Source organism: Lutra lutra, chromosome 17 (genome assembly GCF_902655055.1).
Source record: "Lutra lutra chromosome 17, mLutLut1.2, whole genome shotgun sequence".
In the NCBI taxonomy this organism is placed as follows: domain Eukaryota; kingdom Metazoa; phylum Chordata; class Mammalia; order Carnivora; family Mustelidae; genus Lutra; species Lutra lutra.
This window is the reverse complement of record NC_062294.1, coordinates 46,696,440-46,757,387: the sequence shown is the minus strand read 5'-3', so window position 1 is coordinate 46,757,387 and position 60,948 is coordinate 46,696,440. Positions and strand designations below refer to the sequence as shown.

Sequence of the window (60,948 nt, the reverse complement as noted above, 5' to 3'; positions counted from 1 at the left end):
CCTGCCTATCTATCACCTTGTTAGGGACTGAACCATGTTCACCCCCTTCCCCCAAATCTGAGTGTGGATGTCCTAACCCCGCAATGTGACCAAATTTGGAGATGGGGCCTCTGGGGGGGTCATTAGGGTTAAATGAGGCCATGAAGGTGGAGTTCTAATTCCATGGGACTGGTGATGTCCTTGAAGAAGACGAAGAGACACCAAGGACACACACACACCCAGAAAAGTTCATGTGAGGACACAGGGAAGCCACCTGCGAGCCAAGGAGAGAAGCCTCAGGAGAAACCAACCCCACTGACGCCTTGATCTTGGACTTCCAGCCTCTAGAACTGTGGGACACTAAATGTCTGTTGTCTAAGCCCCCCGATCTGTGGTGTTCTGTTGTGGCAACCGGCAACAGCCAACTAATAATACTAATAATACAAGCCGCTGTTCTCCTGTCCTTGGCACTGCCCTCGAGCCACACACTGGTCCCTCAGCAAGTTAAACACACGGTCACCACTTCACTCAGCAATTCTGTTGTGAAGGAAACACCCAAGAGAACTGAACAGACGTTCACACAAGAACCTGTACATGAATGTTCACAGCAGCTCCTTGTAGTGGTCAGAAGGTGGAAACAGGGGTGCCTGGATGGCTCAGTCGGTAAAACATCCAATGCTTGATCTCTGCCCAGCTCATGATCTCAGGGTCGTGAGATCAAGCCCTGCGTCAGGCTCCACGTCCAGCACGAGATTCTCTCTCTCCCTCTGCCCCTCCCACCTCTGCTCTCTCTCTAAAAAAAGAAAGTGAAAACAACCCAAATGTTCATCAGCTGATGAATGGATAAACAAAATGTGGTATGAAATGAAATATTATTCAGCCACAAAAAGGAATGAAGTTCTGAGACACGTTATCATGTGGTTGAACCCAGACAACACTACGCTTGCTAAACGAAATTAGACATAAAAGGACAAATACTGTTATCACCCTATTTACATGAGGCAGATCGGTAGAGACAGAAAGTGGATTTGTGGTTGCCAGGGTTGAGGGAAGAGGGGAATGCGGAGTCACGGCTCATGGGGATGGGGTTTCTTTTTGGGGTGATGAAAATATTCTGGTCATGGACGCAACAAATTGAGAATGTGCTGAAAACCACTGACTTATGCCTTGAAAATGTTGAATTTAATGGCATGCGAGAGGCATCTCAGTTTTAAGACCCACAGGCTGCCATATTGGATTTCCATCCTCTCCTTGATTCTGCTGTATCATGTCCCCTCTGAAACTGCATGTGCAGTTCATTTTACTCAGAAAAAAGGGCAGGGCACCTGGGTGGCTCAGTGGGTTAAGCCTCTGCCTTTGGCTCAGGTCATGATCTCAGGGTCCTGGGATCGAGTCCCACATCGGGCTCTCTGCTCAGCGGGGAGCCTGCTTCCCTCTCTCTCTCTCTGCCTGCCTCTCTGCCTACTTGTGATCTCTCTCTGTCAAATAAATGAATAAATAAATCTTAAAAAAGAAAAAGAAAGTAAAAAAGGCTTCACTGCCACCTCCTTTTCCCCTCTACTGGTAAAATTCAGGCTCTGTAGTGTCCAGGAAGAGAGAGCTTTGCTGTTGAAAGTTGTCATTATTGTCTGTATTGACGTTAAGATACTTCCACATATTCTGAGGTGCAGAGCTGGGGTTGAGGATGGTCAGGGCGAGGGTGGGGTGGGGTGGGGAATTGTTTTCATTATAAACCCTATGCAGATACATTTTTAATTCTATTTTATTCTTTTTTATTCTACTAGAATTAAATAATAATTAAATAATTATTAATAATTAAATAATTAAATAGAATTAAAATTCTATTTTATTCATTTTTATTATATATTTTTTAAAGATTTTATTTGGAAGTAATCTCCATACCCAACGTGGGGCTCGAACCCACAACCCCGAGATCAGGAGTTGCACACTCTTCCGACTGAGGCAGCCAGGTGCCCCTATATATTTTTTTTAATTTTGTATTGCCAAGATGATTATTAAAAATCTGAAGGAAAAAAAAAGCCACCCGGGACCGAGTGATGGCTATGTGGGTGTTGTGTTTGGATCTACACTGCATATGGGCCCTAATCACAGGGCCACACTCCAAAGGTGGCTACTACCAGGTTTTAATGAGCTCTCTCTCCAGGCAACATAGAGGGAATTCGAATTAGCATAACAGGTGTTAGAATGGCTTTCACTTCAGTAAGATGAGCCCAAGTCAACACGCACATTGGACAGAACACTAAGGAGGCTCGAGTTCTGTGAATCCAGTCGGCTCTGTAGCCTTGGAGTTTTCTGACCCTGTGCCCCCTGGTATAGGGGTTGCTGCCTCCCGAGGGTGAAGAGATCGGCGGACCTATGGCTACCTTAGGGTGTCATCGGTTTCCGGGGAACCTTTCATACAATGAACGCGCCTCACGGGGTGGAACCTGGACCTCACCCATAGTTCAGAGGAGGTTGTCTGGCTGTTGTATCGTGGGTCTGCTCCTCAGTGTTTACACAGTGACAGCTTGGACCGGCCTTGTCTTGACGAGACACACTCCTTAGTGCTCTCAATGATGGGGTGACCGACGTCTCTCATGACCGTGAATGGCCAAGCTGGCTGTGAGGGATGAATGTGGCCCTCCCCCCACCCAGTCCAGCCCCCCAGTACCTCAGCATGTGAAAGAGAGGTCTTTACAGAGCTATCAAGTTAGAATGAGGTCATTAGGGTGGCCTGAACCCCATAGGGCTGGTTTCCTTATAAAAAGAGGAGATTTGGACGCAGGCATGCTGGAAGGAAGAGGGTGTGAAGAGGCAGGTAGAAGATTCTGGAAACAGATCCTTCCCTCTCAGCCCTCAGAAAGAACCAACCCTCCGGGCACCTCGATTTTGGGCCTGTAGCTTCCAGAACTGTGAGGCAACATGTTTCTGTTGTGTAAGCCTCCCAGGCTGTGGTCCTCTGTTACAACGGCCCCAGCAAACTAATACACGGGGTTATGTGCATCTGTAGCAAGGTGACATCCGCCAACTGTGGTTCTAGGCCACTTCCAAAGGCACCAGCCAAACCACGGCCACAGTGTGGTACCTGCTGCACTGCGGGCGCAGAGCCCTGCCGTCACGCAGCCTTTCGGCCACCTGCTCACTGCCCTGGGGAGTTGGCTGGAAACCCGGAGGGGCGACTCTGCCTTGCTGCTCCTTTGAGCAACATTTGCTGTTATAAAACCCAAGGCCAGCACTTGACCCCACTTAACTAGCTCTTTCCCATGTGGTGTGACCCCAAGACCCAGACTTGTCATAGCAAGAGTCAGAGAGACGGAGGGTGGGGTGGCTGAGCGGCTCTTATCTGGGTCTTTCTTTTGGAGAACATTTCCCCCCTCCCGGGGGAGACATGAGAAGCAGCCAAGCTAGCTGGTCAGCAGGGTGCATTTTGGAGGGGGAGACAGAGATGCCCCAGAGCAGCTAAGAGAGAGAAGGAGTCCGAAGTGAGGGATTTACCAAGCAAGAGCTCGCTGTAGGCTGGATCTCTGTTAATCACTGAACATATTACTAGTTTCAGCTCTTAAAAGTATGACGTGAGTGCTGCTGACCATATTTCAAAAAAAAAAAAAATAGCTCCAACAGTGAATATTTAAATTCTATCTAAAGTCTCAAGCTCTGTGGTACGTGGGGAACTCAGTCAGTTAAGTGTCTGCCTTTGACTCAGGTCATGATTCCAGTGTCCTGGGATTGAGTCCTGCGCTGGGCTCCCTGCTCAGCGGGGAGTCTGCTTCTCCCCCTCCCTCTGCTTCTCTGCCCTGCTTGTGCTCTCTCTCTCTCTCAAATAAATAAAATCTTTTAAAAAGTCTCGAACCATATGCTCTGGACCTAATACTCATCATCTCATGAAATCGTCACCGGAAGGGATGAGATAGGTGTCATCATTACCCTCCCTGTTCTGCGGGAAAGGAAGACAGGCCCAGGGCAGTTGGATCCTTGCACCAGGCCACAGGTCGGGCAGCTGCTGGGCAGCGCGCCCATTCATACCCCCTGCACTCCGTCTTCCAGTCCGCTGAGACTCAGGTAACCACAAACTTGCTCGAGGTGGAGACCAAAACCCACAGTTATGGCCTCAAAGGAGGATCGGCATAGTGGGAAGACAGTCATGCTGTTATAATCTTGCTCAATGGACGAAGGTGCCAAATCCTGTGGGACCCCATAAGGAACCTTGAGTTTGCCTTGAAAGTCCTCACAATGGATTTATGTTGGAGAAAAACCAAACAGGACTGGTCAGAAATCACTTGTTTAAAAAAAAAAAAAGTATTGCTGTAGAAAGAGAGAAGAAAAGCAAAACCACTCTTAACCACATAAACATACAAAGAGTCTAATTCCTAGCCTTTGAGTTTAAGAACAAGCTTAGTAGAGGCGCCTGGCTGGCTCAGTGGGAAGAGCGTGCAACTCTTGATCTTGGGTTTGGAAGTTCGAGCCCCATGTCAGGTGGAGAGACTACTAAAAAAGGAACAACGAGTTTAGTAAACTGCTGTTGAATCTTTTATGTCATCAGATAGGATTTTATAAACCATCCTTGATTTTCCAAACCAACTATTGCTTTTCATCTATGGAATTCATTTGAAAGTGTTTGGAGCCTTGAAAAGACTTCAGGTATAAATATCTCTAACAGGAAAGAAAAACTAGCACGTTTCATTAGCACTGGGAGCCTTCTTCTCTTTTTTCTCCTTGGGTGTTAGAAGCTTGGGAACAGTAAATAACTGTGGAATTCAAAAATACATATGCTTTGAGATTTTCTCTGGCCTTCAAATCCAGCTAACACTTCATCGATTGAAAACTAACTTCCATTCTTAAAGGGGAAGCACATCTTCTGATCCGATGTTTTTTCTAAAAAGGGGGTTTATGTGTTTTTAACCCAGTTGTGGGAATAGTCTATTCGAAGCATAACACCTTGGGAATATGATTTGCTTTAGGAAATGAAGATTTATATATTTCTAGGACAGAAAGTTCAGGAAAGGGGACTAGGCTATAAGTGCAAATAACTTTGTTTTTTGTTTTGGTTTCTTTTGATTAAAAAAAATAGTTTCAAAGAGCCTTTTATGCTGCATTAAAAAGCTGGAATTCAGGGGCGCCTGGGTGGCTCAGTCAGTTAGGCATCCAACTCTTGGTGGTGGTCTTTTTTTTTTTTTAAGATTTTATTTATTTATTTGACAGAGCTCACAAGTAGACAGAGAGGCAGGCAGAGAGAGAGGAGGAAGCAGGCTCCCCGCTAAGCAGAAAGCTTGATGTGGGGCTCGATCCCAGGACACTGGGATCATGACCCAAGCCGAAGGCAGAGGCTTTAACCCACTGAGCCACCCAGGCACCCCCAACCAACTCTTGGTTTTGGTTCAGGTCATGATCTCAGGGTCATGAGCTGGAGCCCCTCATTGGGCTCCTTGCTCAGCTTGGAGTCTGTTTAAGACTCTCTCTCCTTCTGCCCTGTCCCCCTGCTCTCTCTGTCTCTCTGTCTGTCTCTCTAAAATAAATAAATGAGGGGCACCTGGGTGGCTCAGTGGTTAAGCCTCTGCCTTCGGCTCAGGTCATGGTCTCAGGGTCCTGGGATCAAGTCCCGAGTCGGGCTCTCTGCTCAGCAGGGAGCCTGCTTCCCCCTCTCTCTCTGCCTGCCTCTCTGCCTACTTGTGATCTCTGTCTGTCAAGTAAATAAATAAAATCTTAAAAAAAAAATAAAATAAATAAATGAAACTTTAAATCATTGACCTTCAGGGATTAACACAACTTCTAGCCTCTCTTCTCTTCTTGGAGGTCAGTGGGAGCGAGGCTGAGAGTTCTGGGAAGTTGGTTCTCTGGCAAACAGCCCCCATCCCAGGGGGTTTCTAAAAGTCACCGCATTAACCTGAAGGCAGGTGTGGTTGAACAGGGGCTTGTTTTGAATAACCAAAGACATTCCTTCCATTTTATCACTCTTACCACTTAAGGAAATCCAAGGGTTTTAGGGACTCTGTGCCAGGAAGGGAGACAGAGACCAAACATATACTTCTTGGGGCGCCTGGGTGGCTCAGTGGGTTAAAGTCTCTGCCTTCGGCTTGGGTCATGATCCCAGTATCCTGGGATCGAGCCCCACATCAAGCTTTCTGCTTAGCGGGGAGCCTGCTTCCTCCTCTCTCTCTGCCTGCCTCTCTGCCTACTTGTGATCTCTGTCTGTCAAATAAATAAATAAAATCTTAAAAAAAACCAAACATATACTTCTCACTCAAAATCACAAAGTCACGGGCCGCTATTGAAAGGTTTTTAGCAAGAGTCTGAAATGATTGGTTTTACCTATGTATAAAGTGCCCTTGAGGGGGCCTCGGGGATGGACTGCTGAGGCCCGGAAGACCATAAGGAGTGAGTATCAGTGACGCAGCTCTTCTCCCTCAGCTCCAAACCCATCCTCCTCTGCTCTGCGTTGTGATGCCGAGCTGGGAAACCACATTCCTGCTTTGCCAGATGGCTCTCTGTGAGATCCTGGCAGTAGGGTTTGCTAGACTGCAGAAGTCGGGTGATTAACTCGTTCCGCTTGGCTCAGGATTTCTCCCAGCTTCAGCACTCAAAGTTCTGCACCCCCGCCCCCTGGGAACCCCTTCCCCGGGATAGTGGGACACCCTATACGCAGAAGGAACTTGCCTGCTGTTCCTGAGCGTGTTTCCCCAGCCACGCTTCCTCCTATGCCAGCACCCCAAGCCAGTCTGTAGTTTGCAAGATCAAATTTATCACAAACATCAGCACCAGCCGGAGGGTGCCCGCTCTTTAGCATCTCTGTCCCCCCTCCCATCCCTAGGGGGCGCTAGCTGCTTTCTGCTGCTGCTACTTCTATGGTCTCCTGGGGCTGGGGCTGTCAGATCGTGGTCTCCACGCCCGACCAGCAAGCCGGGTCAGCAGCCCCCACCTCCCGAGACTTGTGAGACACGCAGTTTCAGGCCCTCAGCCCCCAGCCCCATCAGAGACTCAGACAAAGGCCCAGCAGTCTGTGTTTTAACAAGGGGGTCCTCCAGGCTATTCGGCTGATGTTTAAGAACCTCTTAGAGTTCTCTTAGTACCCTCTCAATTGCCTATATGACAACATCACACCAAGCTGGCAATTCCTTATGTTAAATCCCACGTGTTGAAGTGTTTCTGTAAGGACACCTGGGTGGCTCAGTTGGTTAAACGGCTGCCTTTGGCTCAGGTCATGGTCTTGGGGTCCTGGGATCAAGTCCCACCTTGGTCTCCCGCCCAGTTGGGTGTCTGCTTCTCCCTCTGTCCCAGCCCTGCTTGTGGTCTCTCTCTCTCTCAAGTAAAATCTTTTTTTTTTTTTTTTTTTTTTTTTTTTTTAAGTAATCTCGATACCCATCATGGGGCTTGAACTCAAGGCCCTGAAATCAAGAGTCCCATGCTCCACTGACTGAGCCAGCGAGGTGCCCCTCAGTGCAGTTTTTAATTTGTGGTTTTAAAAATTTATGAGTGAGGTAGACCATATTTTTATATCTGTAGGGGACATTGGCATTTCCTTACATGGTGAGCTTTCTATTCATATATCCTACCCATTTACAAAAGTTTTCTGGGTCCCCCCCCCTTTTTTTTAACACGATTTTATTTATTTATTTATTTAAGAGTCATAGCGAGAGAGAGCAGGAGCTGGGTGGCGAGAAGGAGAAGCAGGCTCCTTGCTGAGCAGGGAGCCCAAAGTGGGGCTCTTTCTCAGGACCCGGGAGTCATGACCTGATCTGAAGGCAGACACTTAATGGACTGAGCCACCCAGGCACCCCCTCCCTTCAATTTTTTTTTTTTAAATTTATCTGACAGAGAGAGACACAGCAAGAGAGGGAACACAGCAGAGGAGTGGGAGAGGGAGAAGCAGGCTTCCCGCTGAGCAGGGAGCCTGATGCGGGGCTTGATCCCAGGACTCTGGGATCATGATCTGAGCTGAAGGCAGACACTTAATGACTGAGCCACCCAGGTGCCCCCTCCCTTCAATTTTTAGATGCCTTATTTGTATTTTAGGGATATGAACCCTTTGTGATACAAGTTGTAAGTATTTTTTCTCATTTTGTCCTCTGTTACTCTTTAGCTCATGTAGGATGGGTTTATGTTTTGAAGTTGGGAAAGGTTTAATTTTGTTTGGCCATTTAACAAGATTCTCCCCTTTCTTGCTTCTGTTGTCAAATTTTTGGAAATTCTGATGAATAGTTTGGAAAATTTACCCAGGTCCTGCAAGGTTGAGAGACTCCGCAGTGTTTTCTTGTATTATTTGAGGGTTGTATTTTTTCACTTAGATCTTTGATGCACTTTGAATTTAACGTGATATCCAGGGCGAGGAGTGGATCCCAGCTTTTCCTCTTGGTTGTGTAGTTGTTCCCACACTAGTAAGTTAAAAAACTTCCCCGAAGTCCCTTCCTGAATTAAAAACGATTATAGTATTATAAGGATACACAATTGGTTCTATTTCTGGATTTTATAATTTTCCCTTGATCTGTATGCTTGTATGTATTCACATTCACGTGTATGTATTCACACGCCAATAATACATTTTATATTGGTTTTAATATCTGGTAGAGCTACTCCCTGGGTTTTTCCTTCTCCTCCTTCCTCTTTTTCAGTTTTTCCTCCTATCTTTGCATGTTGTACTCCCAAATGAACCTCATAATCAGGTTGTTTGTGTCTAGGGAGAAACCTTAGTGACATTTTTATTAGGCTTGTGATACATTTGTAAACTAACTCCAGGGCAATTGACCTGTTTGGAATGTTGGCGGCAGCTCGGTTTCCATGCTTGGAGTCCAAGCGCCATCTGGTGTCCACTGTGCACAACAGCAATATTTTCTCTTAAAAAGTCACTGAAAGCAATAAACATCACACACACTTTCTGTGGATCAGGTACAGGGGTGGCTTCGATGAATGGTTCTGGCTTGCAGCTCTGACAGTGAAGACATTTTCTAGGGCTGCAAGTCATAAGAAGGCTTGACTGGGACTAGGGGATCCCCTTCTAAAATGGATCCTTCACACTTGCGGTAGACAGTGCTGGTTGCTGGTAGGTTTCCATCCTTCAGCACGTGGCTTTCTCCATAGTGTGCATCTGGCCCCCCAAAGCGGGTGGACCCAGAGAGAGGGAGGCAAAGCTACAATGCTAGATAATTTTAGGTCTGGAGGAAAGTTGCAGATAATACAGGGAGTTCTGCTGTGTCTCCTCACCCGACGTTAACATTATGGTACAAGGATCATGTTAACTAAACTGCCCACCTGGTTTGAGTTTTAATAATCTTTCTACTGATGTCCCTTTTCTGTTCTAGGATCGAACCCAGCATTCCACACTGCATTTGTCACATCTCCCTGGCGGTTCCTCTGTATTTCCTTGCCTTTCATGACCTTGACGCTTTTGAAGAGTACAGCTGTTTTATAGGATGTCCCTCAAGTTGGGTTTGCTATTTTCACGGTTGGACTGAATTGGGCATTTTTGCCAAGAATACCACGGGAATGATGTTGTGTCCTTCTCAGTGCATTATATCTGGGTTATATCCGGGGCTTCCTAATGTCCGTGTGTCCTGTTAGGGGCGATGTTGACTTTGACCCCTTGGTTATAGTGCTGTCTGCTGTGCTTTCCACTATAAAGGTATGATTTTCCCCTTTGTAATTAATAAGTATGTTAAGGGAGATACTTTGAGACTGTACAAATCTGGTTCCCTCAAACTTTTGCCTACTAATTTTAACACCTATCAGTGGGTCTTGTCTGCAACAGTTAATACCCAGTTATGTGCCTAATAGAGATTTTTTGTGTCAGTTTTTCCTTCTACATTTATGAATTTGAATTCTGTTGAGAGAAAGAGCTGTCCCTTTCCTCCGTTTACCTGTTTACCAGATCCTTTCCTTAGATCAGTATGGACTCATGGATATTTGTTCTATTCTATGGATTAAAACCTCTTAGAGTTCTTGACTTTGTAATTTTTGATGCTCATCAGGATATGAAATGTCATGCTATTGGGGTTTTAGTCAGAATCTTTCCTTTCTCTTCCTTTTTTTAAAGGATTTTTTTAAAAAATTTATTCATTTAAGAGAGAGACAGAGAGGGGCACCTGGGTGGCTCAGTGGATTAAAGCCTCTGCCTTCAGCTCAGGTCATGATCCCAGGGTCCTGGGATCGAGCCCCACATCGGGCTCCCTGCTGAGCAGGGAGCCTGCTTCCCTTCCTCTCTCTCTGCCTGCCTCTCTGCCTACTTGTGATCTCTGTCTGTCAAATAAATAAATAAAATCTTAAAAAAAAAAGAGAGAGAGAGAGAGCACAAGTGGGTGGAAGGGTGGATGGAGAGGGAAAAGCAGATTCCCCGCTGAGCAGGGAGCCCAGCGTGGGGCTTGATCCCAGGACCCCAAGATCACAACCCAAGCTGAAGGCAGACACTCAACTGACTGAGTCCCCCAGGCACCCCTTTGTCAGACTCTTTCTGAATACTGAATTCTAATGAGGTCGGACATCATCGATCTTTCCCATTGTGGCCTTTAGGAAATGCTTATAGTTGCTATTTTTATTTTCCTCTTGTTTTTCTAGGTTAGGATGTCAGGCTCCTAGTACAGATACAAAGGAGTCGATGTCTTGGGAAGAATGCCTGAAATACTTTAGGGTCTGTGTATGTGGTCTCTATATTTGTTAAGTGCAACTTCTGGGCTGTATGTGCCACATGTATGCTGATGAGTCCTGTTAGCCGTGGAGCCCTCTGGGAGTGGGCACTGAGATGCCGTGTGAAGTGTAATCTCTCTATTAGGGATTGACACCTGTGGGAGGGGGGCGGGAGGAACAGCACTGGGTGAATAGAGAATTTGAACTGTGATCCAGGCCCAAGGTTGGACTTGACTGATTCCACAAGGAGCTCTGGAGTGTGGATAATCTATTAGAGTCTTCTGTTGTTTGACTCAGAGCCAACTAGAGTTGTCCCCTATGTGGCTCAAGTTCCTGGGTCTTTTATCCCCGACTCCCTCAGTTACCCCATGGGGACAGCCATCTGTGAGCCTTTGGGCAAGGTGGTTCTGTGTACCCCTGGGCACTCAGGACCCAGCCTGATGGAGCTGACGGCATTCCCAGTAGCTGGAGTGGCAAGTCGTACCTCAAAAGGGGATCTAGGCAGGCTGTCTCTGCCTCCAGCATTAGTCACAGATTTCTGTCTCCGGTGCAGACCTATCCCCTGAATTCTGCCCTTGGATGTGCAATGACTCATCCAAAATCAAGCTCCAGATCTTTTCTCTCAAACCTGCTCGGCCTGTAGGCTTCCGTTTCTCAGTTGCCAGCAACTCCACCGGTCCCAGTGCTCAGGCCAAAATCTTTGGCATCGTCTTTGACCGACTCCCCTCTTTATTCCATTACGTGGCCGTCTGATCTGCAAATCCCATTGATTTAATTTGTGAAACATCCCAAATGCGAACACGGGGGACCAAGACACACACCATTTCTCCCCTGGGGTTTTACATTTGCTCCCTAACCACCCTGCTTGGGTGGTTATTCTCTAAATTATTCTCTTGATCTCTTGCATCTCTTGCATCTCTTGATGCAAACGTGATCATGTCCTTTCTCTGCTTATTACTGTCAGTGGCTTCACGACGAGTAAAATCCAGATTCCCCTCAAAGGCCTGTAAAGCCTGGCAAGGTTGCCTGCCACCTCCATCCTGGCCCCATCAACCCTGACTTCTTCTTCTCTTCCCCTCCTTGCTCACTCCCCTCTAACTGGAATTGCCCTCCCCCTAGGATCCCCATGGCTCCCTCTCTCCTGTCCTCAGGCCTCTGCTCAAAAGTTGCCTTCTGAGTTTGGGTGTCTCTGGCCACCCCTTTAAGCTTGCGGCTCCTGCTCTGGTACCCCTTGCCTTCTTGGCGTATGATCCTCCATGCCATTAATCCCCACCTGATGTAATTTACTCATCATTTTGTTCGTTATCTATCTCGCTAGCAGACTGCAGAAGATATGCAGGGGCAGCGAATTACCCCCGCCCCCGTGTTCTTGCTGAAACTCCAGCGTTAGAACAGTGCCTGGACAGAGCAGGGGCTCAATAAATATTTTTAAATGAATGCAAGAGTGAATTTATACAACACTTACCACTACCTTAGGTGAGTTTGTTCCTTTTTTAATTTTAATGATATTACTGGTTATGTGAATGCATTTTATTTTTTTTTAAAGATTTTATTTATTTATTTGACAGACAGATATGTGATCACAGGTAGACAGAGAGGCAGGCAGAGAGAGAGAGGGGGAAGCAGGCTCCCTGCTGATGTGGGGCTCGATCCCAGGACCCCAAGATCATGACCCGAGCCGAAGGCAGAGGGTTTAACACACTGAGCCACCCAGGCGCCCATGTGAATGCATTTTAAGGAGATATTCAAATGTTAGAGGTTGCACAAAAGTCCCCCTTAACATGGGTGGTGGGCATTCTACTTGTGTGTGTGTGTGTGTGTGTGTGTGTGCGCGCGCGAGTGCGTGTGTGTGTGTGTGTGTCTACCCAGGCACCAAGCATTTCTTCTCTCTTGTGAGCCTCCTGAGCTCTGTGGGTCTGGGACGTGAGGCAAATGAACACCTGCCTTTGAAGAGACTATATTAGTTTCCTCTTGCTGCTGTAACAAATTATCACAGGCTCGGGGGCTTAAAAAAAAAGTGAGTTTATTACTTTATAATTTTGGAGGTCAGAAGTCTTACCGGGCTAACATCAAGGTGGTGGCAGGACTGATTCCTTCTGGAAGCTCCGGTGAGGATCCCAGTTCCTTGCCCTCTGGCTTCCAAAGGCCGCCTCCATGTCTTGGCTCCTGGCCCCTTCCTCCATTTTCACAGCCAGCCACGTAGCTTCTTCCTCACTGACTTCTGCTTTCCATCCTTCCATCCTCTCTATTGAACTCTGATCCTCTTGCCTCCTTTTATGAGGATCCTTGTGATGACACTGGACCACCGGAACGATTGCTATGGCTGCATATGGGGACATAGTCCCAAGTTCTGAGGATCAGGACAAAGACCTCTTTGGGAGCTGTTATTCAGCCTGATTGCAGAGTCCTAGGATTGAACCCTGAGTCGGGCTCCCTCCTTACCGGGGAGTCTGCTTTTTTTTAAATAATTATTTTTTAAATAATTATTAAAATTATAATAAATTATTATAATAAAATAAAATTATAATAAATTATAATAAAAATTATAATAAATAAGTTTTTTTAATAATTATTTTTTTAAAAGATTTTATTTACTTATTTATTTGTGTGAGAGAGAGAGCAAGCAAGAGAGCAAGCACAGGCAGGCAGAATGGCAGGCTGAGGTAGAGGGAGAAGCAGACTTCCCCACTAAATAAGGAGCCCGATGTGGGACTCGATCCCAAGACGCTGGGTTCATGACCTGAGCCGAAGGCAGCTGCTTAACCAACTGAGCCACCCAGGCGTCCCTAAATAATTATTTTTTAAAAAGATCTTTATTCATTTATTGGAAAGAGAGAGACAGAGAGAACACAAGTGGGGTGGGGGGAGCAACAGAGGAAGATGGAGAAGCAGACTTCCCACTGAACGGAGAGCCTAACACGGGGCTTGATCCCAGGACTCTGGGATCATGACCTGAGCCAAAGGCAGATGCTTAATGACTGAGCCACCCAAGCACCCCATGTCGAACATTTTTTCAAGTGCACATTGACCTTTTATATATCTTCTTTGGGAAGTGACTGATATCTTGCTCATTTTTTTTAAAAAGATTTTATTTATTTATTTGACAGGGACAGATCACAAGTAGGCAGAGAGGCAGGCAGAGAGAGAGAGAGAGAAGCAGGCTCCCCGCTGAGCAGAGCGCCCGATGCGGGACTCGATCCCAGGACCCCGAGATCATGACCTGAGCCGAAGGCAGCGGCTTAACCCACTGAGCCACCCAGGTGTCCCTATCTTGCTCATTTTAAAATGGAGTTGTTAGGCGCCTGGTGGCTCAGTGGGTTAAAGCCTCTGTCTTCGGCTCAGGTCATGATCTCAGGGTCCTGGGATTGAGCCTCGCATCGGGGGGTCTCTGCTCAGCAGGGAGCCTGTTTCCTCCTCTCTGCCTGCCTCTCTGCCTACTTGTGATCTCTGTGGTCAAATAAATAAATAAAATCTTAAAAAAATAAAAAAAATAAAATGGAGTTGTTTGTATTCTTCTTACAGATTTCAAGAGTTGTTTATATATTCTGGATACGAGTTAGATACAGGGCTGTAAATGCTTCCTTCCATGCCATGGTTTGCCTTTTTATGTTCTTAACTGCAAATTTTGAAAATCAAAAGCCTTTAATTTTGATGAAGTCCAGTTTTTTTCTTTTATGATTTGTATTTTTGTGTTCTATTTAAGAATTCTGCACCTAGGGGTGCCTGGGTGGCTCAGTGGTTTAAAGCCTCTGCCTTCAGCTTGGGTCATGATCTTGGGGTCCTGGGATCGAGCCCCACATGGGGTTCTCTGCTCGGCAGGGAGCCTGTTTCCCCCTCTCTCTCTGCCTGCCTCTCTGCCTGCTTGTGATCTCTGTCAAGTGAATGAATAAGATCTTTGAGAAAAAAAGAAAAAAAAAGAAAAAAAAAGAATTCTGCACCTACTTCAGAGAAATATATATTTTCTTCTGGCGTATTATAGTTTTAACTTTCATATTTAGTTCTATGATCAAATTTGAGTTAATATTTGCGTATGATGTGAGGTATGGGTCCAGGTTCTCTCTCTCTCTCTCTTTTTTGCATCTGGATGATGGATTGTTCTATAAGTCTTTATATGAATTTTTAGAATGAATTTCTTATGCACAGCTAATTGTTGGTTCTTGCATTTTTATTTTTTCAATTTTATTTATTTAAGAAATCTCTATACCTCATATGGGTCTCAAACTCATGACCCCAAGATCAAGAGTTGCATGCCTCTCTTACTGAGTCAGCCAGTGCCCTGGGTCTTGCCTTTTTATCCAGCCTACTATTCTCTGCATTTTAGTTAAAGCATTTTTACCATTTATAATGTGATTATTCATATCATTGAATTTAAATCTACCTTTTTTGATATTGTCTTTTACTTTCACCCTCTGTCACTTATTTTTTCTCCTTTTTTCCTTTTTGGTTAATTGAGGGTTTTTTTTTGACTTGTTTGTTTTTAGCATTGTGATCTCTGTTATTGGTTTATTAGCTGTATATCTTATTTTATTGTTGTTGCTCTAGGGTTTACAGTGGACAACTTACCAGTCTACCATCAAGTAATGGTGGGCCACTTCACATGTAACATAACTATATTTCCATTCCTCCACTCATTCTTTATGCGACTGACATAGGTTTTATTTCTACCTATGATATAAACCTCATAAAATAATGTTATAATTTTTATTTTAAGAATAATATTTTAGGGGCACATGGGTGGCTCAGTCGGTTAAGCATCTGCCTTCAGCTCAGACCATGATTGCAGAGTCCTAGGATTGAACCCTGAGTCGGGCTCCCTCCTTACTGGGGAGTCTGCTTCTCCTCTCACTCCCTTTCTCCCTCTGTGCTCTCTCTCTGTCTCTCAACTAAATAAATAAATAAATAAAGTCTTTTAAAAAAATAAAATGAAAATAATATTTTAAGAAATCAATGATGAGGGGCGTCTGGGTGGCTCAGTGGGTTAAAGCCTCTGCCTTTGGCTCAGGTCATGACCTCAGGGTCCTGGGATCAAGCCCCGCATCAGGGTCAGCAGAGAGCCTGCTCCCCCCCGCCCGCCTCTGTCTGCCTCTCTGCCTACTTGTGATCTCTAGCTGTCAAATAAATAAATAAAATCTTTTAAAAAATTAAAAAAAAAGAAATCAATGATGAAAAACCCCTTTGATATTATCTATGCATTTCCCATTTGCAGCACACATTATTTATTTGTGTAATCTAGGTTTCCATCTGCTATCATTTTTCTTCCATTTGAACAACTTCCTTTAACTTTTCTTCCAGTAAATGTCTGTTGGTGATAAATTCTGGTTTTGTTCATCAGAGAAAGTCTTTATTTTTATTTTTATATATTTTTTGGAAAGTCTTTAAATTCCCTTGAGAGAGCTATTTTATTTGGGTATAAAAGTCTAGGTTGACATTTTTTCCCCCTTTCAGCTCTGTAAAAATATAATTCAATTCTCTTAGTGTCTGTGTAAATTCTGATTAGAAATCATTAATGTTTCTTATTTTTGTTCCTCTTCTTTTTTATCTTATCTTTTTTTTTCCATTAACGTATAATGTATTATTTGTTTCAGGGGTACAGGTCTGTGATTCATCAGTCTTACACAATTCACAGCACTTACCATAGCACACACCCTTCCCAATGTTCATCACCCAGCCACCCCATCCTTCCCTCCACCCTCAACAACCCTCAGTTTGCTTCCTGAGATTGAGAATCTCTTATGGTTTGTCTCCCTCTCTGGTTTTGTTTCATTTCTCCCTCCCTTCCCCTGTGATCCTCTGTCTTGTTTCTCAAATTCCTCATATCAGTGAGATCATATGATAATTGTCTTTCTCTGACTGACTTATTTCACTTAGCATAATAGCCTCTATTTCCATCCATGTCGTTGGAAATGGCAAGATTTCAAGGTTTTTGATGGCTGTATAATATTCCATTGAGTATAGATCCCACATGTTCTTTATCCATTCATCTGTTGTTAGGCACCTAGGCTCTTTCCATAGTTTGGCTATTGTGGACATTGCTGCTATAAACACCGGGGGGGCACATGCCCGTTTGGATCACTTCATTTATGTCTTTAGGGAAAATATCCGGTAGTACAATTGCTGGGTCATAGGGTAGCTCTATTTTCAACTTTTTGAGGATCCTCCATACTGTTTCCCAGAATGGCTACACCAGCTTGCATTCCCACCAACCGTGGAGGAGTGTTCCTGTTTCTCTGCATCCTTGCCAAAACCTGTCGTTTCCTGACTTGTTAATTTTAGCCATTCTGACTGGTGTGAGGTGGTATCTCACTGTGGTTTTTCCTCTTCTTTTTAAAATGATTTTATTTATTTGAGAGAGAGAGAGAGAAAATGAGTAGGGTGGGCAGAGGGAAGAGAGAAGCAGACTCTCCACTGAGCAGGGAGCCGTATGTGGGGCTTAATCTTAGGGCCCCAATTTCATTTTATGATTAACTAGTTTTCAGGACTTCAGTTTTTATGAAGTGTGTTTCTTGGATCTGTGAGTTTAGAGTTTTCACCACACTTAGGAATCTATTATCCATTATTCCTTCTGAAATATGTATTTCCATCCCCCCTTTTTAAAAAAGATTTTATTTACTTATTTGACAGATAGAGATCACAAGTAGGCAGAGAGGCAGGCAGAGAGAGAGAGAGAGAGAGAGAGAAGCAGTCTCCCCACTGAGCAAAGAACCCGACGCAGAGCTCGATCCCAGGACCCTGTGATCATGACCTGAGCCGAAGGCAGTGGTTTAACCCACTGAGCCACCCAGGCGCCCCAGCATACCTAATAATTTTTAATTGAATGATGGACATTGTCAATTTTACTTCTTCTGATATACAGTTAATTTACTTGTGGTTCAGTTTGATTCTCTCAAAGTTTATATTCAAGCTTTGTTAACTAGGTTTAGAATAACCTTCTTTGGAGAGATATTGAGTCCAACCAGTAAGGCATGGCCCCTCATTGCCTCCACTGAATGCCCTAAATGATGAGGGAGGACTCTCCTTTTGGGCTGATCATATCTTGAACACCTTTCAGCTTTGAATGAGCTCTGGGAACTGTTTAGTTCATAGCTACCTATCTTTTATATGTGTGACCTTATGGAGTTTCACCCTATGTGTGCACAATTTAGTATTCAGCAAAGACTCTGGTGGGTGGGGGGGTGTCCCATGCAGATTTCTGAGGCCCTTTTTCTGCATAGCTCCCTATTCTCTCTTATCACCTCTGCAGCCTATTACATACATATTCTTAGTTTTCTTTCTTTTTTTAAAAAAAGATTTTATTTATTTGAGGGAGAGTGAGAGAGAGTGAGAGAGAGCATGAGTGGGGGAGGAAGGAGAGGAAGAGGGACAAACAGAATCCCTGCCAAGCAGGGAGCCCAAGGTGGGGCTCAATCCCAGGGTCCTGGGATCATGACCTGAGCTGAAGGCAGATGCTTAACTGACTGAGCCACCCGGGCTCCCCACATACTCTTTTTTCTGTCATGTCAATTCATCCAATATTTCTTTTTTTCTCTCTGTGATTTACTGGTCAGTCTTTTGTTAATCCCAGTATCCTGAATTCTTTTCTTATTTCATCACCCTGACCTAGAAAAACCTCAGCATTAATTGAATCTAGAGTCCATTTTCCTCTTGTGTCTACAACTATGGCAATTTTGTGCAGCTGAATACACAACTTGGTAGACTGGCGTCAACACAAATGTTTCATTGGAAATAGCCTGAATTCCTCCTGTGATTCTGCCCAGCAGATCCCTTCTATTTCATCTTTCAACTCTTTCTATCATTATCTGCCACTGGGCTTTCAAATATTCTCAGCCATCCTCAGATCTTTATGCTTCTTCCTCCCTTTTAAAATATGCTTGTGTCCTAATCATAGAGAGGTTGGAGTTATCTGTTGAGAAATCCCTGTGTTTCCTCGCACAATTCAGAATGATAATCACTTTACGCCCATTCTTTTTTTTTTTAAGATTTATTTATTTAACTAATCTCTACACTCCGCTGGGGCTTGAACTCATGACCCTGAGATCAAGACTCAAATGCCCCCCTGACTGAGCTAGCCAGATGCCCCCATGCCCATTCTTTTTTCCTACACTTATGTTAAGTGATGAATTCCTTTTTAAAACTAAGATTAGGGGTGCCTGGGTGGCTCAGTGTTAAGTGTCTGCCTTCAGCTCAGGTCATGATCCCAGGGTCCTGGAATTGAGCCCCTGCATCAGGCTCCCTGCTCAGTGGGAAGTCTGCTTCTCCCTCTCCCACTCCCTCTGCTTGTGTTCCCTCTCTCGCTGTGTATCTCTCTGTTAAATAAATAAATAAAATCTTATAACAAAAAAAAAACCCCTAAGATTAATTTTTTTGCTAATGCACAGGCCTGGTGTTTCTTCTCCTCCTCCTTCTTTTTACTTAGTAGTGGACTTTGATTTAATTAATATTAAATATGTCTTTTTACTGTAATCCAACAAATCCAATCTACCAGCTCTTACCCATCAGTATTTAAACTCTCTCTCTTCCCCATGAAGTTCTGGTTACTCTTTTACAGTTACATTTATTGGTAGAGTGATCTGTACTCCCCTCCGTTTTCTCACTCCCATACACCGAGTGCATAGTAAATTGGCCTTCCATCACACAGCCCCATCACATTTATTTTATCTTTTAAAATGGGTCTCTGTCAATACCTACTGCCTTGTTTATTTATTTTTTAAAATTTCATGTATTTTTTTAAGTAATCTCTACACCCAAGGTGGGGCTCAAACTCACAACCCTAAGATCAAGAGTCACACACTCTTCCAACCGAGCCAGCCAGGTGCCCCTCTTCTGTCTTGTTCAGATATCCCCCACGCTCCTTCCTTGGAAAGCCTCTTGTTCCCTACCAAACCTTTGATAGGTGGAAGTCATTCAGGCCTGTGAGATCTACAAATTATCTTCTAGGAAATGTACCCCTCAGAGATTTTCCAAAGATAAGGCAGAGTCCTATGTTATTCTCTAAGCCCTCACTGTTTAACGACCTCACAATTATTTGACCTCATCCCTGTAGGGAATACAGAAAAATATTTTCTTCCTGCTCCCTCTGATAGCATCTTGCAATATTTTCTTGAAACACCGATAATTAACTTGGATAATTAGTATGCTGAGAAAAAAATGTTTAGAGATTTTTCTTGGAGACACTGTCATTGATGCTAGAAATAACATAATAATCACAGCTCTAAAGAGATGAGGTCAGTAAAACCAAGCCTGTAACTGAGGGTTCAGCCTTTCCCTCCCATGGCAAATCTGGTAAACTTTGGGTTTACCGTCTTCTAACAAAGGTTGCTCAGGTGAGTGGAGTTTTAGTTCAGATTTAGAAACTGGGAGAAAAGAGGGGTGGATATTCAGAGATGGGAATCTGCACAGCATCTGGACAATACTGCCTTTTCATGAGTACACACAAGAATCCGTGTAGAGCCTGCCTTACTGGGAAAGGATGTTCTCTAATCATTTGGAGATTCTCTTCCCCTTGCCCACTTGCCTACAGTGTCTCCTTGATTCTTTCTCTGCATTAGTTCTGCCCCAATTTTTACCTCTGTTCTTTGATTAAACCTTAGTCTGAGATTCCTTAAGTGTGGGATCAAAATGCATTAAATGCATAATAGGGAAAATTAAAGGCCTGATGCATAACATAGAATGTCTTAAATAAATATTAGAATGTCTTAAGTAAATATTAACATCTTCTGTTTCCACTGGACCTTGTCTGGATGAGACTGAATTTGGGCAATTTATTTATATGGGAGAGTGCTACATGTGCATGGCATGAAAAATTTTAAAACATTGTCTGCATCTTAATAGATTGGTACACTAAGAAATTATATCTTATTGTAGGTTCTGATCTTTTAATCAAAATAATACACCTTGGAATACATGCCAGACCCAATTACGGAAGAAGGCATGCTTACCTGTGACTATCTCACAGCTGGGTTCTCATTTCCAATAGCATACTTGAAACCAAAACCAAAATTCTGAGACGTGGTATATTGTTCTTACAATCAGACATCTGATGTGGATCCTTCCTTCTGCTCTGTGTTCCAGGGACATAAAAATCCTGAAAGCAAATATGACCGATCAGGACCATGGCTAGCACAGGGTCAGTGCTCACAGGGGCTTAAAGATTTGGTGCAATCTCACTGAACCTTGGGGGACATGGACTTTAGGAAGCCATCTTCACACTTTTTTGCTCAAGCACAGAGCCCATACAGAATTCATCATCAGCCACTGTATTCCCTTGGTCAGCAGCACCTCTGCTGCTATTTCTATCTGTGTGTATGTGTCTGGTTCCTGCTCTTTCCTTTGCTCTGAAATTTATTTGTCTGTTAATATTTGATTTGACAACCCAACTTTATACTTTCCAAATCATCCACCAATTATTCTGGTCCCTCATACCAAATGGCTGTTTTCTAATTTGTTGAATTTTCTATTTATTTATAATTTTTAATAATTTTATTTATTATAGAATTATAGATTCTATAGATAATAGAATTATTCTAGTTAATAATTATATTAATAATTATAGTTGATAATTACACCAATAATTATAATTTATAGATAATAGAATATTATAGAATTATAAATAATTCTATTTACTTATAATTTATTTATATTTTTTATATTATATAATAATTACATATTTATAATTTTTTCTGGACACTTCATCGTGACCCATTGATATATTTGACTGGTTTTCAATTGTACCCACACTTTAATTGCTGTAATAAGTTCTAGGAAATCAGGTAAGCAATCCATTGTTATTATTATTATTTTTTTAAATGAATCAGTTTCTGTATGTTTGAAAATTTTGGTAATAAAGTATTGGGGAAAACGACTTGGATTTTTTGTACAATTATAGCTAAATTTCGAGATAAATTTCCCAATTCTCCCCAAAGCTGTCTTGCTATTTTGACTGACATTGAACTGAATCTACACATTTGAAGAAGTTTCAAGAATTGAATCTATACCTTTGAGGAAGTATCAAATCTTGAGGCATTATATCTTCCCATCCAGGAACATGCGATGAATTCCACTCATTCAAGATTTTTTTAATGCTATTTATTTATTTTTTTACTTTTCTATTTCCAGCATATTACTGATCTAGTTTGGTTCCAAGATTTGAAAAGTGTTTATTCATAATATATCTTAAATTTTTAAAAAGATTTTATTTATTTACTTGACAGAGAGAGACAACAGTGAGAGAGGCAACACAAGCAGGGGGAGTGGGAGAGGGAGAAGCAGGCTTCCCGCTGAGCAGGGAGCCTGATGCAGAGCTCGATCCCAGGGTCCTGGGATCATGACCTGAGCCGAAGGCAGGGGCTTAATGACTGAGCCACTCAGGCACCCCTATATTTTAAATTTTGCATACTTGTGTAACATTTGAGCAAATTACTATCTTATTACTTCTAAAATATTTCAGCGTGTTCTTCAAATATTACACATAAAAATGATCTAATTTTCAAAGAGAAATAACTTTTTCCTGCCATTTTGTTGACCAAGTCAGAAAAATAATGAATTGTGTGCATGAGTTCACGTTAGTCATTTCTCCCCCATGAAATGAGATTGTTTCTAATATTCATTGTCATATTAATTGTGGGTAGTCTCGAAATATATCTTCGTTAATGTTGTATTATTTTTAAGATATACTGATCATCCAGTTTAGGTCCTTGACTCAAGAGTTGTATTAAAAAATTACATAGGGGGACACCTGGTGGCTCAGTTAAGTGTCTGCCTTCAGCTCAAGTCATGATCCCAGGGTCCTGGGATCAAGTCCCACATGGGGCTCCTTGCTCAGTGGGAAGCCTGCTTCTACTTTGCCTGCTGCTCCCCCTGCCTGTGCGTGCTCTCTCTCCCTGACAAAAAATTACATTGGTTTATAGAAAGATAACATTTGACAGAGGGTATTTGATAGGATCCAGTGCAACATAAGCTACTTGAATACCTATCTGTCAGATAGATTAGGCTTTTACATAAACAAAACCAAGCAAATGCTCAAATCAAGCAAGAACATGCAGTTTCAAATAACACAATTAGTGAGCTTAAAGCATTATTTTTAACAGATTTTATTTATTTGTTTGACAGAGAAAGAGAGAACGCACAAGCAGGGGTAGCAGCAGGCAAAGGGAGAGGGGGAAGCAGACTCCCCACAGAGCAGGGAGCCTGATGGGGGCTCAGTCCTAGGACCCTGTGATCATGACCTCAGCTGAAGACAGATGCTTAACTGACTGAGCCACCCAGGTGCCCCTTAATGCACTATTTTTAACAATTAAGTGGAGGATATGCATTCTGTGTTAAGAAATCTGTCAATGTAAAGAACATATTGAAATGACTTTTGGCGTGACAATAATGACTCTATTCATATTTGTTTATTCATGTAATAGATATTAATTGACTGCCTACTAGTAACAGATAGTTCTAGACCCTGGATATGGACTGAAAACATGGAGACAAGACCCCTGCTTTGTGGCTCTCATAGTTCTATTGGAGGAAATGGTCTTCCTTTGATAGAAATAAGGTTATCCAATAAGATCATTTCAGTTGTTATAAGTACCACATGAGATATAGTAGGTGATGAGGAGAAAAAAAAAACTTCAGGGTTAGGATTTTTGTGCATGACAAGAGGATAGTATTCCCAGAAAGGAGTTTTTAAAGAAATTATGGTGAGAACTGTAGTTCATTTGACTTGAAGACACTCATGTGTTCTTTCTGTTTCTGTCCAGGTGCTATGGACCTGAGCAAAATCATACCTCAGTCATGACCTTTAGTCACTGAAGCAATGATTACTGCTAACTTGACAATAGGTATGGTCATCCTTGCTCAAACTGGAATAAGGACTGTGGGTAATGCTTTACTCCGTTGTCATGTCTGCTCTCTTTTTCGGAGACCTAGATTGAGACCATTAAGGCAAATAATCAACCATCTTGCTTTAGCCAATACTTTGATCCTTCTTTGTGGAGGAATCCCTTTGACAATGGTAGCCTTTGGGTTGAAATATTTCCTATATAATGTCATACATAAACTTGTCTTTTATTTTCAGAGTGGCCTAGGGAAATTCTCTTAGCATCACCTGTCTTTTGGGTGGTTTCTAGGCCTTGAGTATTGACCCTACAAACTGTAGATAGGCAGAACTCAAATTCAAATCCCCAAAGCACATTAATTCACCATGTGTCCCAAGTTGAATGTTTCATTGGCTGATAAATATCATTGCTCCCATGAAAGCGACTGGACCAAAGACTAGCAGAAATATCAGTGTGAAATAAAATCTGGGGTATTGCCCTAATTGATTGATTAGTGCAATTACAGAATCAACACATTTAATTATTTTCACCTCTATTGATGTTATTTGCTTGGGATTCATGATATGGGCCAGTGGGTACATGATATTTTTCCTTCACAGGCACCAACAGCAAGTCCAACACATTCCCAGCACTAGGCAATCCTCCCAAATATCCCCAGAGACCAGAGCCACAAAAGCTATCCTAAGACTTGTGAGCGGTTTTTCTATATTTCATTCTCTCTCTTCCGGTTTTGAAATGCATGCTTATCTTTTTGACAACCACCCGTTGTGGCTTGTGAACACCAGTGTGCTTCTAGCATCTTGTTTTCCAACCCTCAGTCCCTTTTTGCTCTTAAAAAGGGACCCTCGTATCTCCAGCTTCTGCTGTTCCTGCTTGAGGAAGTTGTAGAATTCACCCAACTACTGACAGCCTTCTAGAACATTGGATCTCCTGCTGTCAAGTATGTGAAGTGTATTCTCGGCACCACTGATGTGTGTTAGACACAGTGGTGAACAGCAAGGGTATTTGATCCAATGAAGTCAGTGGGGAATCCAGACGTCAGACAAATAATGATAGAATTGCAGTCACGCGGACTGGTGCACTGAGGAACTCAGGACAGCATGTTTAAAGACTGTGGGAAGCTTCCCTTTGTATCTGCAGCTTAGGCTACTCCCTGAGCATTTTGGAGGAAGTTTGCCAGCCTTAGTGGGTGTTTTAGGTAAACAGAAAAGCGTGTCTGGACACCATTTGCAGGAAGGAACAGAGAACATACAAATAACTGAAGGAAACCCATGTACCTTGTATGCCAAGAGCAAGGGACTTCGGCATGATCGAAGGATGGATGACGATTAGCTAGGTCTTACAGATTAGGTGAAGAATTTGTATCATGACTCTCAACAGTTGTTTCACACAATTTAAGGATTTTCGTCTAGGAGAAAGGAGGCATTAAAAAAAACGTCCAATTTGCATACCCATTCTGAGCATGGTTTATTGGATTGAGCAACAGTGGCCTTGGGAAGCAGATACGGGAGACTGTTGTGGTCCACCAGGTTAGAGAGGACGATACTTCTGATAAAGATGATGAAAATGAACATGAGGGGGAGCAGCACATGGACTTAAGAAAAACTTCCTTAGAAAGAAGGAAGCAGGGGCGCTTGGGTGGCTCAGTGTGTTGAGCCTCTGCCTTCGGCTCAGATCATGCTCTCATGTTCCTGGGATCGAGCCCCGCATCGGGCTCTCTGCTCACTCCCCCGCCCCCCACCTGCCTCTCTGCCTACTTGTGATCTCTGTCTGTCAAATAAATAAATAAATAAATAAATAAAATCTTAAAAAAAAAAAAGAAAGAAGGAAGCACTGAGCTTAGCAATCATCTTACCAATGGTTATTTAAGGCTGCTGTGGACAGTGGCTCACCATTCTCCGGAGACATGGGCACCTGGAGGGATTGTGGTGGTGTATCTCGATCCTGAGAAATTGGGAAGCTGTCCTTGGGATATAGAAATACCGCACATTCTTTTCAGCACGTGGCGTGTGTTGTGTCTCTAAGGCATCTGCTTCACGGATGTGTCTGGTGAGGTATCACACACGTATACATGAGCGGGGGACAGAGGGAAGGCTTGCTTTGGGGATACACATTTGGGTGCCGACAACATATATCGGTACTAGGGACTTAGGTAGGGTTGAAATAAGAGGAGGAGCAGTTTGAGAGTGGAGAGAATATGCCTGAGAACTTAGTAACAAGTTAGCTTCATTTAAAGATCTGATAGAGGAGATAGATCTACACTTCTACTCCATTCATTCCTTTATTCATTCATTTTAACAAAAATATTCAATGCTCCCTTACTATATGCCTGGCACTGTTATAGGCAATGTTTCAGATATGAATATATAGGAAGAAGTAGTGGTCCTTATGGAGTTTATATTCTACTGTGAGTGGCAGAAAATATTAAATAGATACCATAGTATTTTAGCTGAGCTAAGTGCTCTATTGAAAACTAATGAGTAGGAGGGGGACAAGAAATGCCCTGGGTGATTCAGGTTTGGTGGGGTTTTTTTTTGTTTGTTTTTTGTTTTTTAAGATTTTATTTATTTATTTATTTGAGAGAGAGAGAGTGTGTACGTTCTCATGAGTGGGAGTGGGGTTGGGTAGAGGGGGAGGGAGAGGTAAACAGAACCTTTTCTTTTCTAAAAGATTTTATTTATTTATTTGACAGAGAGAAAAAGATCACAAGTAAGCAGAAAGGCAAGCAGAGAGGGGGAAGCAGGCTCCCCGCTGAGCAGAGAGCCCCATGCAGGGCTCAATTCTAGGACCCTGAGACCACGACCTGAGCTGAAAGCAGAGGCTTAACCCACTGAGCCACCCAGGCACCCCTAAACAGAGAGAATCTTAAGCAGACTTCCCCTGAGCGTGGAGCCCGACGTGGGGATTGATCTCATGACCTTGAAATCATAACCTGAGCAGAAACCAAGAGTTGGACGCCCAGCTGACTGAGCCACCCCCTGTAGGTGATTCAGTTTTCAATAATCTGGTCAGGAGATCCTTCCTGAGAGTGTGATATTTGAGCAGAGTCTTGAAGGACTGGAGGGAGCACGTGATGCATACAGCCTTTGGCAAGAACATAGAGGGTAGAGCGGATAGGTAGGGGAAAGATCTAGCAAGGACAGTTAGTGGTGCATTTAGGGAATAGGAAGGTGACCAGAGGGGCTGCGGGGAGACTGGGGAATGAGCCACAGGAGGAGTTTAAAGTGCCAGCTTATATGAAGTATTGTAGGTAGTGTAACTATTTTGACTTTTTTAGGGAGCCACTAGATATTTTTGAACAGAGGAATGACACGGCCCTATTTATCTTCTGAAAGAAAGATGATAGTGGTTTTCTATTTTACCAGTTCCAAGAACTCCCTTCCCTAATGGTTTCAGGATGGGCTTGGCGGAGGCGATGTTTGTGCCATATTTGGAAGCTGGAAGAGAAGCAGTAGCCATATGCTCTGAAGGGCAGTGTGGCCCAGGTGCTGCCGAAGCTCCCCACGGGGCTGCTCATCTGCTGACTCAGCGGTGGGCATGGGGCCCCAGCTCCTGCCAGGACCTTGTTCAGCTCTTCCCAGCACTGTGCCAGGTGTGTGTGCAGCCCAGGACTCGGTGCCCGCTTCTGTAGGTCACCCACATTGTAGGAGGTGGAGGTTGTGAGGCACCGACTTGGGTCCCAATTTGTCCTCATCCTCTCCTATTTCACACCTAGCTTTTATGGCCTATGTGGCCTGTCAACCGACCTCAGGCCCACCCCTGCACCTGCGTGGCATCCCATAAACTCCCACAACGGTGGAAGGTCTAATCCTTATTTTAAGAAAACCTCCTATTCCATCCCCCTCCCAGTGGTTCTACTTCTCTGATTGACTCCAACCTGATACAATGATGTTCCTCCTGGGTTCTTGCTTGGAAGATCAAAGGACACAAGGAGGCAAAGTGCAATAACAAATTTGCGTATATTTTTACACATTTGCTTTTTTCCTTTTCTGAGGCAGTTACAATCCCCAGGCAAATAGGAGTCTTTTTTTAAAGAATTTATTCATTTATTTGAGAAAGAGTGAGAGCGAGAGAGATCACAGAGGGAGGGGGAGAAGCAGACTCACCACTGAGCAGGGAGCCCAGTGTGGGGCTCGATCCCAGGACCCTGAGATCGTGACCTGAGCAGAAGGCCTCCTGTTAACTGACTGAGCCAGTCAGGTGCCCTCTCTCTCTGTCTGCCTCTCTGCCTACTCGTGATCTCTGTCTGTCAAATAAATAAAATCTTTAAAAAATATATATCACAACCATATATATATTCACCATAAAGTAAAAATATCGCAAGTTGTAATATATTAAAATGAAGAACATTTTTCCAATGGCAACATTAAGGGACTGAAAATCAACCCACAGAATGAGAGAAGATACTTTTTTTTTTAAGATTGTATTTATTTATTTGACAGAGAGAGATCACAAGTAGACAAAGAGGCAGGCGGAGAGGGAGAGAGGGAAGCAGGCTTCCCGCTGAGCAAAGAGCCCGATGCGGGACTCGATCCCAGGACCCTGAGATCATGACCTGAGCCGAAGGCAGCGGCTTAACCCACTGAGCCACGCAGGCGCCCCGTACTTTCTTTCTTTCTTTTTTTTTTTTTTTTAAAGATTCTATTTATTTATTTGACAGATCACAGAGAGGCAGAGAGGCAGGCAGAGAGAGAGAGAGAGGAAGTCGGCTCCCTGTTGAGCAGAGAGCCCCATGCATGGCTCGATCCCAGGACTCTGGGATCATGACCTGAGCCGAAGGCAGAGGCTTTAACCCACTGAGCCACCCAGGCGCCCAGAGAAGATACTTTCAATAGATATAGATCTATTCATCTATTGAATGGATCTGTATCTATAACTGATACAGGATTTATCTCCACAATGTACCAAAAAAGAACTCTAAAAATCAGTAAGAAAAATACACCTCAAAAGAAAAAATGACTGCTACCCACACATCAGAATGGCTACACTGAGAAGGAAAGAAGATGCCGAGTACTGAGGTGGATGAAAAACAACTGGAACTCTACACTCCCCATAAATGTGTAAATTAGTACAATTACTTAAAAATAAACTTTATTGAGGTATGATTGGCATGTAAAAAGCTGTGCATATTTAATACATACAATTCAATGAGTTTGAGGATAAGTATACGTCCGTGAAACCATCACTATCAAGGCCATAGACATATCCATCACCTACCAGAGTTTCCTCCTACCTTCATCTTCTTCCTTCTTTTCTTCTTCTTTTTTTTTTTTTAGATTTATTTATTTATTTGACAGACAGAGATCACAAGCACGCAGAGAGGGAAGGGGGAAGCAGGCTCCAGGCTGAGCAGAGAGCCCAATTCGGGGCTTGATCCCAGGACCCTGAGATCATGACCTGAGCCGAAGGCAGAGGCTTAACCCACTGAGCCACCCAGGTGCCCCCTCCTTCTTCTTTCTTTTCTTCTTCTTTTTTCTTCTTCTTTCTTCTTATCTACCCTCTAAGCAAGTTCGAAATATACACAACAGGGTTGTTAGCTAGAGACAGTATGTTGTATAGATTTCCAGAATTGTCTTTATCAATAAAATTTAACAATATTAATTCTTGATAATGTAACTTGTATAACTGTAATTTTGTAGCTCTTGAACATCACCTCCATGTTTCTTCCTCCCCAAGCCCCTGGCAACCACCATTTTACTCACTGCATCTATGATCTTGACTATTTTGGATTCTACATATAACTAAGAGATATAACTATCTGGCTTATTTCACCTGCCATAATGTCCTCCACGTTTTTCAATGTTGTCACAAATGGCAGGATTTCCTTCTTTTTAAAGGATGAATAATATTCCATTGTATGTTTGTGCCACAATGTACGTCCCTGCATACTGTTTTCCATAGTGGCTGCACCAATTTACATTTCCACCAACAGTACATAATGATTTCCTCTTCTCCACATCTTCACCAACACTTACCTTTTCCTTTTTTTCTCTTAATGATAGTCACTCTGACAGATGTGAGGTAATATTTCACTGTGTTTTGATTTGCATTTCCCTGGTGATCAGTGTTGTTGAGGATTTTTTCATGTACCTATTGGTCATTTGCATGCCTAGAAAAATGTCTATTCAGGAGCTTTGTCCATTTTTATTTTTTATTAAAGATTTCTTTTAATTTTTATTTATTTGACAGAGATCACAAATAGGCAGAGTAGCAGGAAGAGAGAGAGGAAGGGAAGCAGGCTCCCCACCAGGCAGAGAGCCTGATGCGGGGCTCGATCCCAGGATGCTGGGATCATGACCTGAGCCAAAAGCAGAGGCTTTAACCCACTGAGCCACCCAGGTGCCCTGCTTTGTCCATTTTTAAATTAAATATCTATAGATCTGAGCTCTTAAAAATTACAGGAGTTCCTTATTTTTTTTAATATTAACCCTTTATTGTATATATGATTTACAAATATTTTTTCCCTAATCTGTAAGTTGCCTTTTTATTTTGCTGACTTTTTTTTTCTATGAAGAACGTTTTGACTTTGAATTAGGCTCACTTGTTTATTTTTGCTTTTGCTGTTTGTGCTTTAAGTGTCTTATCCAAGAAATTATTGCCAAGACCAACACCAATGAGCTTTTTTCTGTTTTCTCCTAGGGGTTTTGTCATAAAGTCTCATGTTTAATTTTTAAATACATTTCGAGTTGATTTTTTGTGTATGGTATAAGATAAGGGTCCATAATTCTTTTGCATATGGTATCCTGTTTTTCCAGCACCATTTATCCAAGAAACTCTCCTTCCACATTACGAATTCCCGGCTCCCTTGTTAATGACTGTTTGACTGTATATGTGTGAGTTTATTTCTGGGCTCTCTATTCTGTTCCATTGATCTATGCGTCTGTTTTTATTCCAGGACCATGCTGTTTGATTACTATGGCTTTAAAATATAATTTGAAGTCAGGAAGTGTGATGCCTCCAACTTTATACTTCTTGCTTAAGATTGCTAGGTGCCTGGGTGGCTCAGTGGGTGAAAGCCTCTACCTTCAGCTCAGGTCATGATCTCAGGGTCCTGGGATCAAGCCCTGCATCAGGCTCTCTGCTCAGCAGGGAGCCTGCTTCCTCCTCTCTCTGCCATCCTCTTGCCTGCTTGTGATTTGTCTCCGTCAAAGAAATAAATAAAATCTTTAAAAAAATTATTTAAGATTGCTTATTTGAAGGCTTTTGGGCTTCCATCTGAATTTTAGGATTTTTTTTTCCTATTTCTGTGAAAAATGCCACTGCAACATGATAGGACTTGCATCGAATTAGTCCATCACTTTGGGTAGTATGGACATTTTAACAATATTCTTTCAATCCGTGAACACGAGATGTCATCCCATTTATTTTTGTGTTTTCTTCTATTTCTTTCATCAAGGATAATTTATGCACCTCCTTGGTTAAATTTGTTCCTACGTTTGTATTGTTTTGATGCTATTGTGAATGAGACTGTTTTCTTAAAAAAATTTTTTTAAAGATTTTATTGATTTATTGACAGAGAGAGAGAGATCACAAGCAGGCAGAGAGGCAGGCAGAGAGAGGGGGAAGCAGGCTCCCTGCTGAGCAGAGAGCCTGATGCGGGCCTCGATCCTTAGGACCCTGAGATCATGACCCGAACGGAAGGCAGAGGCTTTAACCCACTGAGCCACCCAGGCGCCCTTCTTAAAAAAATTTTTAGACAGTTTGTTAGCGTACAGAAACACAGTTGAGTTTTGTTGAGTTTTGCTGATTTTGTATACTGCAACTTTAATAAATCTGTTTATTCCACATTTTTTGGTGGAGTCTTTAGGGTTTCCTATATATAGGATTCCGCCTCCTTTAACAGTTATGCACATTTGCATTTTTCTCCATAAAGAGAAAAGTAAGTTACAGAGACTCTAGGAAGAAGCAATGTTCTCTCAGAGGAACCCTCAGTCACCAGCAGCCTGCACCTGCACGCTCCTGGGGGCTGGAACTCCCACAAATCTCTGGGCTGAGCTCCGTTAGGGGCGGACCCAAGTTGCACGCTGGGAACAATCTGAAACCGCAGAACGCTGGGCTTCGGAAGCGTTTCCACTTTGGGACTGCATTTCCCAGTGGCCACCACAGGGAGTCAGCGACCACTTCCGGCCACCCCAGGGTCGTCGTCGTCGTGGTGGGGCGAGGCCGTCAGGTCGAGGAAGGAGTCGGGGGCTGCTAGAGAGAGCCCTCTGCTGAGCAGGACCCCAGCCGGAGGGATCCGCCAGTGTGGGTGGGCAGACAGAGGCGCTCAGGACAGGGAGCTCACAAGCACCCGAAGGAGCCTCGCCTGAGCGTGCGCGCGCAGCGAGGAGGGGATTGTGCGACCGCCAGCGGCGGACGTGGAGGTTGGGGGTGGGCGGGGGGAGGCTGCGTGAGGGCGCTCCTGGTGCTGAGGTGCTGTGGTGACGGGAGAGGGGGCGTGGGGACACTGAGCGTGCTTTGCTGTGGCTGTGTGTGTGTGTCACTGGGATCTGTGGGCCCTCCGCTTCCGCCGTTTTCTCCCCTCCCAGCCATGTGGCTGTAGCCTACCAGTGGCCCCAGTAGGGAGGTCGGATACTGTCCCTAGAATGAAAGTTTCCCCCTGAAAGCCCAGGCCTGGACTTGGAATAGGAGTTTTAGAGCTGCAAGTGCCTGTCTGCGTCCCGCACGGGGGCAGCTCCATGTTTAGAACCACCGCATTTTCAGAGTACTGTCCCGAGGAACCAGCTTCCATCTCGGAGACCGATTGCTCCTTTTACTCCCATCCCATTTTGTGCGAAGTAAGGGAGGTGTGACCCTGGAGGGTGCTTTCAAATTTAGTCTGCCGTCCAAGAAAAGTCTGGGGTCTCATGCTCTTCTTTTCCTTCCCCTTCTACCATTATCCATAAGGACCCCGGGAAGGATGAGAGTATTATTATTGCTGCACGTCAAAGTCAAGGGTGAGTTCTGCTTTGTTTTGCATAAGAAAGGCGTTTTTGTTTTTAGAATATAGAGGTTCCAGTAAATTTTCAGGAAATGTAGGGAGACCTGCAAATTGATACCCCACCATTTGGTCCCCCGTTGCCTCTCACCTCTTCACTTAATATTCACTTGGTAAATAATTTGATACACCAAAAACCGTTTGGTAAATGTGTTCACATCTTCTTGAGCACTCCCATTTTTCTAAGATGACACGGAAATAAACCTCCAGCGATTAATGCTAAAGCTTAATTTTAGACTCTGATTTGGTAAGAAGGAAATCAGTGTTCAGGTAGAGTCACACACTGGATATCTTTTGCTCTGTAAGGACCTGCTTTTCGAAGAAGAGAAGAATGGAGATGGTTAGCTGATTTCAGTCGGTCTGAGGCTTTCAGAAAAGGGAAAGTGCTAGCCACAGAAGTCGGTATCAGTAAGAGCCAGGATTTTTCCAGGGAGTTCCATCAGTTGGAATTTGTATCATTGGCCACATCTGTTTGAAGTTTGGCAGCTCGAGTTGTGCCTTGGGCGTCCTTTTGCGTGGACCGTGAGAAGCGATACTGTGTGGTTGAGAGTAGGGGCTGTGGACCCAGAGTATCTGGGTTGGAATATTGTGGCTCTTTGTGGCTGTCTCAGGTTTGTAATGAATGTTAGATGAGTCAATATGTATAAAGCCCCTTAGAGCAGTGCCAGGCTTACAGTAAGTGCTTGGTAACGTTTTCGCTGTTGTCTGTGTGTGTTTTTGCTCATTTTTCTCAATTTCTGTACAACGTGGGCCTTGGGAATATGTGATCCATGATTGCTGCCTGCATGTTAAGGAGTGAGATGCTCAGGCGATATAAAAATTCTTGGGGCACCAATGTGGCTCAGTTGGTTAAGCATCTGACTCCTGATTTCAGCTCAGGTTGTGGTCTCAGGAGTTGTGGGATCAAGCCCTGTGTGGGGCTCCATGCTGGGCATTGAACCTGCTTAAGATTTTCTTGCTCTCCCTCTGCCCCTCCCTCCCCTTCTGTCTCCCTCTCTTAAGAAAAAAAAGAATAAAAGTGCTTAACCTGAGTTGCGGTGACTCCATTTGTGGTCTCAGGGGACGACAAATCCCTTCAAATAGTATATGAAAGTGTTATGGTGGATTTGGTGGGGGAAGTGTATAGTTTCATGAGATTATTCGAAGCATGCATGACCTAAAAGGCTTGGACTCGATCTGTGTAGATCAGTAGTTCCTAACGGGGTGATTCTGCCCTCCAGGAAGCGTTGGTGGTATTTAGAGGGAGCTTTGGTTCCCACACTGGGGGCCAATGATAGTTGGATCAAATAAGTAGAGGACAGAGATGCTACTAACATTTTACAGTGTGCAGGAGAGCCCTCCCCACCCTCCTCCCCGCCCCACCCCGGAAACAAAGACTTTCCTGGTTTAATATGGCATTAATGCAGAGGATGAGAAACCCGAGAGTGCTATTTAAAATGATCTTGTACAAACTGAGTAGTTAAGCAAATCACACTAGACTCGTGATGGAGTATTATGCACTTAGGAAAATTACGTTCATAAATAATCATGAAAAGAGAAAACATTTGCTCTCGTGTTAAGCAGTATTCATGTTAGGGACAGTAATACTCAGGAAGATGTATATGAGTCCCATTTACTAAGCGAGGGCATTCTGTAAGGATTCTCTCCAAAATGATGTTTTCATCTGTTTCTTAAGAAAACCATGCCTGGTACTGTGTATATACGAATGATTTTCTTACTCAGTCTGTAGGTGCCACTTACCTGCCTTGTGTTTTTTCAGAAAAGAATCTTAATTATGGAAATTTCTGATTGTCTTGGTGAGATACAGGTAAAGGAGGTTAGAACTGGTTGCTGTTACTTGTGATAGTCACATTGATTTGTCGACTCATGCAAGCTCGACTCTCCTGACTCTCCTGACGAGCTCTGTTCTTTAATGACTGAAAGTACCCACTTCCTGATAGCTCTTTTTGTTTTTATGGTTTAATTTGGAAGTAGCTTTACTGTGGGTCTTTGTTTGTTTTGGGTTTTGTTTGTTTTAGAGAGACAGCCTGAAGCAGGGGGAGGGAGGGGCAGAGAGAGAGAGAAAAATCTTCTGCTTCAGGCTCAGTGTGGAGCCCCATTCTGGGCTTGATCTCACAACTCTGAGATCATGACTTGAGCCATAATCAAGAGTTGGATACTCAATTGACTCAGCCACCCACGTGCCCCTTTATTGTCTATTTTTGATGATGGAATAGTGCAAAACTTATTTTTAAGGAACTTAAGAAAGTTAAAATTACAATACCACCCTCTAGGGGTAGTCATTATCTATGCCTTGGTTTATATTTTTCCAATTATTCTTTTGTGTGAATACGAGCGTTTTGTTTCTGTAGAATAGAATCAGAATCAGTTCAAAAAACAAATCAAGCCATTGTTTTCATTCATTTCTGGGCCTGTGAGAGAGGGCATAATACCATTGCCTCTCTCTGAGGCTTCTGGCCTGGAAGACTCCTTTTCTCCTTGTCTTTCTGAGAACCCTCTTTGCTAATGTGATTCTTTAAGAATTTCATTCTCCAAGTTAAGCTCTGAATATTTTTGGTTAGCATTCTAAAAAAGAACAGGCCTTACACTATATTTTGTTGTATGACTTACACAAGGAAAAGGGAAACCGTGGAGTTAAGTTTCTTTAACAAACGTAATCTTTATCCTCAGTTAATATGTGTCATTATGCATTTCCATTGAATTCTCTTAGTATTTTTTTAGGTTTCTTATTTCTGCAGCACAGAAGTCTGAACAAGAGTAACTTTAGAGCAGAGGTTGACAGAGCCCAATCAGAAAAAGTCATCTCGTGTACTTTGAACGTTTACAGGAAAGACACCTCTTTTGGGCTACAGTGTCACCACGCTTTGACCAAATTATAAGCCCATGGAATTTCTATAGAGTTAAAGAAACTGTTGGAAAATTTGTACCTTACTTAGAAATTCTAAATCTGTTAAATGCAAAGTGATTAATAGTAGAAGATGATACAGTGGCTGTGTAGGGAATATCGTAGCCAAAATAATAGTTTTATTATTAATTAAACTTTTAAAAAAAGATTTTGTTTATTTATTTGACAGAGAGAAACACAGCAAGAGAGGGAACACAAGCAGGGAGATTGGGAAAGGGAGAAGCAGGCCTCCTGCTGAGCGGGGAGTCCGATGCGGGGCTTGATCCCAGGACCCTGGGATCATGACCTGAGCCAAAGGCAGACGTGTAACGACTGAGCCACCCAGGTGTCCCCGAAGTAATAGTTTTAGAGACATAATAAGCTTTTCTGTTAAGAGGACATGTGAGACTATCAAATGTATACAGGACATTGCTCGGGGCCTACAGACATTTTTTCCTACGAATTATTGTAACCTGCTCAGATAAATATAGATATTTTATTTATTTATTTATTTTTTAAAGATTTTATTTATTTATTTGACAGAGAGAAATCACAAGTAGGCAGAGAGGCAGGCAGAGAGAGAGGAGGAAGCAGGCTCCCTGCTGAGCAGAAAGCCGGACGTGGGGCTCGAACCCAGGACCTGGGATCATGACCTGAGCCGAAGGCAGCGGCTTAACCCACTGAGCCACCCAGGCGCCCCTAAATATAGATATTTTAGTGTTTATTCAAGAATTGGGAAATAGGGGCGCCTGGGTGGCTCAATGGGTTAAAGCCTCTGCCTTCGGCTCAGGTCATGATCTCGGGGTCCTGGGATTGATCCCCGCATTGGGCTCTCTGCTCAGTAGGGAGCCTGCTTCCTCCTCTCTCTCTGCCTGCTTCTCTACCTACTTGTGATCTCCATCTGTCAAATAAATAAATAAAATCTTAAAAAAAAAAAAAAAAGAATTGGGAAATAAAGGAAACAAACCCATTAAGTAAAAACAAGAGTTTATTAGAATATCTTGAGTTTTTCCAAGTTCATAGGGAAGTTGTTTAAGTAAAAGTTTGTTTTTCATCTGACTTAGAGAACAGCTTCCTCATAGGAAAAAATACATATAAATGTACACATACATATAAGTATGTGTTAATGAATATAACTATATATACATTCCAAGTTGCCAAGGCACCATAGTTGCAATTGTGAAGCACTCTTAAGCAAAAAGTAGAGAATTGGAGCCACAATACGGTAACAAGAACTGTTAACGTGAAATGTAATTTTCCAGAATTTTTTTCTGTCAATGTCTGTTAGTCTTTACATATATACACATGTTTTATAGATGTAATCATATTCTGCATCCTGTTTTGTAACATGAGTTTTCTGCTGACCATGTATCTTGAGCATGTAATGATTACTTAGTATTCTGTTATGAGGATGCCCTGCCCTGTGTAACCGGCTGGCTTTGGTGGACTTAGAAAGCCAAACTCTGCCTGAGTAATTCCATTTACACCCTTCTCAGTTTTCATGCCTTGCCCCACTTCTCCCAATTCTGAGTTCACAAAGACGTTCTGATGTGGATGATGTGACCCATTCTCAGCCCTGAAAGGTGGGATGGCAGAGGAGGATCTGCACAGAGCAGGATAGGGGGGCCCAGTCCTAGGCCTAGTCATGCGTCCCAAGATCGGAGGATCCCTCATGCTAAGATATTTTGGAGGACAGCATGTTCCCCGGGGCTTGGGAGAGCTTGATTTCGTCCAGACTCCTCATGTTTGAGGCCACTTTGTATGGGGAATGGGAGGGAAAGGCAGAGGGATGGAGGGAAAGGGAGATTGTGTGAAGCAGAGAGGGATAAAAGAGGAATTTTAGGGAGTAGTTGAGACATAAAAATGGAAGAAAAAATTGTTGTATTAATATGAGTCACTTAGAGAGCACCAAGGCACAGCCTGGCTTAGTCCTTCTTTGTTTTTTCTCTCTCTCTAGGAGGGGAAGCATGAGGAAGATGGACCAGTTCTGTCATTCTAAAAACATGGCCTATGTAAGTCGATATTTCTTCTCCCGAAATATAATGACTTTTGTTTTTTTAGCCATTCCCCACCATGCGGGTATCAGTAGGTCATCCCACAGCACCCAGTGAGTGTGCTGTGCAGCCACAAGATGCTTCAGGAACCGGCAGGCATGCTGAGAAGCGGCATATTTTCCCTGTCCTGCATGGCATACCTTCACCTCCTCTCTCCTCACCTTGCGGTAATTTCCTTCAGTTTCACGGTAATGCATGTGTGTGTGGTTTCAGGGATCTCTGTCATTCGGGGATGTGGCCATCACCTTCTCCCAAGAGGAGTGGGAGTATCTGAACCCTGCTCAGAAGGCCTTGTACAGGGACGTGATGTTGGAGACCTACAACAACCTGGTCTCCCTGGGTAAGACTGTCCCACAGTAGTAGTTCATTCTAAAGATTTATATTACAATAAAGGTATGCCTTGGTTAAGCGTCTGCCTTCAGCTCCGGTCACGATCCCGGGATTCTGAGATCCAGCCCCGCACTGAGCTCCCTGCTCATTGGGGAGCCTGCTTCTCTTTCCCCCGACCCTGCCCAGTGCTCTTGCTTGCTCTCTCTGTCTCTCTTTTTCTCAAATAAATAAATAAAAATCTTTAACTAATATTACAATGAAATTGGTATTGAACAGTTATAGTTAATAATTTAAATTTTAATAATTTTGTAATTTAAAACAATAATTTAATAAAGTATTAATGTCTCTTCTCTGGAACATCAGCTTGCTTCACCGTGAGTTTCAGGGCCATCTTTTAAGAAATAGCTGAGTTCCTTCTTGTTCCCAGAGGAAATCATTTGGAATTTGTCAGATTGAAAATAGGCCTGTCTGTTTTTACAAATTTAGGGGCACGTGGGTGGCTCAATTTGTTAAGCGTCTGACTCTTCGTTTCAACTCAGGTCATGATCTCAGGGTCATGAGATTGAGCTCTGTGTCGGGCTCCACACTGGGTGAGGAGTCTGCTTGAGATTTTCTTTCTCCTTCTCCCCTGCCCCCTCTAAAAAAATATTACTACAGATTTAACCAGATCTCAATCAAAGGTTTTTGGTTTGTTTTGTTTTGTGGGGTTTTGTTTGTTTGTTTGTTTTTGAATTTTAAAAAAATTTTTTCAGGATGCCTCGGTGGCTCAGTCAGTTAAGCGTCTACCTTCAGCTCAGGTCACTTATCCCAGCGTCCTGGGATCGAGCCCTGCATCGGGCTCCACACTGAGCATGAAGCCTAAAATTTTTTTTTTCTGTCTCTCTGCCCCTCCCTCTCCCTACTTATACTGTCTCTCTAAAACAAACAAACAGGGCGCCTAGGTGGCTTAGTGGGTTGGGCTGCTGCCTTTGACTTGGATCATGATCTCAGGGTCCTGGAATCGAGTCCCGTATCGGGCTCTCTCCTCAGCAGGAAGCCTGCTTCCCTCTCTCTCTCTCTGTCTGCCTCTCTGCCTGCTTGTGATCTCTCTCTGTCAAATAAATAAAATCTTAAAAATAAATAAATAAAAAGAAAACAGAACCCCACAATAAAGCAACTTCCAAATTAAACCACAAAAACAAAAACAGAGCTATCAGGAAGTGGGTACTTTCAATCATTAAAGAACTGAGCTTGTCATGAGAGTTGACAAATCAGTGTGACTATCACAAGTAACAGCAACCAGTTCTAACCTCCTTTACCTGTATCTCACCAAGATAATCAGAAATTTCCATGATCAAGATTCTTTCTGAAAGAACACAAGGCAGATAAGTGGCGCCTGCAGACTGAGTAAGAAAATCCATGTGCATACACACCGTACCAGGCTTGGGTTTCTTCATTAAGAAACTGATGAGCCTGTTTCTCCTTCCGCTTGCTGCTCCCCCTTCTTGTGCTCTCTCTCTCTGACCAATAAATAAAATCTTAAAAATAAATAAATTTCTACACCATAGGTCATGTCATTTCTCTTTTTGTTTGTTTGTTTTTAAGCAGAAAGTTCCATTTCTAAGCCAGATATGATTACCTTACTGGAGCAGGAGAAAGAACCTTGGATGGTTTTGAGGAGAGAAACAAGTGGATGGTACCCAGGTGAGTAGAGGAAAAGCTGGCAGAGAGGAGCAGGAGGGTCAGAGAGGGGTCATACCCCTGAGATGTGGTTTGGAAAAATGCCTTCAAAGACCCAAGGCCTGTTGGATAAAAATGCCCGAGATCTGAGAAGGAAATAAAGATCACACAGCATGGGCTCTCACAGGAACTCCATCTTTTGCTAATTGTCTCTAAGTTTTGTTCTTTTATTTCCTCTCCTTTCAGTGGAGTGAACTTTTTTTTTTTAAAGATTTTATTTATTTATTAGAGATCGCACGCACATGAGCAGAGGGAGAGGGAGAACCACAACCAGACTTCCACACTGAGTGCGGAGCCTGCCGAAGGGCTTGATCCCACGACCCTGAGACCATGACCTGAGCCAAAATCAAGAGTCATTTTGACACTTAACTGACTGAGTCACCCAGACACCCCCCCCACAGTGTAACCTTTTAACATATATTTTGCATCCATCTGCTTTCTAGCTCTGCTTTTGCATTTAAATCTCTAAGATTTATTTATTTATTTATTTATTTGACAGAGAGATCACAAGTAGGCAGAGAGGCAGGGAGAGAGAGAGAGAGAGAGAGAGAGAGGAGGAAGCAGGCTCCTCCCCACTGAGCATAGAGCCCGGAGCGGGGCTTGATCCCAGGACCCTGGGATCATGACCTGAGCCGAAGGCAGAGGTTTTAAACCCCTGAGCCAATATGTGTTTCTAGGATCTAAAAAATGTTTTCATATATTCAGCAAATATTTATTGAGGGTCTACTCTAAGCAAAGCACTGTGCTTGGCACTCTCTGTACAGTGAAATGAGCATGACTGAGCATGAGCATTTCTGCCCTTGGCAAGAAAGACACGGATCAGTCAAGTAAGCAGATGAGTAAGTCAGTACTGTCGGGAATGATGCTGTGCAGCCAGGTGTACAGGAACAGTGCGGGGAGAATGACAGGGTTGGGTGGTTAGGGAGCATGTCTTGAAGTGGGCGTGCTTGCACAGAGTCGTGAAGGAAGGGTTCAGGCCACAAATCTGGGCAGGAGCATTCTAGTCTGAGCAGGACACACAGAGGTCCTGAGCAGGACACACAGAGGTCCTGAGCAGGAAATGGTCTCTTTATGCCTGGGAGCAGTAAGAAGTTTCGAGCCAAAGAGACAAAGGGATGGTGGGAAGGGAGGTCTGGGAGTTAGGCCAGGACCAGATCCTACAAGGTTCTGATTATCATTGTGAAGAACACAGAATGTTTTCTAAGAGTTACTTAGAGCCATGTTCTATGTTGAGAGTGTTCCTCACTTCTTAGTTTTTAAATAAACTAAGTATGACAAGGACACAGAAAACCTCAACACAGAGAATTGCATTATTAAAAGTACCTACACTTGTGGGGCGCCTGGGTGTCTCAGTGGGTTAAAGCCTCTGCTTTCAGCTCAGGTCATGGTCCCAGGGTCCTGGGATGGAGCCCCGCATCGGGCTCTCTGCTCAGCGGGGAGCCTGTTTCCCCCTCTCTCTCTGTCTGCCTCTCTGCCTACTTGTGATCTCTGTCTGTCAAATAAATAAAAATTTAAAAATATATTAAAAAAAATAAAAATAAAAGTACCTACACTTGTAACCACCAGGCCATGAGTCACAATTTTGCCAGCTGTTCTGGAAGCCTGTTGTGGGTTTCTTTGCACTCACAGACTTTCCCCTCCCTGCAGGAAAGGTTTTCTCTAGGGTTTTATTGTCTGAGTGAACATCTCCAGTCTGATTTCATTTTACCTATCATTTTAAAAAGTCTTTTAAGTCTCTTTTAGATGAAAGGTTCCTCTTTGTTTTTTTGTGAACTGTTTTTTTCTCCATTAAATTAGAGCATTTGTCCTGTAGTTTCAGACCATCTGGATTTTGCTGATGACATCTTGGTGTTATGGAGGAACATGTTCCTCTGTCTCCTCTTACGGGTCCAGAACCTTAATCAAACTTTTGGGAAACCTTTTTTCCCCCTAGGTGTTGGTGACACTCTTCAGTCCGTTGACATGTGATGTCTGGATTTCTTGTTCTAGTGTTATCAGCAGCCACTGACAGGCCATACTATGTCCCTTAATTCGTCAGAGGTTGTAAATTGGTGGATATTCGAATTCTGTCATTTATTCTTTATTAGCTGGAATGCATGTGTAAAAAGAAACTTCACCTTATTTACTACTCGGTTACTCAGTTGTACAGCTCATATGAAAATTGAAGATAAATATTCTTTTCCTTTGTTTACTAATTTTCTAAATAACGTGTTGGTTTCTTACATCCTTTCAAAGGTGACCCTTTTGGGGGGCACCTGGGTGACTCAGATGGTTAAGCGGCCCAGTCTTCATTTTGGCTCAGGTCGTGATCTCAAGGTCCTGGGATTAAGCCCCGTGTTGGGCTCCCTGCTCAGTGGGGAGCCTGGTTCTCCTTCTGCCCCCCCCCAAGCTTGTTTTCTCTCTCTCTCTCAAATAAATGAATAAAACCTTTAAAAAACAAGAAAGAAAACTAGATTCACTGGTTGTGAACATTTGGCCACCTTTGCTGTATGTATTTATGTATCTAAATGTTTGAAACCTTTTTTGCTGAACCACTTGTAGGTCTAAGTCACTGATGTTTTGACATGTGGTACCTAAACATTTCACTTTGTATCTTCTAAGAATAGGAAAGGTCCTAATAACCTTTCATTATTCCTAATTAGCTTCATTATCTTAATTAACCTAAATAACATACCATTGTCACACCTAAGAAAATCACCCTATTTGAGGAGTATCATCTGCAGCTCACAGCTCATAGCTCACAGCTAAATTTCTCTCATTTCTCTTTAAAACTTTCGTTTATTTGGTTTTGTGGGAGTGTGTTTCAATTTAAGATCCAGTCAAAGTTCATGAATTGATTTATGGATCGGTTTCTTTTTAAAACATTTTTGTTTACTTTTACTTTTTTTTTTTTACTGTTAGGCTTTTTTAGTCCCTTTTTATCTGAAGAGCTTCTGTGCCATAAAATTTATTTAAATTTAAATTTTTTTTTTAATTTGGCTTTTATCTCTCTCTCTTTTTCTGAGTCCAGGCTTGTTTACCTAAACTATGACATTCTGAATTTTTTTTTTTTTAAGATTTTATTTATCTATTTGACAGATCACAAGTAGGCAGAGAGGCAGGCAGAAAGAGAGGAGGAAGCAGGCTCCCTGCTGAGCAGAGAGCCCAGTGCAGGGCTCAATCCCAGGACCCTGGGATCATGACCTGAGCTGAAGGCAGAGGCTTTAACCCACTGAGCCACCCAGGCACCCCTGATTGGTTCTTTTTAATATTTACTGTTTGTTTTCAAAGGTCTCACTAAGATCATCCACTCTTTACTCAAGTCTAGTGAGTATCTTTATGATCATCACTTTGAATTCTTTATCAGGTACCTTGCTTATCTCTGTTTCATTCAGCTCGTTTGCTGTGATTCTGTCCTGTTCTTTCGTTTGGCTCATTTTCCTCTGTCTTCTCACTTTATATAACTCTGTTTCGTATATTAGGAAAGTCAGTTACAGCTCTTGATCTTGAAAATAGTGACCTCGGGGCACCTGGGTGGCTCAGTGGGTTAAGTGTCTACCTTCAGCTCAGGTCATGAACCCAGGGTCCTGGGATCAAGTCTTGCATCGGGCTTCCTGCTCAGCAGGGAGTCTGCTTCTCCCTCTGCTGCTCCCCCTGCTTGTGCTTGCTCTCTCTGTCAAATAAAACAGCAGAGCCTCTTTTGCTTTCAGCCCGTTGGTGGCAATGGCTCACTTTGCCTGTTCTGGGTAAGGTTTGGTCTCTGTGCTTTTAAGGGGTCTGTTGGGGGCCACTAGGGGCTTGCAGATTGGTGGTGTCAGCAGTCAGACTCGATGCCTGCTCTCAGCCTGTCTACTGGGACTGTAGTTGCACCACCTTGCAAGGCACTCTCTCTGCCTTTCCCCCTGAGAGGGGGCCAAGTTCCCTTGCTCACTGGTAGGCAGGACTGGCAGTCACACTGCCTGCTCCTAGACCATCTGCCAGGGCTGAAGGTGCACTGATCAGCAGGGTACTCTCCATACCGCTAGCTCTAAAGTTTGGTTGCTGGAACTGTGGGTACACTGGTGTGTGTGCTTATCCTTCCCCTGACCACAAAGCAGGAGTCTCTTTGGAGTGGCACTTGTTCTGACTGGGGCTGCTTGGAAGGTGTGTTGGGGCTGGAGCCTCTCTGGAGTGCAGTGGGTTGGATGGGACAGATCCTCAGGAGAATGCGAAGTTGGGGCATGCAGTGCTAGAAGGGTAGGTGCTGCGTGTTTACACTGGTTTCCTAAAGCTTCCAGCTATCTAGGTGGTGACTGGGGGTGGGCAGGGAATGGTTCCTGCTGGCTCTTTTGTTCTTGGGGAAGTTTCCCAAAGATCCGTGTCCCTCCAGCACACATTCTGAGATTAGTAAATAAATGTTCTTCATGTATACCCCCAGGTGCTTTTTCAAACTGCTTATTCTATGTTGTTATCTGAGCAGGTTGTTATGCTGGCTCTAAAAGGATAGGGACTCGAGTTTCCTGTCACCCTCTGGCTCTCTCCCAGAACCAAACCTGCTGATTTTTTAAGTAACCAGAGTTAAGCCCCACTGATTGTAAAAACTCGTGAAGTTAAGTCCCACTGGTTTTCAAAACCAAATGTAACGGGATTCATCTTCCCAATGTGGGTCCCCCATTCCTGGGGTGCCTGGTGTGAAATCTGATCCTCTTCTTTGTGTTTGTGGTGTCCCTCCTGTTTGTGGTTATTCTCACTGGGGGTTTGGTTCCCAACTTCATCTCCACCCCTTCTACCCTTTTTGATGTGGCCTGGTCTATGCTATTCCCTGTGGAAAGTCTGTTCTGCCATTCTCAGGTCATTTTCATAGTTGCACTGATGTGGCTGTTATCTTGGTGTGTCTGTGGCAGGAAGTGAGCCCAGGATCCTTCTAATCCACCATCTTTCAGAACTCTCCCTATATCCTCTATATTTTTGTTGAGATTTTCTATTTTTCCATTTGTTTCAAGAGTATTTGTGTTTGCTTATTGGAACATTTGCATAATTATAGTTTTAAAGCCTTTGTCAGGTAATTCAAACACCTGTTAATCTCAGTGTTGGCATCTGTTGATTTTCTTTAACATTATGATATATTTCGGCAGGTGCTCAACCTAGTTAAGGTTCCAGCTTCAAGTTTCTACCTGTTTTCTGTGGTTTGTTTTCCCACAGTGACATATACATGACCAGTGGGGCTCAGATGTGCGTTTGTTCCCATTTGAAACAAATAATCTGAGAATGGTTCAGTTTATCAACTTCAGTAGTTTTGAATGAGTGATTATTATGATAAACCTTTCCCAGTGGCTCATTTTTGCATTATATACCTTTATTCTCAGCCTTACTTCTTTTATCAGTACTTTTCCAATTACTTAACGCCTACTGTGTGCTATGGGCTTATTATTCAGTGGTGAATTCTATGAGAATTGTGTCTCCTCCTAGGCAGATTTAGGAATAAGAAAATATACAGAATGAGAAATGAGCTATTGAATGAGTGAACGTATAATTAAAACAGAATTGTGAAGGCAAGGAATGAGACTTTCGAATAGAGAATAAAGGAGAGGGATATAATTAGATGGGCCCAGTAGGAAGGCATTTCTTTTGAGTCTTAAAAATGAGACTGTTGTCTCCTACAAGCAACTAATGCCACAGGATTCTTGTGTAATGGATGAAACAGTCTGACCAAAGCATGAAGATACTGAAGAAATCACTATAATGTTCGGAGCACTAAAAGAAGGCAGTGGGGTAGAAATAGGGTCCAAAGGATGACAGTGGCTTCATAGGTCTTGTTATCCGTGGTAAGGGTTTTGGATTTTATTATAAGAGTAAAGACTAACCATTCAAAACAGTTTTTAAGTGTGGATCCTTGAACTTTGATCTGCATCACAATTATCTGATAGAGCTGTTAAAAATACAGCATCTTAGGACTTATTCCTAAAAATTCTGATTCTTTGCATCTGAGTTGCTTGAATATTAATACTTTTAACAAGCCTACCAAAGGATTTTGATTAACACCTAAATTTCACAGTTCATCCCTTCCCATATTATGAGCATCACCATCTAACATAAACTTTCTGCATTTTCGGAGCTCTTCTTAATCCTTTTCCAAATACTCTGGAAGTGTATTTTATATACTTCACTATATATTTAAAAATTTTTTTTCTAAGACAATTATCATATGATCTGTCTGATATGAGAAATTTGAGAGAGAAGGCAGAGGTTTGGGGGGGTAGGGAAGGAGAAAATGAAACAAGATGGGATCGGGAGGGAGACAAACCACAAGAGACTCTTAATCTCACAAAACAAACTGAGGGTTGCTGGGGGGAGGGGGGGAGGGAGAGGGTAGTTGGGTTATAGACATTGGGGAGTGTATGTGCTATGGTGAGTGCTGTAAAATGTGAAAGCCTGACGGTTCACAGACCTGTATCCCTGGGGCAAATAATACATTTACATGTTAATAAAAATAATAATAATAAATAATCCAAAAAATTTTTTTTCTATATGTATATATATTTTTAGAGTTATATACTCTTCAGTGGATTTTGTACATATGTGTACAGGAAGATAAAATGTGTTTGCTTTCTCCTTTTCTTTCAGATTTGGAGGCAAATTATGGAGCTGAGAAGTTACCTTCAGAAAATTATATTTATGAAATAAATTTGCCTAAACTGGGTATAAAACAAATAAGTAAAACTCTTGGCCTCAAGGCCTCCAATTTTAGAAATGACTCAGATAGCAAAAATAGATTTAGGGAACAACAGGGACAGCAAGAGGGGTATATCAGTCAAAATATAATAAGCTATGAAAAAATGCAAACTTCTACTCATAGTACTTCTCCTATTCACACTACAGATAAGCCATATGAATGTAAGGAGTGTGGAAAGTACTTTAGTCGTGGTTCAAATCTTATTCAGCATCAGAGTATCCATACTGGAGAGAAACCCTATGAATGTAAGGAATGTGGGAAGGCCTTTAGACTTCTTGTCCAACTTACTCGACATCAGAAATTTCATACTGGTGAGAAACCCTTTAAATGTAAGGAATGTGGGAAAGCTTTTAGTCTTCCCACCCAGCTGACTCGCCATGAGAATATTCATACAGGTGAGAGGCCATTTGAGTGTAAGGAATGTGGGAAGTCCTTTAATCGTAGCTCAAACCTTGTTCAACATCAGAGTATTCATACAGGTGCAAAACCATATGGATGTAAAGAGTGTGGGAAAGGCTTTAATCGTGGTTCAAATCTTGTTCAGCATCAGAAAATTCATTCTAGTGAGAAACCCTTTTTATGTAAGGAGTGTGGGAAGGCCTTTAAATACCATTACCAACTTATTGAACATTGTCGGATTCATACTGGTGAGAAACCCTTCGAATGTAAAGAATGTGGGAAGGCCTTCAGTCTTCTGATTGAGCTTGCACGACATCAGAACACTCATACTGGTGAGAAACCATTTAAATGTAAGGAATGTGGCAAGGCCTTCAGTCGTGGCTCAAATCTCATTCAACATCAGAGTATTCATACTGGTGAGAAACCATATGGGTGTAAGGAATGTGGAAAGGTTTTTCGACTTCACCTTCAGCTTTCTCGACATCAGAAAACTCATACTGGTGAGAAACCCTTTGAATGTAAGGAATGTGGGACAGCCTTCCAGTATCAGTACCAGCTTAGTGAGCATCAGCGAATTCATACAGGTGTGAAACCGTATGAATGTAAGGAATGTGGGAAATTGTTTCGTCGTGGTTCAAACCTTATTCAACACCGGAGTGTTCATACTGGAAAGAAACCTTTTGAATGTGAAGAATGTGGGAAGGCCTTTAGACTCCATATACAACTCATTCGACATCAGAAATTTCATACTGGTGAGAAGCCCTTTGAATGTAAGAAATGTGGAAAAGCCTTTAGTCTTCTCACTCAGCTTAATCGCCATGAAAGTATTCATACAGGTGAGAAGCCATTTGAGTGTAAGGAATGTGGGAAGTCCTTTAATCGTGTGTCAAACCTTGTTCAACATCAGAGTATTCATGCTGGCGTGAAACCATATGAATGTAAAGAGTGTGGAAAAGGCTTTAATCGTGGTTCAAATCTTATTCAGCATCAGAAAATTCATTCTAGTGAGAAACCCTTTGAATGTAAGGAATGTGGGAAGGCCTTTAGGTATCATTACCGACTTATTGAACATCATAGAATGCATACTGGTGAGAAACCCTTTGAATGTAAGGAATGTGGGAAGGCCTTTAGTCTTCTGACACAGCTTACTCGACATCAGAACATTCATACTGGTGAGAAACCATTTAAATGTAAGGAATGTGGCAAGGCCTTTAATCGTGGCTCAAATCTTGTTCAACATCAGAGTATTCATACCGGGGAGAAACCCTATGGATGTAAAGAATGTGGAAAGGCTTTTAGACTTCACCTACAACTTTCTCGACATCAGAAAACACATACTGGTGAGAAACCCTTTGAATGTAAGGAATGTGGGACAAGCTTCAGGCATCAATACCAACTTATTGAGCATCAGCGAATTCATACAGGTGTGAAACCCTATGAATGTAAGGAATGTGGAAAGAGCTTTAGTCATGGTACAGACCTTAGAGTACATCAGAGAATTCACACTGGTGAGAAACCCTTTGAATGTAAGGAATGTGGGAAGGCCTTTCGACATCATTACCAATTTCTTGGACATTACAGAATTCATACTGGTGAGAACCCCTATGAATGTAAGGAATGTGGGAAATGTTTTACTTGTGGTAGTGAACTTAGAGTACATCAGAGGATCCATACTAGTCAGAAACCATATGAATGTAAGGAGTGTGGGAAGGCATTTAGTTATAGCTCAAACCTTATTCAACATGTTAAAATTCATACTGGCAAGAAGCCCTATGAATGTAAGGAATGTGAAAAGGCCTTTAGCAATAATTACGAACTTACTGTACATCAGAGAATTCATACTGGTGAGAAACCTTATGAATGTAAGGAATGTGGGAAAACTTTCAGACTTAGTTCAGTCTTTACTGCCCATCAGAGATTTCATACAGGTGTGAAACCCTATGAATGTAAAGAGTGTGGAAAGACCTTTAGTTGTAGCTCGAACCTTATTCAACATGAGAGGATTCATACTGGTGAGAAACCTTATGAATGTAAGGAATGTGGAAAGGCTTTAGACTTAGGTAAGTTTTTATTACCCATCAAAGAATTCATACAGGTCTGAAGCCCTATGAATGCAAAGAATGTGGAAAAGCCTTTACTGTGAATGGTCAGCTTACTTGACATCAGAAAATTCATAATCGTCAGATGTCCCATGAATATAAGGAATGTGGGAAAACCTTCACTGGATACGAACAACTTACTCAACATCAGAGAGTTCATAGTGGCAAGAAGTCCTATGAATATAAAATGTGGGACGACCTTTCATCATGGACTGAGATTCACTCAACAGCACAGTATTCCTACTGGTGAAAAACTTTGAGTAGGAGTAGTGTGGAAAGATTTTACAGTCAAAGCAAACACCTTAGTGTTGAGAGGACCTTCTGGTGAGAAAGTCTTTGAATGTAAAGAAATATTCATGTTCACAGTTTACTAATCATGAAAGAATTATCCTAGGTATTTTAGTTTCACGCGCTTAGAAAAGCCTTCAAACTCAAACTGGAGGAGAACTTGTTGGAACAAACGTAAGCGAACATCTACCTGAGGCAGGTGCTTTATCACCACTGCCATTTCACTACCTGCATGACATTAGGTGCCTATCCTCTTTGTGCATCATTTGTAAATGGCAACAATGGTGAGTGCATACTAGTGCAATTACAGAAATAATTGTGTTACAATACGTACAAAATCCTTACAAGAGTACTTGGCACATGCTTGTGTTCATAACAGCTTTTATGTTTCATTAGCATCATTGTTGATGACACGAAAATTATATTATTGTGTATAATTTAGAAAAATGTCATCTATTCCTTAATTATTAAGTTTTAAATAAGTACTGTATAAAATTTTATGGTAAGTAAAAGAATATGAGGATTTTCATTAAGAGTTCATTCCTTAAGTTACATCAAAAAGTTAATATTGAAAAAAAAAGTTAATTTTGAAAAGAAACCCTATGGATTTAGGGAATGAGGAGATGTTTAAAACCAGCTGTTGAGGAGTCAGTTTTTGAAGTGATTTGTCTATAAAAATAACATGCAGAAAATGTATAATTTATTTCCCTGTCCAGAAGTTAAGATAAATATTAGTGAAAGATCAAAATAAAAGCATCCATTTATATATTCAACTTTATCATGAAAATTGCTGCACATATGAAAAGTTGAAAGAATGAACACCCATATACCCCTACGTAGATTCAAAGTTGTTAACAATTTGACATTTATTTTTCTGTATATTTTATGTTGTACCATTGAGAATATGTTTTTGACCTCATGATACTTTCCCCTTTATTACTTCAGTATGTCTCTCAAACATAAAGACAATCTCATATAGAGCCATGTTACCATAATTACCCTTAAGGAAATTCTCCATAATTCCACAGTATCTATCTTACCAGTTTCTTCACCAGCCCCTAAGAGTAGGTTATTTAAGGTTCATTTAAATAAATGAACCACAGAGGTTCATTTAAGTAGAATGCATTCCAGATTCTGTACTGTATTTTGTTAGCACTCTATATTTTAGTCTACAACAGTGACTCAAAATTTCCTGGGTATCAGAATCATCTGTGGATCTTAGTAAAAATACAAAGGTCCAGGCCCACTGAACCTCTGTTTTTTCTAGCTGTCCAGGCGATTTTGGTAATGCAAAATCAAAATAGTATCTCTATAGAGAGCCACAGATCTAGAACATTTCCCCTTTTGCAAATATTCTTAAATAATGTTGACTTTTTGAGAAGTCCAGGAAAATTGTCTGCCATGTGTTTAGGTTTTTTGTTTCTGTATATTGTCATTTGGCCCCCTTTTATTCTTTGTGTTTTCTGTACAAAGGAGATGGGGGTGGGGAGCTTCAGCCACATTCCACAAGTTCAGTCATGTTTGCATTTCAATGGAATTCATTCCTGAATTGTCTATTCCATTTTTAAATTTTCTATTTGATTCAGAATTTAAATACATATGATTATAAATTTCCAAAGAGGTGACAGTCTCTCCACAGATCTTTACAATGGAGGTCTGGTGTCATCTGACCCACATGATCAAACTTAGTTTTACTAACAAAGCAATGACCTGTCCTTACATGTTTTCTGACCTGTTGCAATATGACATATAAACATAACCTACAAAGTATTCTCCTCTTAAAACATGTAATCTGAACCCAATGGAACCTCTAGGCCCAATTTCCTTTGTTTTGTGCATTTTTTTAAAGATTTTATTTATTTGACAGAGATCACAAGTAGGTAGAGAGGCAAGCAGAAAGAGAGGAGGAAGCAGGCTCCCCACCAAGCAGAGAGCCCAATGCGGTGCTTGATCCCAGGACCCTGAGATCATGACCTGAGCCAAAGGCAGAGGCTTAACCCACTGAGCCACCCAGGGGTCCCAGCCCCTGTGGTTCATATGATTTCAAGATACACCTCAACAATGACCATCCGAGAACTTCGAAGAACAGGCATTATTACAGATCCCAGAAGGCACACCCAAGGGTAACACAGTGCGGTTGCAGGTATAGGGAGAGAGAGTTCAGATCTGGGGCTCTGCTTTTATTAGGAACTGAGTGTAGGATGTCGAGGGTTTCACAGTTTCCTTATTGGCCAATTTAAAGCCTGAGCGAGAATTAAGTTACTGGAAGGGAGAAGCAAGGTTAATCAAGTGGTCAATTATCTAGGTTACCCAGGGCTTTCTGAAACAAGGAGCTTCATGAATGAAGGTGGCCTAATTCCTTCTCTGGTTGTTTTGCTAGTAGTTGTGTCAAACAGCTTGTGATATGTCTATTCAACATGGCGTCTTTTGAAGTGGGTGCCTCAGCGATGAAGATTAATGTCAGGTATTTACACTATTATCAAAAAACTTAATGTCAGCACTTACTACCCTGCTAGATTTTACACGAATTGCTTTTTCTTTAAATTCATTAAGCTTTTTTATTTTTAAGATTTTATTTATTCATTTGACAGACAGAGATCACAAGTAGGCAGAGAGGCAGGCAGAGAGAGAGGGGGAAGCAGGCTCCCTGCTGAGCAGAGAGTCCCTGGGATCATGACCCAAGCTGAAGGCAGAGGCTTTAACCCACTGAGCCACCCAAGTGCCCCAAAATTCATTAAGCTTTTAAATCACATAAAAAGAAAAAAAAAAGGAAAAAAACTACAAAACATTGCATACTAGTTTGTCTTGTTCCCATGTATTTACCTTTATTGAGATCTTTATTTCTCTATATGGCTTGTGTTACTGGCTAGTGTCTTCATTTGACCTTGCAAGACTCCCTTAAACATTTCTTGCAGGGTAGGTCTAGTGAGCACCAGCTCCTGGCAACGTCTTCATTTCTCTGTCAATTTTGAAGGGCAGTTTTTCTAGATATAGGATTTTTGGTTGAAAGGTTTTTTCCTTTGGCATTCTGCATATATTGACCCACTGTCTTCTGGCCTCCAAGATTTCTTCTGAGAAATCTGATAATTTCATTGAGTATCCCTTATATGTAATGATTCACTTCTCTCATCACTTTCAAGATTCTCTTTGTCTTTTGAAAGTGTAATGTGTCTTGTGGCTCTCTTTTTATCAATTTTTTAAAGATTTTATTTATTTATTTGACAGACAGAGATCACAAGTAGGCAGAGAGGCAGGCAGAGAGGAAGCAGGCTCCCAAGCAGAGATCCCGATGTGGGACTCGATCCCAGGACCCGAGATCATGACCTGAGCCGAAGGCAGAGGCTTAACCCACTGAGCCACCCAGGTGCCCCAAAATGTCCCAAATTTGATTAAAGATGTAAACATGCACATCCAAAAAGCACACCAACCTTTATATAAAATGAAGTCAGGGTGCCTGGATGGCTCAGTGGGTTAAGCCTCTGCCTTCAGCTCAGGTCATGATCCCAGGGTCCTGGGATCAAGCCCCACATTAAGCTCTCTGCTCAGCAGGGATCCTGCTTCCCCCTCTCTCTCTGCCTGTCTCTCTATCTACTTGTGATCTCTCTGTCAAATAAATAAATAAAATTTAAAAAAATTTTTGGGACATTTTCAGCATTATTTCTTCCAATAATTTCTTCAGATTTTTTCTGCCTTCCCCCATGCCTTTTCTCCTTCTTGGACCCGCATGATGCATATATTGGCCACCTTGATGATATCCCAGAAGTCCTTTAGGCTGTTTGCTTTTCCCTAATATTTTTTCTTTCTGTTCCGCATACTCACTAATTTTCATTGTTCTATATTCAAGTTCCCGGAGGCTTTCTTCTGCTGCCTTTGGATCCCTCTAGTGAATCTTTCATTTCAGTACTTTTCAGGTCCAGAATTTTTCTTTTTTAGATTTCCACTCTTTATTGATATGTCCATTTTGTTTGCGCATTATTTTCCTGACTTTCTCCACATTTTCCTTTAGTTTTCGAGCATCTTTAAGGCAGTTGTTTTAAGGTCTTTGCCTAGTATATCTGCCATTAGTTCTTTTTCAGGGACAGTTTCATTGATTAATTTGTATTTTCTTTGAATGCTCCACACTTTCCTATTTCTTTGTATACCTTTTGATTTTGGTGTTGTTGCTTCAGTTGGCCATTTGAATCTAGTAAGTGTGGTAACTCTGGAAATCAGATTATCTCCCCTCCCCAGGGTGTGCTGTTTTGTTTTGTTTTGGAGGTTATTTGTTTATTTTTGGTTTTTGGTTTTGGTATTGGTTTTTGATTGTTGTAGGTCATCTCTGTGCCAAGGAGAAGTCTGAAGTTTATAGGTCATAGATCTTTTTTTTTTTTTTTTTTTTAAAGATTTTATTTATTTATTTGACAGAGAGAAATCACAAGTAGGCAGAGAGGCAGGCAGAGAGAGAGGAGGAAGCAGGCTCCCCGCTGAGCAGAAAGCCCGATGTGGGGCTCGAACCCAGGACCTGGGATCATGACCCGAGCCGAAGGCAGCAGCTTAACCCACTGAGCCACCCAGGCGCCCCTCATAGATCTTTTCTGATCTAAGACCTTGTGTTCCACTTCCAGATCATAGAGTAAAAAGATATCTCTGCAGACCCATTCCCAAGTAAAAGAAGTAAAGCTGAAAAATAACATTTGAAATCCCACAACTAAATATTTACAATATGAAACATATCCTAAGGTCATATAGCAAGTGAAATATTCTTCCAAAAAAAATTTACTGAAACTTGGCAAGAACATTAGGAGTCTGGCCTTTAAAATATGGCCTGTTCCCTCCTCCACTCTGGAGCTCCCCTTGATAGAAGCTTCATTGTAGGTAGGTGTGACCAAGAAGATGGGGCTCCCTCTCCCTCCAGGTCTTGATCAAGTGTTGCCGTATCTCAGAGGGAGGGGGAGAATGCAAGTGTTTCTCATCCTTACCAACTCAGTTGAAGAGGCTAAATGCCTGATGAGTATAGTTGAGTACTTAGGGACTTCTGCCACCAGCCCCTACCCTACATAGATGGAGTACTCTACTCAAGCAAGTAAGCTCAGAATACTGGGACCTGACTGTCCTCATCTCAGGTCACATTTTAGACAGATTCTACACTGAGAGAAGCAGGATGAGAAGCACAATGCCCAGAATAGTTGTTCAGAGATTTTTGCCCAGAGGGAATAGCAGTCTGTAAGAAAAGAGCTCTGAAGCTCTCTCCAAAGGAACTGATTTTATTTGAAACAGTATAGGAAAATTCAAGGCTGAGGGCAATGTTAAAGCAAATAGTTCCTCTCAATTAAAAATAATAACCCAAACCATAGAATAGCTATTTCATCATACACAACTGGGGCCTGAGCTAATAATTACTATATATTTTAAGGCCAATGGCAAGATTACATAAATATTTTTTCCATACAACTTTTTAAATCTCCTAGGAAGAAATATGAAGCTATACTGTATTATATACTGTAATTTTTACACTGTACTTTTATACTGTACTGTTACTACTTTTGTTTTATTTGATTTTGAATTTCTGTCCAGAATTACTTCATTTCAACATGAAGAACATTCTTCAGTATTTCTTTTTAAGGTAAACCAGGTAGGAATGAACTCTCGGTCTATTTTCTGGGAATGTATATTTTACCACCTTTTGGGGGTATGAAAAAACTGGGGATGGTTTTAACCATTTTAACCATTTTTTCTTTTCTTTTTTTTAACTTCTTCGATATTTTAATACTGTGAGGAAAACAGAACAAAGGTGTTTTTAAAAGTACTTATTTTCACTTCACAAACTACATTTAGCCATTATTTCTTTAAATATTTTTCCTCTTCATTTTTTTCTCTCTTCCTCGTTTTCTCATTAAATGTACGTTGATGCACCTAAAGATGTTCCAAATTTATCTGAGTCTCTGTCCATTTCCCTTCATTCTATTTTCTCTGTTCTTCAGATTGTATAATATCTGTTTACCTATCTTCAAGTTTTCTGATTCTTCTGCCAATTGAAATCTACTGGTTACCTCTTGTGATTTATTTTATTTTTATTTTATTTTTTATTTTATTTTTTTTAAAGATTTTATTTATTTGTCAGAGAGAGAGAGTACACACAAGTAGGCAGAGAGGCAGGCAGAGAGAGAGGAGGAAGCAGGCTCCCCGCAGAGCAAGGAGCCCGATGCGGGACTCGATCCCAGGACCCCAGGATCATGACCTGAACTGAAGGCAGTGGCTTAACCCATTGAGCCACCCAGGCGTCCCTTGTGATTTTTTTTTTTTAAATGTTAGTTATGGCATTCTTCAACTCCAGAATTGCCATTTGGTTATTTTTATTATTTCTCTTTACTGATATTCTCTACTTGATAAAATATTATCTTCATATTTTTGTTCTTGTTCCTTTTTCTTCCTAAAAACTGGATTAGTCTCCAGCTATCTTTTCCTCTGAACTATCTGTGAAGAAATCTGCCTCATTTGTATTATTTCCAGCCCATTAGGCTCCACTGGTTTTCTGCTGTTTGCTCTGCTGTTTTCAACAATTTCTTGGAGGTGTAAATTGCTCAGTATTCTGATCCAATTTAATTCTGGAAGGGCTAGTTTTTAAGATCAATCTTTGAGGTGTGTTTTGATCTCAGGATTTATACATGGATATGTATAACAATAAGAGTGCAGAAAGTGGGAGGATGGAATGAAACTACATTAGGAGTAACATATACATCTGTGAAATTAAGTTGCTATAACCCCAAAGTCAATTCTACATTAAGATGTATATGGTATGTGGGGCACCTGGGCGGTTCAGTCAGGTGTCTGCCTTCAGCTCAGGTCATGATCCCAGGGTCCTGGTTCAAGCCCCACGTCGGGCTTCCTGCTCATCAGGGAATCTGCTTCTCCCTTTCCCTTTCCCCCTGCTCCTCCGTCCCTACTCGTGCTTGCTCTCTCATTCTCTCTCAACTAAATAAAAATTTAAAAAGATGTATATGATATGCTTCAGAGAATCTACTAAGAAAATAACTTGAAATATATAGTGAATGAGTGCTCGCTTCAGCAGCACACATTCTAAAATTGGAACAATACAAAGAAGATTAGCATGGCCCCCGTGCAAATAGGTGATGGGTTAATAGGAGGGCACTTGTGATGAGCACCAGGTATTGTACCTAAGTGATGAATCACTAAATTCTACACCTGAAACTAATATTATGCTGTATGGTAACTGGAATTTATTTTTTTTAAGATTTTAATTATTTATTTGACAGAGAAAGAGATCACAAGTAGGCAGAGAGGCAGGCAGAGAGAGAGGGGGAAGCCAGCTTCCTGCTGAGCAGAGAGCCCGATGCGGGGCTCAATCCCAGGACTCTGAGATCACGATCTGGGCTGAAGGCAGAGGCTTAACCCACTGAGCCACCCAAGTGCCCCTGGAATTTAGATAAAAACTTGAAAAACATATATAATGAATGAGAAGAGAATCAAAATTTGTCACTATATAAAACAAACTAACACCAAGGAAGGCAATAGTGGAGAAAATGAGAGACAATAAGATATAGGAAACAACAAAATAGCAAAAATAAATCATTATCAGTAATTGCTTTAAATGTAAAGGGATTAAACTCCCCAACCAAAAGATGTAGATTGGCAGAGTGGATATAAAACAAAACAGAATCCAATTATATGATGTCTACAAGAGACTCACTTTAGATCCCACACATATAGTTTAAAAATGAAATGATTGGGAAAGATATTGTGAATAATTACCAAGATAGAGAAGGAATGGCTAATACACAAAATTGACTAAATTGACTAATACACAAAATTGATTAAATTAAAAACTGTTACAAGAAACAAAGAGGGACATTATATAATATAATGATAATGAGGTCAATATACCAAGAAGATATATCAGTTACAAGCATAAATGTGGCAAACATCAGAGCTCTGAAATATATGAAGCAAATGCTGACAGAATTGAAGGGAGAGACTTCAGTACCCTACTTTCAATAATATACAGGACAACCAGACTGATGATCAATAAGAAAATAGAGGACTTGAGCAATACTATAGAACCATTGAACCTGCCATATATACCATCCAACAATAGAAAACATTTTCCTCAAGTGCACATGGAATATTCTTCATGATAGACCATATGTTAAGCCACAGAACAAGTATTAAAATTTTTTTAAAGATTGAAACTAGAATTCAATGGCATAAGGAAAACTGGAAAATCAACAAATATGTGGAAATTAATCAATACACTCTTAACTAATGAGTTGAAGAAATCACAAGGGAAATTAGAAAATATCTTTTAAAAAATATTTTATTTATTATTTATTAGAACATGAGAGGGGGGAGGATCAGAAGGTAAAGCAGACTCCCAGATGAGCAGGGAGCCCAATGTGGGACTTGATCCTGGGACTCCAGGATCATGACCTGAGCCAAAGGCAGTCACTCAACTGAGCCATCCAGGCACCCAAAATTAGGATTTTCTAATATCTAATATCTAATATCTAATTTTCTAGTATCTAATATCTTGAGACAAATGAAAACAAAAGCACTAACTACCAAAACTTGTGAGATGCAGCAGAAGCAATAATAAGAATAGACAGTAAATGTCTATATTAAAAAGATTTCAAATCAACAACTGAACCTCACACCTGAAAGAACTAGAAGAGAAGAACTAAACCCATAGGTACTAGAAGGAAAGAAACAATAAAGATCATAATAGAGAAATAAAATAGAGGATAGAAAAACAGTAGGGACAATTAAGTAAACAGTAGAGGAAATTAATGAAGTTGTTTCTCCAAAAAGATCAACACATTGACAAATCATTAGGTAGGCTAAAGAAGAGAACTAAAAGAAGAGAAGACTCAAATAACTACATTAGAAATGAAAGAGATGGAGGTTCCTCAGAATATTAAAAATAGAACTCTGGAAAACAGTATGGAGTTTCCTCAAGATGTTAAAAATAGAGCTACCCCATGACCCAGTAATTGCACTACTGGTTATTTACCTCAAAGATACAGATGTAGTGAAAAGAAGGGGCACATGAACCTCTATGTTCATAGCAGCAATGTCCACAATAGCCAAACTGTGGAAGGAGCTGAGATGTCCTTCAAGGGATGAATGGATAAAGATGTGGTTCATATATACAATGGAATATTACTCAGCATCAAAGGATGAGTACCTACCTTTTGCATTGACATGGATGGAACTGGAGGGGATTATGCTAAGTGAAATAAGCAGAGAAAGACAATTATCATATGGTTTCACTCATATGTTGAATATAAAAAATAGCGCAGAGGACCACAGGGGAAGGGAGGGAAAATTGAGCGGGAAGAAATCAGAGAGGGAGACAAACCATGAGAGACTCTCGACTCTGGAAAACCCACTGAGGGTTACAGAGGAGAGGGGCATGGAGGGATGGGGTACTTGGTAATGAGTATTAAGGAGGGCATGTGATGTGATGAGCACTGGGTGTTATACGCAACTAATGAATCATTGAACACTGCATCAAAAACAAATGGCTAATGAACATAATTAAAATAACTTTCTAGTATATGATAAAACTTTTCAATATTTATAGTACATTCTTATAAGTACTTATAAGAATAGGGACATTTTTAAAAAGATTTTATTTATTTATTTGGCAGACAGAGATCACAAGTAGGCAGAGAGGCAGGCAGAGAGAGAAAGAGGAGAAAGCACCTCCCTTGCTAAGCAGAGAGCCCAATGCGGGGCTCAATCCCAGGACCCTGGGATCATGACCTGAGCCGAAGGCAGAGGCTTTAACCCACTGAGCCACCCAGGCACCCCAGAATAGGGACATTCTTATAGTAAAACTTACTCATTGTTTATCTGAAATACAAAAATTAAAATACAAATTCGAAGGGATACATGCACCCTGATTTTATAGCATCATTATCAACAATAGCCAAACTATGGATAGAACCTAAGTGTGCATTGACTGATGAATGGATAAAGAAGATATGGTGTGTATGTATGTATGTGTGTATACATATATAGGTATAATATTATGAGCACTGGGTGTTGTATGTAAGTAACGAACCACCGAATTCTACTCCAGAAACCAATATTGCGCTGTATATTAACTACCTAAAATTTAAATTAAAAAATAATTTAAAAAATAAATAAAATTTTTAAAAAAGAAATGAAAGAAGTAATATTACCAAGTTTATAGGAGAGTACTATGAACAATTTGTGCCAGCAAACTGGATAGCCTAGATGAAATGGACAAATCGCTAGAAACACAACCTCATAAGACTGAATCATGAAGAAATAGAAAATCTAAATATACTTAGAACTAGAAAGGAGATTGAATCAGCATTCTAGTACCTTCCAACAAAGAAAAGCTTGGGATCAAACAGCCTCACTGGTGAATTCTTCCAAATGATTTTAGATCTTAATTCTTTTATGGTACCATAGGCATGTATGTAAGATATGAATTTCCCACTAAAAACATCCTTAACTGCATCCCATACATTTTGATAGGCTTTGTTTTTATTCTCCTTCAGTTCAAAATACTTTCTAATTTCTCATAATTTTTTTGAGTCCTAGAGTATTTAGAAATGTGTTGATTAAAATATTTTTGGATCCCACATTTCCTTAGTTATTGATTTCTGATTTATTTCCATTGTAGTCAGAGAACATACTTAGCATGATTTCATTTTTAAAAAAATTTATTAAGATGCTTTATGGTCTAGCATATTACTTTGCCTGGAGAGAATAATAGGGCATGCTACCTTGAAAAGAGTGTGTATTCTTCTCTTGGTAGAGTGTTCAATAAATGTCAGCTTAGTCAAATTGTTTGCTAGTATTATTTAAGTTTTCTGTATTCCTGCTGATTTTCTGCTGGATTGTTATATCAATTATTGAGAGTATATTGCTTAACTTTCCAACTTCTATGAATGAATTGTCTATATCTCCATTCAATTTTGTCAGTTTTTATTTTGTATAACTGTGGGTTCTGTTGTTAGGGGCATACATATTCATAATTGTTATGTTTTCTTGAGGAAATTATCCTTTTATTATTAAATAATGTCCTTTTTCTCTAATAACTTTTTAAAAACATATTTTATCTGATATTAATGTGACCACCCCTTCTCTCTTCTGGCCAGTCTTCATATGATGTATCTTTTTCCATTTTTTTCACCCTATTTCTGTCTACTGATAAGTTCAATTTATGTCTGCTATTTTGCTATTTTTCTATATGCCTCGTGTTTTGTTTTTTTTTTTTAATATCTACCTTGTATTTGTTAAGCAACAGTGTATTTGGCATCCCCAAGGAAGATCTGGGGTTTATCTTCTTGTTTATGAGTTTGGTATACTGATTAAAATCATTAGATGCTTTTTAAAAATTCTTTTTAAAACTCCAGTCCATATACTAGAGAAGGGGGGAAGGGCAGAGGGGAAGAGAGAGAGAGAGAGAATCTTAAGCAGGGTCCACTCCCAGGATGGAGCCCAACATCAGTGCTTGATCTCACAGCCCTGGGATCATGACCTGAGATGAAACCAAGAGTCAGCAGCCCAACCCCCGATTGCACCATCCCGGCATCCTTGTCAGAACTTTTCAAAGTCCCCTGTCCCTGTCTTATTTTCCAGTTCTCCCAACCAGTTTCATAGCCCTAGGCGGATGTGATGCTGATATTCAGAGTGACACCCCTTGCTATTGTTTTCAATAATGTCCTGAGGACAGACCTTTTCCAGAGTTTCAAACCAGGTGAGTCCCCTCTGATGACTACCAGACCTCACAGTTTCTGTACTTTCTAGTATTGGTTGAGAACGAATGAGAATGACCCAAGGTAGAATGTCACAAATTCCACCGCTCTTAGTGAAGTTCAGTAGTGTTTCTTCAATAAATGCTTTTTAGTTTGTCATGTAAATTCAGTTAATTTATAGTGTTCTAAAATGGGAAATTTTTTTGCTTTTTTTTTTTTTAATCTGAGGGAGATTTACTGAGATCCTTACTGCACCATTTCAAACATCCCATCTTAGCAGTTTCTCATAGGGTTAAATGTACATATGACTTAGAAATTCCACTCCGAGGTATTTACCCTAAAGAAATGAAAACTTATGTTCACACCAAAA

The 60,948-nt window shown here is 41.7% G+C and overlaps 1 protein-coding gene, 1 long non-coding RNA gene and 1 pseudogene across 4 annotated transcripts; all 3 read left to right on the top strand.

The window, feature by feature from the left end:
- The first annotated feature begins 10,512 nt into the window (after nt 1-10,512).
- Nucleotides 10,513-30,958, top strand: LOC125089073 (uncharacterized). Of its 3 annotated transcripts, none has more exons than XR_007123845.1 (5): nt 10,513-10,597; nt 23,331-23,411; nt 26,805-27,000; nt 27,124-27,203; nt 30,929-30,958. It is a non-coding gene; the product is annotated as an uncharacterized LOC125089073 (long non-coding RNA). The 3 variants fall into 3 exon arrangements; XR_007123844.1 differs by lacking the exon at nt 30,929-30,958 and adding an exon at nt 30,304-30,515; XR_007123846.1 differs by lacking the exons at nt 27,124-27,203; nt 30,929-30,958 and adding an exon at nt 27,851-27,867.
- A 218-nt stretch (nt 30,959-31,176) lies between these two features.
- ZNF780A (zinc finger protein 780A) lies at nt 31,177-49,897 on the top strand. The gene is given in 7 exon segments (XM_047710885.1): nt 31,177-31,656; nt 32,295-32,344; nt 37,227-37,281; nt 37,537-37,663; nt 39,238-39,336; nt 45,955-48,525; nt 48,528-49,897. Coding segments are annotated over 5 exon segments (2,937 nt in total). The 5' UTR covers nt 31,177-31,656; nt 32,295-32,344; nt 37,227-37,236; the 3' UTR covers nt 48,623-49,897.
- Nucleotides 49,898-55,881: 5,984 nt separating this feature from the next.
- On the top strand, nt 55,882-55,982 carry LOC125090053 (uncharacterized; annotated as a pseudogene).
- The last annotated feature ends 4,966 nt before the right edge of the window (nt 55,983-60,948 follow it).